General features: G+C 40.5%; 1 pseudogene; it reads left to right on the forward strand.

The window, feature by feature from the left end:
* Positions 1-46,404: 46,404 nt before the first annotated feature.
* Positions 46,405-46,984, forward strand: LOC116521220 (annotated as a pseudogene).
* Positions 46,985-72,089: the final 25,105 nt, after the last annotated feature.

Consider the following 72,089-nt stretch of genomic DNA (forward strand, 5'->3'; position numbering starts at 1 on the left):
TCGGGGTAGGAGTGGCTTAGCACAGCCCCCACCCCGAAGGGGGAAGTGTCGCACACTAGAAGAAGTGGGAGGTTCTTGTCAAACTGCACGAGCATAGGGGCAGTAGTCAGGAGAGTTTTGACAGCCGCGAGCACCTGCGCTTTGCGGTCTGTCCAGACCCAGGGGGCAGAGGTGTTGAGGAGTCGATGCAAAGGATCCGCAACGGAGGCCTTATGTGGAGTGAAGGAGGAATAAAAGTTAAGGAGCCCCAGGAAGGCCTGGAGCTCAACTTTTGATGTGGGAGTGGGGGCGGAGGCGATGGCCTCTATCTTGGAAGGGGTGGGGTGGATTCTGTGGGAATCCACAAGAAACCCTAGGAACTCCACAGATGGCACGCCGAGCTTGCACTTGGAATGCTTCAAGTGCAAGCCGGCGGCGCGGAAACAGAAGAGGACGGCCCTAAGTGTGTTGATGAGTCCTGATTGGTCGGGGGCGGCAATCAGGACATCGTCAAAGTAGGGTACGACCCCCGGGATGCCATGGAGCACGCGCTCCATCAGCCCCTGGAAAATCCCGGGGGCCACACTGACCCCGAACTGTAGCCGGCGACACTTAAAGGCGCCGCGGTGGGTCACTATAGTTTGCGCCGTGGCGGAGGCCTCGTCCACGGGCAGCTGTTGGTATGCTTGGGCCAGGTTCAGCTTAGCAAAGATCTGGCCCTGGCCCAAGGAGTCAGGACGTGCTGCACTATGGGGACAGGGTAAGGGTGCGCCTGCAAGGCCTTGTTCAAAGGGGCCTTGTAATCGGCGCAGACTCTCAGGGAGCCATCAGATTTCAAAGGGGTGAACAAAGAAGTCTTCTTCTCTTGTATTTTTCCCAACCACATGAACCTCTTGTACAATTTTTTGTGGGCTCTTTAACCATTCCAGGGGGCTTTTAGATCTCATGTTGATGTCACTGGAATGTTCTGAAATTTCTGTGGCCCCCTACTTTTGAATCTCGTGAATTTTCTCTTTGTTTTCTATTAATTTGTCTTCAGTAGCAACCTGTGGCCACTTCTTAATTGTCAGAGCTACTTCTCGTCTAACAGGCTTCTACCATTGTTGAAGCATTGTCCGTGAAGCAGATTTTTCTTGCTTTGCCTGACGTTTTCCTATGCTTTGTGCAAATTGTGGCCTTTTTGTTAGGAATATAGGAAATAAAATTTCTCCCATTTGCATTTTTCCAAGCTCATGAGCTTCTTCTACTATTTTTTTTAGCACTTTAACCATTCCAGAGGGCTTTTAGATCTCATGTTGATGTCACCGGAATGTTCTGAAATTTCTGTGGCCCCTTCCTTTTGAATCTCGTGAATTTTCTCTTTGTTTTCTGTTAATTTTTCTTAGTAGCAACCTGTGGCCTCTTGTTATTCTTCAGAGGGACTAGTCATCTTCCGAACTTCCTCTATTTTTCATCCATTTAAGGTGAAGCTGGTTTTATTTGCTTCCCCCTATCTGTTCCTTTAATTCTTTCCAGTATTTTCCTTTTTGTTAACAACTGAACAAAGAAGCCTTCTTCTCTTGTATTTTTCCCAACCACATGAACCTCTTGTACTATTTTTTGTGGGCTATTTAACCATTCCAGGGGGCTTTTAGATATCATATTGATGTCACCGGAATGTTCTGAAATTTCTGTGGCGCCTTCCACTTTAATCTCGTGAATTTTAACTTTGCTTTCTGTTAATTTTTCTTCAGTAGTAACCTGTGGCCACTTGTTATTCTTCAGAGGTACTAGTAGCCTTCCGACCTTGCTCCATTTTTCATCCATTTTAGGTTGAAGCTGGATTTATTTGCTCCCCCCTATCTGTTCCTTTAATTCTTTCCAGTATTTTCCTTTTTCTTAATAACTGAAGAGAGAAGTCTTCTTCTCTTGTATTTTTCCCTACCACATGAACCTCTTGTACTATTTTTTGTGGGCTCTTTAACCATTCCAGAGGGCTTTTAGATCTCATGTTGATGTCACCGGAATGTTCTGAAATTTCTTTCGCCCCTTCCTTTTGAATCTCGTAAATTTTCCCTTTGTTTTCTGTTAATTTTTCTTCAGTAGCAACCTGTGGACACTTGTTATTCTTTAGAGGGACTAGTCACCTTCCCACCTTCCTCCAGTTTTCATCCATTTTTGGTGAAGCTGGTTTTATTTGCTCCCCTCTATGTGTTCCTTTAGTTCTGTTACCAACTAAACAAAGAAGTCTTCTTCTCTTGTATTTTTCCCAACCACATGAACCTCTTGTACTATTTTTTGTGAGCACTTTAACCATTCCAGGGGGCTCTTAGATCTCATGTTGATGTCACCGGAATGTTCTGAAATTTCTGTGGCCCCTTCCACTTTAATCTCGTGAATTTTCTCTTTGTTTTCTGTTAATTTTTCTTCAGAAGCAACCTGTCGCCCCTTGTTATTCTTCAGAGGGACTAGTGGGCTTCCGACCTTCCACCATTTTTCATCCATTTTAGGTGAAGCTGGTTGTATTTGCTCCCCTCTATATGTTCCTTTAGTTCTTTCTGTTACTAACTGAACAACAAGTCTTCTTCCCTTGTATTTTTCCCAACCACATGAAACTCTTGTACTATTTTTTGTAGGCTCTCTAACCATTCCAGGGGATTTTAAATCTCATGTTGATGTCACCGGAATGTTCTGAAATTTCTGTGGCCCCGTCCTTTTGAATCTCGTGAATTTTCTCTTTGTTTTCTATTAATTTTTCTTCAGTAGCAACCTGTGGCCACTTGTTATTCTTCAGAGGGACTAGTAGCCTTTCGACCTTGCTCCATTTTTCATCCATTTTAGGTGAGGTTGGTTTTATTTGTTCCCCTCTATCTGTTCCTTTAATTCTTTCCAGTATTTCCCTTTTTGTTAATAACTAAAGAAGGAAGTCTTCTTCTCTTGTATTTTTCCCAACCACACGAACCTCTTGCACTATTTTTGTAGGATCTTTAACCGTTCCAGAGTGCTATTAGATCTCATGTTGATGTCACTGGAATGTTCTGAAATTTCTGTGGCCCCGTCCTTTTGAATCTCGTGAATTTTCTCTTTGTTTTCTGTTAATTTTTCTTCAGTAGCAACCTGTGGCCACTTGTTATTCTTTAGAGGGACAAGTCGCCTTTCCACCTTCCTCCATTTTTCATCCATTTTAGGTGAAGCTGGTTCTTTTGCTCCCCCCTATCTGTTCCTTTAATTCTTTCCAGTATTTTCCTTTTTGTTAATAACTAAAGAAGGAAGTCTTCTTCTCTTGTATTTTTTCCAACCACATGAACCTCTTGTACTAATTTTTGTGGGCTCTTTAACCATTCCAGGGGGCTTTTAGATCTCATGTTGATGTCACCGGAATGTTCTGAAATTTCTGTGCCCCTTCCTATTTAGTCTCGTGAATTTTCCCTATGTTTTCTGTTAATTTTTCTTCAGTAGCAACCTGTGGCCACTTGTTATTCTTCAGAGGGACTAGTAGGCTTCCGACCTTCCTCCATTTTAGGTGAAGCTGGTTGTATTTGCTCCCCTCTATGTGTTCCTTTAGTTCTTTCTGTTACCAACTGAACAAAGAAGTCTTCTTCTCTTGTATTTTTCCCAACCACATGAACCTCTTGTACTATTTTTTGTGGGCTCGTTAACCATTCCAGGGCACTTTTAGATCTCATGTTGATGTCACCGGAATGTTCTGAAATTTCTGTGGCCCCTTCCATTTTAATCTCGTGAATTTTCTCTTTGTTTTCTGTTAATTTTTCTTCAGTAGCAACCTGTGGCCACTTCTTATTCTTCAGAGGAACTAATCACCTTTCCTCCATCCTCCAGTTTTCATCCATGTTAGGTGAAGCTGGTTTGATTTGCTCCTCTCTATCTGTTCCTTTAATTCTTTCCAGTATTTCCCTTTTTGTTAACAACTGAAGAAAGATGTCTTCTTCTCTTGTATTTTTCCCAACCACATGAGTCTCTTGTACAATTTTTTGTGGGCTCTTTAACCATTCTAGAGGGCTTTTAGATCTCATGTTGATGTCACCGGAATGTTCTGAAATTTCTGTGGCCCCTTCCATTTTAATCTTGTGAATTTTCTCTTTGTTTTCTGTTAATTTTTCTTCTGAAGCAACCTGTGGCCACTTGTTATTCTTAAAAGGGACAAGTCGCCTTCCGACCTTGCTCCATTTTTCATCCATTTTAGGTGAGGTTGGTTTTATTTGTTCCCCTCTATCTGTTCCTTTAATTCTTTCCAGTATTTTCCTTTTTGTTAACAACTGAAGAAAGATGTCTTCTTCTCATGTATTTTTCCCAACCACATGAACCTCTTGAACTAATTTTTGTGGGCTCTTTAACCATTCCAGGGGGCTTTTAGATCTCATGTTGATGTCACTGGAATGTTCTGAAATTTCTGTGGCCCCTTCCATTTTAATCTCGTGAATTTTCTCTTTGTTTTCTGTTAATTTTTCTTCAGTAGCAACCTATGGCCACTTGTTATTCTTCAGAAGGACTAGTAGCCTTTCGACCTTGCTCGATTTTTCATCCATTTTAGGTGAGGTTGGTTTTATTTCTTCCCCTCTATCTGTTACTTTAATTCTTACCAGTATTTCGCTTTTTGTTAATAATTAAAGAAGGAAGTCTTCTTCTCTTGTATTTTTTCCAACAACATGAACCTCTTGCACTATTTTTGTAGAATCTTTAACCATTCCAGAGTGCTATTAGACATCATGTTGATGTCACCGGAATGTTCTGAAATTTCTGTGGCCCCTTCCACTTTAATCTCGTGAATTTTCACTTTGTTTTCTGTTAATTTTTCTTTAGTAGCAACCAGTGGCCACTTGTTATTCTTCAGAGGGACTAGTAGGCTTCCGATCTTCCTCCATTTTTCTTCCATTTTAGGTGAAGCTGGTTGTATTTGCTCCCCTCTCTGTGTTCCTTAATTCTGTTACCCACTGAACAAAGAAGTTTTCTTCTCTTGCATTTTTCCCAACCACATGAACCTCTTGCACTATTTTTTGTGGGCTCTATAACCATTCTAGAGGGCTTTTAGATCACATGTTGAGGTCCCCAAAATGTTCTGAAATTTCTGTGGCCCCTTCCAACTTAATCTCGTGAATTTTCCCTTTGTTTTCTATTAATTTTTCTTCAGTAGCAACCTGTGGCCCCTTGTTATTCTTCAGAGGGACTAGTCGCCTTTCCACCTTCCTCCAGTTTTCATCCATTTTAGGTGAAGCTGGTTTTATTTTCTCCCCTGCATCTGTTCCTTTAATTATTTCCAGTATTTTCCTTTTTGCTAATAACTGAAGAAGGAAATCTTCTTCTCTTGTATTTTTCCCAAACACATGAACATCTTGCACTATTTTTCTAGGCTCTTAAACCATTCTAGGGGGCTTTAAGATCTCATGCTGATGTCACCGGAATGTTCTGAAATTTCTGTGGTCCCTTCCATTATAATCTCGTAAATTTTCTCTTGGTTTTCTGTTACGTTTTCTTCAGTAGCAACCTGTGGCCACTTGTTATTCTTAAAAGGGACTAGTCGCCTTCCGACCTTGCTCCATTTTTCATCCATGTTAGGTGAAGCTGGTTTTATTTATTCCCCTTTATCTGTTCCTTTAATTCTTTCCAATATTTTCCTTTTTGTTAACAACTGAAGAAAGATGTCTTCTTCTCTTGTATTTTTCCCAACCACATGAACCTCTTGTTCTAATTTTTGTGGGCTCTTTAACCATTCGAGGGGCTTTTAGATCTCATGTTGATGTCACCGGAATGTTCTGAAATTTCTGTGGCCCCTTCCATTTTAATCTCGTGAATTTTCTCTTTGTTTTCTGTTAATTTTTCTACAGTAGCAACCTGTGGCCACTTGTTATTCCTTCAGAGGAACAAATTACCTTTCCTCCTTCCTCCATTTTTCATCCATTTTAGGTGAGGTTGGTTTTATTTGTTCCACTCTATCTGTTCCTTTAATTCTTTCCAGTATTTTCCTTTTTGTTAACAACTGAAGAAAGATGTCTTCTTCTCATGTATTTTTCCCAACCACATGAACCTCTTGCACTATTTTTTGTGGGCTCTTTAACCATTCTAGAGGGTTTTTAGATCTCATGTTGATGTCACCGGAATGTTCTGAAATTTCTTTCGCCCCTTCCATTTTAATCTCGTGAATTTTCTCTTTGTTTTCTGTTAATTTTTCTTCAGTAGCAACCTGTGGCCACTTGTTATTCTTCAGAGGAACATATTACCTTTCCTCCTTCCTCCAGTTTTCATCCATGTTAGGTGAAGCTGGTTTTATTTGCTCCTCTCTATCTGTTCCTTTAATTCTTTCCAGTATTTCCCTTTTGGTTAACAACTGAAGAAACAAGTCTTCTTCTCTTGTATTTTTCCCAACCACATGAGTCTATTGTACTATTTTTTGTGGGCTCTTTAGCCATTCCAGGGGACTTTAAGATCTCATATTGATGTCACCGGAATGTTCTGAAATTTCTGTGGCCCCTTCCTTTTGAATCTCATGAATTTTCACTTTGTTTTCTATTAATTTTTCTTCAATAGCAACCTGTGGCCACTTGTTATTCTTCAGAGGGACTAGTCGCCGTTCCACTTTCCTCCTGTTTTCATCCATTTTTGGTGAAGCTTGTTTTATTTTCTCCCCTCTATCTGTTCCTTTAATTCTTTTCAGTATTTCCCTTTTTGTTAAAAAATGAAGAAACATGTCTTCTTCTCTTGTATTTTTCCCAACCACATGAGTCTCTTGTACTAATTTTTGTGGGCTCTTTAACCATTCCAGGGGTCTTTTAGATCTCATGTTGATGTCACCGGAATGTTCTGAAATTTCTGTGGGCCTTCCACTTTAATCTCTTGAATTTTCACTTTGTTTTCTGTCCATTTTTCTTCAGTAGCAACCAGTGGCCAATGTTATTTTTCAGAGGGACTAGTAGGCTTCCGACCTTCCTCCATTTTTCATTCATTTTAGGTGAAGCTGGTTGTATTTACTCCCCTCTATGTGTTCCTTTAGTTCTTTCTGTTACCAACTGAACAAAGAAGTCTTCTTCTCTTGTATTTTTCCCAACCACATGAACCTCTTGCACTATTTTTGTAGGATCTTTAACCATTCCAGAGTGCTATCCGATTTCATGTTGATGTCACCAGAATGTTCTGAAATTTCTGTGGCCCCGTCCTTTTGAATCTCGTGAATTTTCTCTTTGTTTTCTATTAATTTTTCTTCAGTAGCAACCTGTGGCCACTTGTTATTCTTCAGAGGGACTAGTAGCCTTTCGACCTTGCTCCATTTTTCATCCAGTTTAGGTGAGGTTGGTTTTATTTTTTCCCCTCTATCTGTTCTTTTAATTCTTTCCAGTATTTCCCTTTTTGTTACCAACTTAACAAAGAAGTCTTCTTCTCTTGTATTTTTCCCAACCACATGAACCTCTTGCACTATTTTTATAGGATCTTTAACCGTTCCAGAGTGCTATTAGATCTCATGTTGATGTCACCGGAATGTTCTGAAATTTCTGTGGCCCCGTCCTTTTCAATCTCGTGAATTTTCTCTTTGTTTTCTATTAATTTTTCTTCAGTAGCAACCTGTGGCCACTTGTTATTCTTAATACGGACTAGTCGCCTTCCGACCTTGCTCCATTTTTCATCCATTTTAGGTGAGGTTGGTTTTATTTGTTCCCCTCTATCTGTTCCTTTAATTCTTTCCAATATTTTCCTTTTTGTTAACAACTGAAGAAAGATGTCTTCTTCTCATGTATTTTTCCCAACCACATGAACCTCTTGCACTATTTTTTGTGGGCTCTTTAACCATTCTAGAGGGCTTTTAGATATCATATTGTTGTCACCGGAATGTTCTGAAATTTCTGTGGCGCCTTCCACTTTAATCTCGTGAATTTTAACTTTGTTTTCTGTTAATTTTTCTTTAGTAGCAACCAGTGGCCACTTGTTATTCTTCAGAGGGACTAGTAGGCTTCCGATCTTCCTCCATTTTTCTTCCATTTTAGGTGAAGCTGGTTTTATTTGCTCCCCTCTATGTGTTCCTTTAGTTCTGTTACCAACTAAACAAAGAAATCTTCTTCTCTTGTAATTTTTCCAACCACATGAACTTCTTGTAGTATTTTTTGTTGGCTCCTTAAACATTCCAGGGGGCTTTTAGATCTCATGTTGATGTCACGGGAATGTTCTGAAATTTCTGTGGCCCCTTCCACTTTAATATCGTGAATTTTCACTTTGTTTTCTTTTAATTTTTCTTCAGTAGCAACCTTCCTCCATTTTTCATCCATTTTAGGTGAAGCTGGTTTTCTTTGCTCCCCTCTATGTGTTCCTTGAGTTCTGTTACCAACTGAACAAAGAAGTCTTCTTCTCTTGTATTTCTCCCAACCACATGAACCTCTTGTACTAATTTTTGTGGGCTCTTTATCCATTCCATGGGGCTTTTCGATCTCATGTTCATGTCACCAGAATGTTCTGAAATTTCTGTGGGCCTTCCACTTTAATCTCTTGAATTTTCTCTTTGTTTTCTGTTAATTTTTCTTCAGTAGCAACCTGTGGCCACTTGTTATTCTTCAGAGGAACTAATCACCTTTCCTCCTTCCTCCAGTTTTCATCCATGTTAGGTGAAGCTGGTTTTATTTGCTCCTCTCTATCTGTTCCTTTAATTCTTTCGAGTATTTCCCTTTTTGTTAACAACTGAAGAAACAAGTCTTCTTCTCTTGTATTTTTCCCAACCACATGAGTCTCTTGTACTATTTTTTGTGGGCTCTTTAACCATTCTAGAGGGTTTTTAGATCTCATGTTGATGTCACCGGAATGTTCTGAAATTTCTGTGGCCCCTTCCATTTTAATCTCGTGAATTTTCTCTTTGTTTTCTGTTAATTTTTCTTCAGTAGCAACCTGTGGCCCCTTTTTATTCTTCAGAGGAACTAGTCACCTTTCCACCTTCTTCCAGTTTTCATCCATGTTAGGTGAAGCTGGTTTTATTTTCTCCCCTCTATCTGTTTCTTTAATTCTTTCCAGTATTTTCCTTTTTGTTAATAACTGAAGAAAGAAGTCTTCTTCTCTGGTATTTTTCCCAACAACATGAACCTCTTGTACTATTTTTTGTGGGCTTTTTAACCATTCTATGATGCTTTTAGATCTCATGTTGATGTCACCGGAATGTTCTGAAATTTCTGGAGCCCCATCCGTTTGAATCTCGTGAATTTTCTCTTTGTTTTCTATTAATTTTTCTTCAGTAGCAACCTGTGGCCCCTTGTTCTTCTTCAGAGAGACTAGTAGCCTCTCGACCTTGCTCCATTTTTCATCCATTTTAGGTGAGGTTGGTTTTATTTGTTCCCCTCTATCTGTTCCTTTAATTCTTTCCAATATTTTCCTTTTTGTTAACAACTGAAGAAAGATGTCTTCTTCTCATGTATTTTTCCCAACCACATGAACCTCTTGCACTATTTTTTGTGGGCTCTTTAACCATTCTAGAGGGCTTTTAGATATCATATTGTTGTCACCGGAATGTTCTGAAATTTCTGTGGCGCCTTCCACTTTAATCTCGTGAATTTTAACTTTGTTTTCTGTTAATTTTTCTTTAGTAGCAACCAGTGGCCACTTGTTATTCTTCAGAGGGACTAGTAGGCTTCCGATCTTCCTCCATTTTTCTTCCATTTTAGGTGAAGCTGGTTTTATTTGCTCCCCTCTATGTGTTCCTTTAGTTCTGTTACCAACTAAACAAAGAAATCTTCTTCTCTTGTAATTTTTCCAACCACATGAACTTCTTGTAGTATTTTTTGTTGGCTCCTTAAACATTCCAGGGGGCTTTTAGATCTCATGTTGATGTCACGGGAATGTTCTGAAATTTCTGTGGCCCCTTCCACTTTAATATCGTGAATTTTCACTTTGTTTTCTTTTAATTTTTCTTCAGTAGCAACCTTCCTCCATTTTTCATCCATTTTAGGTGAAGCTGGTTTTCTTTGCTCCCCTCTATGTGTTCCTTGAGTTCTGTTACCAACTGAACAAAGAAGTCTTCTTCTCTTGTATTTCTCCCAACCACATGAACCTCTTGTACTAATTTTTGTGGGCTCTTTATCCATTCCATGGGGCTTTTCGATCTCATGTTCATGTCACCAGAATGTTCTGAAATTTCTGTGGGCCTTCCACTTTAATCTCTTGAATTTTCTCTTTGTTTTCTGTTAATTTTTCTTCAGTAGCAACCTGTGGCCACTTGTTATTCTTCAGAGGAACTAATCACCTTTCCTCCTTCCTCCAGTTTTCATCCATGTTAGGTGAAGCTGGTTTTATTTGCTCCTCTCTATCTGTTCCTTTAATTCTTTCGAGTATTTCCCTTTTTGTTAACAACTGAAGAAACAAGTCTTCTTCTCTTGTATTTTTCCCAACCACATGAGTCTCTTGTACTATTTTTTGTGGGCTCTTTAACCATTCTAGAGGGTTTTTAGATCTCATGTTGATGTCACCGGAATGTTCTGAAATTTCTGTGGCCCCTTCCATTTTAATCTCGTGAATTTTCTCTTTGTTTTCTGTTAATTTTTCTTCAGTAGCAACCTGTGGCCCCTTTTTATTCTTCAGAGGAACTAGTCACCTTTCCACCTTCTTCCAGTTTTCATCCATGTTAGGTGAAGCTGGTTTTATTTTCTCCCCTCTATGTGTTTCTTTAATTCTTTCCAGTATTTTCCTTTTTGTTAATAACTGAAGAAAGAAGTCTTCTTCTCTGGTATTTTTCCCAACAACATGAACCTCTTGTACTATTTTTTGTGGGCTTTTTAACCATTCTATGATGCTTTTAGATCTCATGTTGATGTCACCGGAATGTTCTGAAATTTCTGGAGCCCCATCCTTTTGAATCTCGTGAATTTTCTCTTTGTTTTCTATTAATTTTTCTTCAGTAGCAACCTGTGGCCCCTTGTTCTTCTTCAGAGAGACTAGTAGCCTCTCGACCTTGCTCCATTTTTCATCCATTTTAGGTGAGGTTGGTTTTATTTGTTCTCCTCTATCTGTTCCTTTAATTCTTTCCAGTATTTCCCTTTTTGTTAACAACTGAAGAAAGATGTCTTCTTCTCTGGTATTTTTCCCAACCACATGAACCTCTTGCACAATTTTTGTAGGATCTTTAACCATTCCAGAGTGCTATCCGATCTCATGTTGATGTCACCGGAATGTTCTGAAATTTCTGTGTCTCCGTCCTTTTGAATCTCGTGAATTTTCTCTTTGTTTTCTATTAATTTTTGTTCAGTAGCAACCTGTCACCCCTTGTTATTCTTCAGAGGGACTGGTTGCCTTCCGACCTTCCTCCAGTTTTCATCCATTTTAGGTGTAGCTGGTTTTATTTGCTCCCCTCTATGTATTCCTTTAGTTCTGTTACCAACTGAACAAAGAAGTCTTCTTCTCTTGTATTTTTCCCAACCACATGAAGCTCTTTTACTATTTTTTGTGGGCTCTTTAACCATTCCAGGGGGTTTTAGATCTCATGTTGATGTCACCGGAATGTTCTGAAATTTCTGAAGAAAGAAGTCGTCTTCTCTTGTATTTTTCCCAACCACATGAGTCACTTGTACTAATTTTTGTGAGCTCTTTAACCATTCCAGGGGCTTTTAGATCTCATGTTGATGTCACCGGAATGTTGTGAAATTTCTGTGGCCCCTTCCACTTTAATCTCGTGAATTTTCACTTTGTTTTCTGTTAATTTTTCTTTAGTAGCAACCAGTGGCCACTTGTTATTCTTCAGAGGGACTAGTAGGCTTCCGATCTTCCTCCATTTTTCTTCCATTTTAGGTGAAGCTGGTTGTATTTGCTCCCCTCTATGTGTTCCTTAATTCTGTTACCCACTGAACAAAGAAGTTTTCTTCTCTTGCATTTTTCCCAACCACATGAACCTCTTGTACTATTTTTTGTGGGCTCTTTAACCATTCTATGATGCTTTCAGATCTCATGTTGATGTCACCGGAATGTTCTGAAATTTCTGGGGCCCCGTCCTTTTGAATCTCGTGAATTTTCTCTTTGTTTTCTATTAATTTTTCTTCAATAGCAACCTGTGGCCCCTTGTTATTCTTCAGAGGGACTAGTCGCCTTTCCACCTTCCTCTAGTTTTCATCCATTTTAGGTGAAGCTGGTTTTATTTTCTCCCCTGCATCTGTTCCTTTAATTATTTCCAGTATTTTCCTTTTTGCTAATAACTGAAGAAGGAAATCTTCTTCTCTTGTATTTTTCCCAAACACATGAACATCTCGCACTATTTTTCTAGGCTCTTAAACCATTCTAGGGGGCTTTAAGATCTCATGCTGATGTCACCGGAATGTTCTGAAATTTCTTTGGTCCCTTCCATTATAATCTCGTAAATTTTCTCTTGGTTTTCTGTTACGTTTTCTTCAGTAGCAACCTGTGGCCACTTGTTATTCTTAAAAGGGACTAGTCGCCTTCCGACCTTGCTCCATTTTTCATCCATGTTAGGTGAAGCTGGTTTTATTTATTCCCCTTTATCTGTTCCTTTAATTCTTTCCAATATTTTCCAACCACATGAACCTCTTGTTCTAATTTTTGTGGGCTCTTTAACCATTCCAGGGGCTTTTAGATCTCATGTTGATGTCACCGGAATGTTCTGAAATTTCTGTGGCCCCTTCCACTTTAATCTCGTGAATTTTCTCTTTGTTTTCTGTTAATTTTTCTTTAGTAGCAACCAGTGGCCACTTGTTATTCTTCAGAGGGACTAGTAGGCTTGCGATCTTCCTCCATTTTTCTTCCATTTTAGGTGAAGCTGGTTGTATTTGCTCCCCTCTATGTGTTCCTTGAGTACTGTTACCAACTGAACAAAGAAGTCTTCTTCTCTTGTATTTTTTCCCGACCACATGAGTCCCTTGTACTATTTTTTGTGGGCTCTTTAACCATTCTAGAGGGCTTTTAGATCTCATGTTGATGTCACCGGAATGTTCTGAAATTTCTGTGGCCCCTTCCATTTTAATCTCGTGAATTTTCTCTTTGTTTTCTGTTAATTTTTCTACAGTAGCAACCTGTGGCCACTTGTTATTCCTTCAGAGGAACAAATTACCTTTCCTCCTTCCTCCATTTTTCATCCATTTTAGGTGAGGTTGGTTTTATTTGTTCCACTCTATCTGTTCCTTTAATTCTTTCCAGTATTTCCCTTTTGGTTAACAACTGAAGAAACAAGTCTTCTTCTCTTGTATTTTTCCCAACCACATGAGTCTATTGTACTATTTTTTGTGGGCTCTTTAGCCATTCCAGGGGACTTTAAGATCTCATATTGATGTCACCGGAATGTTCTGAAATTTCTGTGGCCCCTTCCTTTTGAATCTCGTGAATTTTCCCTTTGTTTTCTATTAATTTTTCTTCAGTAGCAACCTGTGGCCCCTTGTTATTCTTCAGAGGGACTAGTCGCCTTTCCACCTTCCTCCAGTTTTCATCCATTTTAGGTGAAGCTGGTTTTATTTTCTCCCCTGCATCTGTTCCTTTAATTATTTCCAGTATTTTCCTTTTTGCTAATAACTGAAGAAGGAAATCTTCTTCTCTTGTATTTTTCCCAAACACATGAACATCTTGCACTATTTTTCTAGGCTCTTAAACCATTCTAGGGGGCTTTAAGATCTCATGCTGATGTCACCGGAATGTTCTGAAATTTCTGTAGCCCCTTCCACTTTAATATCGTGAATTTTCACTTTGTTTTCTTTTAATTTTTCTTCAGTAGCAACCTTCCTCCATTTTTCATCCATTTTAGGTGAAGCTGGTTTTCTTTGCTCCCCTCTATGTGTTCCTTGAGTTCTGTAACCAACTGAACAAAGAAGTCTTCTTCTCTTGTATTTCTCCCAACCACATGAACCTCTTGTACTAATTTTTGTGGGCTCTTTAACCATTCCATGGGGCTTTTCGATCTCATGTTCATGTCACCGGAATGTTCTGAAATTTCTGTGGGCCTTCCACTTTAATCTCTTGAATTTTCTCTTTGTTTTCTGTTAATTTTTCTTCAGTAGCAACCTGTGGCCACTTGTTATTCTTCAGAGGAACTAATCACCTTTCCTCCTTCCTCCAGTTTTCATCCATGTTAGGTGAAGCTGGTTTTATTTGTTCCTCTCTATCTGTTCCTTTAATTCTTTCGAGTATTTCCCTTTTTGTTAACAACTGAAGAAACAAGTCTTCTTCTCTGGTATTTTTCCCAACAACATGAACCTCTTGTACTATTTTTTGTGGGCTCTTTAACCATTCTATGATGCTTTTAGATCTCATGTTGATGTCACCGGAATGTTCTGAAATTTCTGGCGCCCCGTCCTTTTGAATCTCGTGAATTTTCTCTTTGTTTTCTGTTATTCTTCAGAGGGACTAGTAGGCTTCCGATCTTCCTCCATTTTTCTTCCATTTTAGGTGAAGCTGGTTTTATTTGCTCCCCTCTATGTGTTCCTTTAGTTCTGTTACCAACTAAACAAAGAAATCTTCTTCTCTTGTAATTTTTCCAACCACATGAACTTCTTGTAGTATTTTTTGTTGGCTCCTTAAACATTCCAGGGGGCTTTTAGATCTCATGTTCATGTCACGGGAATGTTCTGAAATTTCTGTAGCCCCTTCCACTTTAATATCGTGAATTTTCACTTTGTTTTCTTTTAATTTTTCTTCAGTAGCAACCTTCCTCCATTTTTCATCCATTTTAGGTGAAGCTGGTTTTCTTTGCTCCCCTCTATGTGTTCCTTGAGTTCTGTAACCAACTGAACAAAGAAGTCTTCTTCTCTTGTATTTCTCCCAACCACATGAACCTCTTGTACTAATTTTTGTGGGCTCTTTAACCATTCCATGGGGCTTTTCGATCTCATGTTCATGTCACCGGAATGTTCTGAAATTTCTGTGGGCCTTCCACTTTAATCTCTTGAATTTTCTCTTTGTTTTCTGTTAATTTTTCTTCAGTAGCAACCTGTGGCCACTTGTTATTCTTCAGAGGAACTAATCACCTTTCCTCCTTCCTCCAGTTTTCATCCATGTTAGGTGAAGCTGGTTTTATTTGTTCCTCTCTATCTGTTCCTTTAATTCTTTTGAGTATTTCCCTTTTTGTTAACAACTGAAGAAACAAGTCTTCTTCTCTGGTATTTTTCCCAACAACATGAACCTCTTGTACTATTTTTTGTGGGCTCTTTAACCATTCTATGATGCTTTTAGATCTCATGTTGATGTCACCGGAATGTTCTGAAATTTCTGGGGCCCCGTCCTTTTGAATCTCGTGAATTTTCTCTTTGTTTTCTATTAATTTTTCTTCAGTAGCAACCTGTGGCCACTTGTTATTCTTCAGAGGGACTAGTAGCCTTTCGACCTTTCTCCATTTTTCATCCATTTTAGGTGAAGCTGGTTTCATTTTCTCCCGTCTATCTGTTTCTTTAATTCTTTCCAGTATTTTCCTTTTTGGTAAAAACTGAAGAAAGAAGACCTCTTCTCTTGTATTTTTCCCAACCACATGAACCTCTTGTACTATTTTTTGTGGGCTCGTTAACCATTCCAGGGGGCTTTTAGATCTCATGTTGATGTCACCGGAATGTTCTGAAATTTCTGTGGCCCCTTCCTCTTTAATCTCGTGAATTTTCTCTTTGTTTTCTATTAATTTTTCTTCAGTAGCAACCTGTGGCCCCTTGTTCTTCTTCAGAGAGACTAGTAGCCTCTCGACCTTGCTCCATTTTTCATCCATTTTAGGTGAGGTTGGTTTTATTTTTTCCCCTCTATCTGTTCCTTTAATTCTTTCCAGTATTTTCCTTTTTGTTAACAACTGAAGAAAGAAGTCTTCTTCTCTTGTATTTTTCCCAACCACATGAACCTCTTGCACTATTTTTGTGGGCTCTTTAACGATTCCATGGTACTTTTAGATCTCACGTTGATGTCACCGGAATGTTCTGAAATTTCTTTGGCCCCTTCCTTTTGAATCTCGTTAATTTTCTCTTTGTCTCCTATTAATTTTCCTTCAATAGCAACCTGTCGCCCCTCGTTATTCTTCAGAGGGACTAGTCGCCTTCCCACCTTCCTCCAGTATTCATCCATTTTAGGTGAAGCTGGTTTTATTTGCTCCCCTCTATGTGTTCCTTTAGTTCTGTTACCAACTGAACAAAGAAGTCTTCTTCTCTTGTATTTTCCCAACCACATGAACCTCTTGTACTATTTTTTGTGGGCTCTTTAACCATTCCAGGGGGCTTTTAGATCTCATGTTGATGTCACCGGAATGTTCTGAAATTTCTGTGGCCCCTTCCTTTTTAATCTCGTGAATTTTCCCTTTGTTTTCTGTTAATTTTTCTTCAGTAGCAACCTGTGGCCACTTGTTATTCTTCAGAGGGACCGTGGCACGACAAAACTGCACTCGACTAAAGCATGCCCGATTAAACCGTGTCGCTGACGTCATCAACAGGGCGACAACAGCGAGCGCGGAGAAAGAAGGGCCCTTTAAATAGCGCTTTGAAAGCAAGCCGATTCAACTTAAAGTAAGGGTTAGATTTAGGGTTAGCTTTAGGGTTAGCTGTAGGGTTAGGTTAAGGGTTTGGGTTAGGTTTAGGGTTAGGTTAAGGAATCGGGTTAGGTTTCGGGTTAGGTTAAGGGTTAGGATTAGGTTTAGGGTTAGGTTAAGGGTTAGGGTTAGGTTAAGGGTTAGGTTTAGGGTTAGGCTAAGGGTGAGGTTCAGGATTTGGTTTTGGTGGGTTAGGTTTCGGGGTTAATTTTAGGTTTAGCGTTTACAGCGAGCTTATCTCTCTGCGCTGTTGTCGCCCTGTGATGACGTCAGCTATGCGGTTTTGTCGAGCGCGCTTTAGTCGAACACAGTTTTGTGGTGGAACCCAGAGGGACTAATAGCCTTCCGACCTTGCTCCATTTTTCATCCATTTTAGGTTAAGTGGTTTTATTTGCTCCCCTCTATCTGTTCTTTAATTCTTTCCAGTATTTTCCTTTTTGTTAACAACTGAACAAAGAAGACTTCTTCTCTTGTATTTTTCCCAACCACATGAAACTCTTGTACTATTTTTTGTGGTCTCTTTAACCATTCCAGAGGGCTTTTATATCTCATGTTGATGTCACGGGAATGTTCTGACATTTCGGTGGCCCCTCCCTTTTTAATCTCGTGAATTTCCTCTTTCTTTTCTGTTAATTTTTCTTCAGTAGCAACCTGTGGACACTTGTTATTCTTCAGAGGGCCTACTCGCCTTCTGACCTACCTCCATTTTTCATCCATTTTAGGTGAAGCTGGTTTTATTTGCTCCCCTCTATGTTTTCCTTTAGTTCTGTTAACAACTGAACAAAGAAGTCTTCTTCTCTTGTATTTTTCCCAACCACATGAACCTCTTGTACTATTTTTTGTGGGCTCTTTAACCATTCCAGGGGGCTTTTAGATCTCATGTTGATGTCATCGGAATGTTCTGAAATTTCTGTGGCCCGTTCCTTTTTAATCTCGTGAATTTTCCCTTTGTTTTCTGTTAATTTTTCTTCAGTAGCAACCTGTGGCCACTTGTTATTCTTCAGAGGGACCGTGGCACAACAAAACCGCAGTCGACTAAAGCGCGCCCGATTAAACCGCGTCACTGACGTCATCAACAGGGCGACAACAGCGAGCGCGGAGAAAGAAGGGCGCTTTTAATCGCGCTTTGAAAGCAATCTGATTCAACTTAAGGTAAGGGTTAGGTTTAGGGTTTACTTTGGGGTTAGGTTTTGGGATGGGTTAAAGGTTAGGGTTAGGTTAAGGGTTAGGTTAGGGTTAGGTTAAGGGTTAGGATTAGGTTTAGAGTTAGGTTTAGGGTTAGGGTGAGGTTTAGGGTTATGTTAAGGTTTAGGGTTATGTTTAGGGTTCGGTTAAGGGTTAGGATTAGGTTTAGGGTTAGGTTAAGGGTTAGGTTTAGGTTAGGTTTAGAGTTAGGTTAAGGGTTAGGTTTAGGATTAGGATTAGGTTTAGGGGGTTAGGCTTAGGTTTAGGGGTTAATTTTAGGTTTAGCGTTTACAGCGTGCTTCTGTCTCCGCCCTGTTGTCGCCCTTTGATGACGTCAGCTACGTGGTTTCATCGAGCACGCTTTAGTCGAATGCGGTTTTGTGGTGGAACCCAGAGGGACTAGTAGCCTTCCGACCTTGCTCCAGTTTTCATCCATTTTAGGTGAAGCTGGTTTTATTTGCTCCCCTCTATGTGTTCCTTTAGTTCTGTTACCAACTGAACAAAGAAGTCTTCTTCTCTTGTATTTTTCCCAACCACATGAACCTCTTGTACTATTTTTGTGGGCTCTTTAGCCATTCCAGGGGGCTTTTAGATCTCATGTTGATGTCACCGGAATGTTCTGAAATTTCTGTGGCCCCGTCCTTTTGACTCTCGTGAATTTTCTCTTTGTTTTCTATCAATTTTTCTTCAGTAGCAACCAGTGGCCACTTGTTATTCTTCAGAGGGACTAGTAGCCTTTCGACCTTGCTCCATTTTTCATCCTTTTTAGGTGAATCTGGTTTTATTTGCTCCCCTCTATATGTTCCTTTAGTTCTTTCTATTACCAACTGAACAAAGAAGTCTTCTTCTCTTGTATTTTCCCAACCACATGAACCTCTTGTACTATTATTTGTGGGCTCTTTAACCATTCCAGGGGGCTTTTAGATCTCATGTTGATGTCACCGGAATGTTCTGAAATTTTTTTGGCCCCTTCTTTTTGAATCTCCAACTCATGACTTTTCTCTTTGTTTTCAGCAATTTCTGCTTTGGTAGTCAGAGGCACTTGCCAACCTGCAAGCTTCCGTCGTTTTTCAGCCATTGTATGTGAATTATGCTTTACTTGATCTTCTGCAAGTTTTCCTGTGTTTTTTTCTAATCCTTGCTTCTTTGTTGGTAACCTAACAACTAAGTCTTTTTTCCTTTGATTTTTTTGAATCCTATGATTTCTCTCTACCATATTCTGATAGTTAATCCATCTAGAGAGGTTTTAGTCCTCAATATTATGTCATAAGCAATATCCAAAATTTCTGTAGATAAATCCTTGTGGAGTTTCAACTCTTGAGTCTCTATCTTTTTGGTTATTTCTGCTTTGGGTGCCACTTGTAGGACATTGGAAGATTTGTACAGTTTTTTCAGCAGATTTTCATGAGTTTCATCCAAATATTCATGAGGATTTGATTTCCTTAATGTACCCCATAATTTTAAATTTGATGACCCAATATATTCAATGGAATTACCAATTGTCTCCCGAATATGAGCATTGTAATAACTGGGACAATTGGTTTTCCTTTTGCAATAAATGTTTGAAGCTGGGCATGGAAGTACGAATCCATCCAACCTTTCAAAATATACCAGCATTCCAACCAGGGAAATTTGGGTCACAAAGGGGGCAACAAATCTCATGTTGCCCATCCCCTCTTGCTCATTTTACCCAAATGAAGGCTGCTTGGAATGTTGCAGCCAATATCTGAGGTTATTCCTATGCGGTTACCAAGCAGCCACATGTTATTCCATATGAAGACTGCAGGATAATGCCACTGCTGTGACATCAGCTTACCATGATTCTTGACATCATAAAATTTCTAAAAACCATGGCAACAATATAGGTAGTGGCCTCTTTTATAGATAATGAATTGATTTTATGAGATCACTCAATATTTGTGATTAATGTTTTTGAGTCAGAGTCACAGTAGGGAATACCATCTGCTTCCACTGGAAAATCAGATTGTAAGGTCTGGCTATCATTCTCCAGCTTGTAAAACAAATTACCTCACATTATTATAGCTAGGAAACAGAGGGATAGGCAGTTGGGGAAGGAAAGTCGTAGGACTTTAACTTATATACCTCCCTAAAATGTTTCATAGCATTCTCTGATCAGTTTACAATGTCAGCATTTTGCCCCTAACACTCTGGGTCCTCATTTTATCAACCTCAAAAGGATGGAAAGCTGAGGCAGCCCTGAGCCGGTCATGATCAAATTCCTACTGTGGGCAGAGTTCGCCTGCTATAATGCATGCAAGATAATCATTTGCAGATAAAAGAGCAAAGAAATGATAAACAGATATTTTATTTTATTATTAGATTTGAGACGAGGCTTGCAAAAATAACAGCTTTTTTATTTCTTTGGCCAAAGCAAAACACAGACAAAAGCATGTAAGGAATAGCCACACACTGTGAGAGGGGCTCAGAGTATTATATACATTTTACGCTGATAGAAACAAAGTTTATCCAATCAAAGGTTCATCACCAACGTGATCTTTAAAGCGTTCTTTGTTCAGGCCCATCTCTGTCCATGCTTTGCTATCTCTGTAAGATACCCTTGTCTTTGTGTGTACATGCTCCTTGGTAGCCCCCATCTTATATACTGAGCAGGATGTTCCTGGGAACTGTCTCGAAGGATGTTCCTAGCTCTGAAATGAATTACATGTCAGGCCTGCAGCTTTCTTTTGGATTTTTGGCCACTTTCTCTTATTCTACTATGTCTCTTTCCATTGTGGGAAAATGGGAGGGGAGTACGGAGCCACTTATTATGTAGCCAAAACAAAATTCTTTCTAAAAAGCCAAAGTCCTCCTTTATCAGCTTTGCACCTGATAGGAACTGCCAGAATGACAGCAGGAGATTGGACCATGTGATGGAATTGTGTATGGAGGGCAGGATTTTGAACTTTCAACTAGTAAGAACAACTAGTTTTTACTACTGGTTCTGTGGGCGTGGCTTTTTTGTGCATGTGGCTTGTTGGTCATGTGATGGTGGGTATGCCTTATTGGTCATGTGACTGGGTGGGTGTGGATTCATGGTCATGTGAGTGGTTAGTTACATTATTAGATTAGCATCTTCTGAAGCCATGTCTAGTGCCAGGGTTTGTTGTGCTTCCTTCCTCTTCTTTCTTTCTTTCTTTCTTTCTTTCTTTCTTTCTTTCTTTCTTTCTTTCTTTCTTTCTTTCTTTTCTTTCTTTCTTTCCTTCCTTCCTTCCTTCCTTCTTTCTTTCTTTCTTTCTCTCCCTCCCTCCCCACTCTCCCTTCTTTCCTCTTTTTTATCTCTTCCTTCTTTCTTTCTTCTCTCTCTCCCTTCTCCCTTCCTGTTTCTTTATCTTTCTTCTCCCTCTCTCCACACTCTCCCTTCTTTCCTCTTTTTTATCTCTTCCTTCTTTCTTTCTTCTCTCTCTCCCTTCTCCCTTCCTGTTTCTTTATTTTTCTTTCTTCTCCCTCCCTCCGTCCCTTCGAGTGGAAAGGGGAAGAAGCACTACAACTACACAGAAAAAGAATGTGTGACGGTGGGGGGGGGGGGGGAGGATCTATCTGATCACTAACAGCTGACCAATAACTTCAATCATTCAGCAATAAGTAAACTGACAGTCTTGCCCCACTTGCTCCCAACACCAATTGCAATTTCAATTAAAGTAAACTTGAAGTAACTTGGTATAACCCGCGCGCACTTGCCTGGCCAGCCACTCATGCCAAGAAAACCCTGAACATCAAAAATTGTTATGTTTAATAAATTGGCAAAGAACAGGCTGAGGCAATGAGCAACAATTAACCCAACTCTTTATTAGTTAACAGCAACAATAATGAATCAACCTTTGTCTGACAGCTATTTATATGAGAGCCATCAGACAACTGGCCAATCAACAACTTGCTTCTCTCCAGCTGGGTTTTGGTGCACCTCCTCCAATCAGCAATGACTTCCATCTTGTCAATTGACAGCTGTGATCATATCTGTGAGGACTTAACATCCCTTCCCCCTTGGACTGTGCAGACATTTTCCCTTAAGTAGATGGGTCTCCGCGGGCTCCTTACTGACTTTTGCAGTTCCTGGGCTGGTATCACTGGAGGAGGAGATGTTGGGTCTTCTGTCGAATCTGTGGAAATTTGTTCACTCACTGCTCGTGGAAACTCCATTCCCAGAGGCTGGTCCGCTGCTGCAGGTAAGATGTCCATCGCGAGTTCGCCTGGCAGAAAAGTCTCGATGTCATGAGGAGGAGGCATAGATTGCCGATAGGCAGCATCAGGTCTGTTGTTGACATTAGTGGTGGGCGGCCCTCGCTTCCCAGTAGTTGAATAACGGCAGCAGAGTTGATCCACGTATAACTGCCATTCCCGACCATCTTCTAGGATGACTGTATAAGAACAAGGTCCCGTTATTCCGAAGATGTGGCCTGGTAACCAGTGGAGTTACCTGCAAAGTTTTCAGCAAAAACTTTATCTCCTAAGTCAAATGATAGACTAGCCTCTATACCTGTAAAAGAGTCACAGTCTGCATATGAGGGATGTAGCCTGTCCAGAATTGTCCTGAGCCTCCGTCCCATAAGAAGCTCGGCAGGGCTCAGGTTCTTCACGGGACATGACATGGAATGTTTTAACAGAAGGTAGGTTGCTAGGCTGTCCTGAAAATTATTAGATCCAACCCTACCTAAAGCTTCCTTCACCGATCAGATGGCTCGTTCAGCCCAGCCATTACAGTAATATGGGGTATTACTGGGTTATATGGGGCCACCAGTACATGTCTAATGCCCAGATCAGCAAGAAATGCTTGAAAAACAGCTGATATAAATTAAGGACCATTGTCTGACACTAGTGTGTCAGGCAGTCCATGAATGGAAAATAAACGTTGTAATGGTGGCGATGTTGGTGACTTTGGACATGGTGGAAAACATTGGCATGACTTCTATCCATTTAGAACATGTGTCCACCACTATTAATTAATTGCGGCCTTGCATTGGTCCGGCAAAGTCTACGTGTAGTCTTGACCAGGGCCTCTGTGGCAATTTCCACTCTCTCATTACCCAAGCGATAATGTCTTGGTCTAGCTTGGGCCACCAGAGGTAACTACGAGCCAATGATTTCATATTTACAATGCCCAGGTGCACAATGTGTAGTTTATTTAATATTTGATGATGGTGTGCCTTGGGCACTACCACTCCATGACCCCAAAGAAGACAAGCCTGCATTCCTGAAAGTTCTAGTTGGCGTCTTAGGAAAGGCAAAAGTTCCATAGACACTGGCTCTTCTGGCCAGCCTCTACGAACCCATTCCAAAACTTGGGAAAAGGTTTTGCCTTGTTTTGTGAAATATCCATGGCCGATATTGGTAGACCCAAATCTTGTACCAAAAAAACTGAGGAACTTGGGGCTGGGTCCTGGACAATACCAGGCAGGGGACAGCGGCTTAAAGCGTCCACATTTTCCTTTTGGTTCCTAGGTTGGCAAATCAAAGTATATGAATAGGCAGCCAGAAACTGCCCAAGTGGACATGTGGGGGGGATATAATTAAAGGAGTTTGGCGGTCCCACACCAGAGTACCCAATAGTGGCTTATAGTCAGTGATAAGGTGAAAGTGGTAGCCATACAGATAGTCATGGAATTTTTTAACAGCAGCAATGGCCGCCAAAGCCTCCCTATCCAACTGACTAATTTCTTTCAGTATGGGACAGCATATGAGAAAAATAAGCCAAGCGCACTTCTCTTCCATTTGGACCTATGACACAGCATTGCCCCAATGCTGAATGGAGAGGCATCTGCGGCTAATATCAGAGGCAAGCATTCGTCAAATTGCACTAGCATTGCCGATGATGTTAGCAGATGTTTGACAGAGTCAAACACATGTGCTTCCCATTTGCCCCAGCTCCAAATGGCATTACTGTCATGAAGCCTGTGGAGAGTTCTGCAACAAAAGCCTTATGTGGTAAATATGCGGAATAGAAATTTAGCAACCCTAAAAAAGCTTGAAGTTTGGTCTTATTGGATGGAACTGGACCTTTTTTTATCACCACCACGTTGGATGGGGTAGGATGTATTCCTTGTCCGTCAATCAAATACCCTAAGAATTCTACGGAAGTAATTCCTAATTTGCATTTGTTGTGTTTAAGACGAAGCCCCATGGTCGTGAATTGGGTTAAGACAGCCTTGACTTTAGTAATGAGTTCTAATTTGCTCTTAGCGGCAATGAAGATGTCATCAAAATAAGGGATAACACCCTCAAGCCCATGAAGCAGCCTTTCCATAATGCTTTGAAATATTCTGGGGGCCACACAAACCCCAAATTGCAGTTGTTTGCAACGAAAAACTCCTTTATGAGTCACTATCGTTGGTGGCAATGGCCTCGTCAACAGGAAGCTGTTGGTATGCTTGTGCCATATCTAGTTTTGTGAATACCCTACTCTGGCCCAGTGCAGCAGATGTTGCACCACTGGAACTGGGTAGGGGTTATTTTGAAGCGTTTTATTAATTGTGGATTTAAAATCAGCACAAATTCTTATTGAACCATCAGATTTTAGTGGAATTACAATAGGAGTTTCTCAAGGAGAATGGTCTACTGGTTCTAAGATACCCTGCGATATATTAACTTGTCTAATTCAGCTTCAACCTTCTCTCTTAGGGCAAAAGGGACTCTTCTAGCTTTCAATCTAATAGGTGCTAACTGTGGGTCCAGACTAAAAGAAATAGGTGATCCTCTATATTTACCAAGTACTGGATCAAAAATGTCAGCAAATTCTTCACTGAGCTGCTCAAAACTGTTAGTTGAAACAGATGTGGCATTTATGCCTGTGACAGCTAGCCCTAGTTATTCAAACCAGCCTAAACCTAAGAGACTGGCTAATTGGTTAGCTACCATTAAGAGAGGTTCACTGCCATCAAAATTGCCATGTTGCACTCTGAATTTTGCTGTACCCATCACGGGAATGAGGTTTCCCTAGTAGTCTCTTATTTGCCAGTCACATTTGCGAAGTTGAATTGATTTGACAGCAGGAATTATTTTTTTTTAGAATGCTCCAGGATATAATGGATCGAGTTGATCCTGGATCAATTTCCATATTACGGGGAGCCCCTGCCATCCTGACAGTTAATTTTTTCTTCTTCTTTATGTTTGAGTTTGAGGTTGAGTTAACTTCCCTGTAGGGCTCAGTTAATGGCCATTAAGAGTAAAACCGTCTTGGGAGAAACGGTTTGCCTGCTTCCCAGAACCTTTTCTCATATATCAGTTCCCTATAGTCTCTTCAGGAGGTAAATAAGTTCTGCAAACACTTGTGAGGTGTCCCTTTCTCCCACAATGTCTACAAACTGCTGTTTTAAATGTGCAGTTCATACGGAAATGATTGCCTCCATAATTATAACATCTTGTCTGAGGTGATTTGGTGGCATAATCCCCCTTTTTCTTAAAACTGGTTTTAAGGCACCCAATATCTTCATCTTTATTGTCAGAGGATTCTCAATTTTCCTCAGCTTGCTGATTTACAGTGGCTCTCTAGGGGGTAGAACTGTCTGATAACACTGAATTTCAGCAACTGCTTTATGTGCTAGCTTAGCCGCCTGCACTTTCTCAATGGCAGTTTGAAGTGTTAGATCAGAATGGGCTAATAAATAGCACTGTAGTTGTAAATCTCGTATTCCGCAAACTAATTGTTCTACTAAAGTGTCATCAAGCTCCCTAAATCCACAGGGAATAGCTGCTGGGAAAACATATATTGGCTAATTGTTTCCTCTTCATGCTGACTACAATTGCGGAATGCGTGTCTGCGAACAACTTTCGAGGGAGTCGGAGCGTAGTGATTTTTTAGCTTTAAAAGAAAGGTCTCCCATCCCAGTGACCTCAGAGACGTTCGCAAAGTCTGGGGGGGGGGGGGGCTTGGTATTAACCCCTCCTGCCAATTCCTTTTTGGATTAGCTGTATGCTAACTGAAACTGCAGGTTGCCCCTAAGAATGGTAGAAGTGATGTCATCTGGTAAGCTGATTTTATTATTCAAAGAGAGACGGTCCGCACTAAAAATTTAAGCTAATTGAAACCAAAGAATAGAAGAACTTAGCGGCGAATTGGTCTTTTTTTAAATGGATTTATGGCCAGTGGTTTAGGTTTAGGTTTAGGTTTAGGTTTTATTTGCATTTGTAGGCCGCCCTTTTCCCTGAGGGGACTCAGGGCGGCTCACAGAAAACCAGGGAAAGGGGAAATACAACATTGAGACAACAACACATAATAAAATAATGAGCAACATGCATACAACATTCGGGCGGGGTAGAAATCCTTTACTTTATTTCTTAAACACTTCAAGGAATTCTTCGACATTCCCCCCCTTGACTCTTTCTAAGTGGGTTGTAAAGCTAACCTATTAATTAGCCCTTCACGATCTGACACTTTTATTGCTTGGCTGTGTTTAAGATCAGATAAGAACGCACAGCTTCCAGCGTGTTTTTACTTGCAATTATAACTACGACACAACATGGCGTCGGAATATATCCCTAAGGGCTCACTTCAGATTCTTCTTTCTGCATTTCGAAAGCTGTTTGATTCATTTCAAAAATTTGAAAAAAAATTGGATTACTTGACTTTAAAATATGAAGGAAAAGGTGAGAACGTTGAATGTTCCTGAAATACAAGTGGAAAATGTGAGAAATGACGTCTGGTCTATCTCAGAGGAAGAAAGGAATGCCATGCTGGAAAGGGGGGGAGCTATAAAGAAGATTCATTTTAAGAGACAGAGCGCAGGAGAAATGAAAACTCCACCCTTGAGAATTAAAGTCAACTTGAAAAGTTTTACAAGCCTGGGACAACATTATTATCTCATCAGTGACATTCTGAGCAAAAAGGTGCGAAGATATCCCTGTTTGGACTTGCTTATAAAAACATTTGGTAAATTTATTCAACGAATGGCAATAGGATTGAGAAGATTTTGCTATTGGAGAGACATAGGCTGACAGATGGAAGAATACAACTTAAAATTAGCTAAATCTGATTACTCTTATTTGTAATAGATATAGCTGAATAATAATTGATATTGATAGTAATGTATATAATGTGGAGTTGATATGATAAATAATAATTGGATATGAGAAAGGAAGGTTGGAAATACTTTTGGGCTACACATAAATAATAACCTTTATATTACAATATTGTGATAATCACAATAATTATCACTACTAAAAATAAAATAAAATATATACAGTTAAATATTAATTAATATGGGGAAAATGTTATGATATATGATACAACTACAAAGAAGGGAGAATGATAATAAATTATATTGCATGGAGGATGGAATTCTTGGTATTAAATATGATGGATATTCAGTTAAAATAGGATATGAGGATTTGGTGTCAATAGAGGATTTTACAAACAAGTAAATGAAATGTCAGCATGTAGTTATGAATTAACTTTTTGGCATAGTTGTTGAAAGACGTTTAAATAATTGTAGTTAACTAGAAGTGGAGGTATGATGATGTCAATATGGTAAACATTTGAGTTAAGATATTTGAATTAATATGAATTAATGGAAGAGATGCACCAAAACGTATTGTAACCAGCTGATATACTTTTTTTTTAATATATATAATATAAACCTGTGTTTTTTTCTTTTTTTCTTTTTTGTTTTTTTCCTCCCTGCCTTGTCTTTTGTTCTTTTTGTCTCCTTTGTTTTGTCTTTTTTGTTTTTGTTTTTGTTTTTTTGTTTTGATTTTTTCTTTTCCCACTGGTGTGGGCATGTATTGTTTAAGATTTTTATTATTATCAATATTTTCAAATAATAATTACAGTCAAATGAAAATGGATATATGACAATGGTGATATGTATGAATATCTGAGTTAAAATACTTGAGTTAATATGAGTTATGTTTGTTGACTGTGGAGGAGATGTACCAAAGTTTATTTGTGACTGACTGATACATTTTCTATAACATGTAAAGAAAGATATTGTACTTGTTTTAAATTGAAATAATAATAATAAAAAAAAGAATTTAAAAAAAAAAAGAAAGGTCTCCCATGGAATAGAATGGAGTGACAGTGGTGCTGCTAAAGCTCTGGCCAAACTAAGCACTTCTGGGCAATGCAAGCTCAGGAAATATCCCCTTCTTCTGTCTCTACTCAGTTTTTTAAAATCTTGTGCTACCAGAAAACATTCAAAATGATCCATGAATGAATCCCAAGATTCTCTTTCAGGGCTGAAAGTGGTGAAAGTATTACTAGCAGCCATTGCCTGATGGTGGTTTCTGAGATAATTATTTTTTTTTCTGGAAAAAAATTATTTCTTTTGTTCTGTTGGACCCTTGTGGATCTCACCTTACAAAGATCCCACCTTCATCACCAATTCTATGTTTAATAAATTGGCAAACAACAGGCTGAGGCAATGAGCAACAATTAACCAACTCTTTATTCATTAACAGCAACAATAACAAATCAACTTTTGCCGCCGTCTGACAGCTATTTATATGAGAGCTGTCATATGACTGGCCAATCAGAAACTTGCTTCTCTCCAGCTTGGTTTTGGTGCGCCTCCTCCAATCAGCGATGACTTCCATTTTGTGATTGACAGCTGTGGTCGTATCTGTGAGGACTTAACAAAAATATACTATTTAAAATGGTATTGGCATAAAAGTAGCGAACTGGATAATTAGGTTAATTGGAGACTGCTCAGCGATCAGGTCTTCCAACTGTTTTTGCAAATCTTCATCGGCCTGATGAAAATTAACAGTGTTTGACAAAAGGTCAGATGAAGGGGGAGCAGACGTGGCTTGTTCCTGATACTCCCAATCTGCTTCATTGGAGAATGCTTCATCAGGTAACGGTTCATTCAAAGTTTCAGACTCCTCGATATTAATTCTGGAGTTGTTTCTTCCAATTATTAAGATCCTGAGAAGATTTTCCTCTCCTGGTTCCTGAGAGTCAAGTTTTTTCTCCAAAGGTTTTTCTGCTATTTCTTCATTCTGAGGATTTTTCTCTTTTGCCTGCTGGCTGATTACAGGGTGTTTTCCATGATGGGGCTTTGTTGATTTGTTGTCAGATTCCAGAATGAAGATTTTACCAGGCTCTTCCTCACTACCATCATCCACTATAAAAGAAGTAGTCAAAGGAGGCAGCTTCGTTGGAAGGTGTAAAGTTGAGCGCTTGTATAAAGAGTGAATGGATGCTTGAGGAAGCTTCTTAAGGGAAGAAAATTGCTGAGGATCTAGTAGCAGTGCAGGCTTCTCTGTTTTTTCAGCCATGGAATGTAAAGCATGTTCTCCTTGCTCTTCTGAAAGTCTAACAGGAGTGTTTGCAAATCTTCTTCTTTTGGTTAGGAACCTAGCAAAAAAATATTCTTCACTTGGTTTGTGTGCAAGCTCATGAACTTTCTGTACCATTGTCCGAGTGATCTTTAAGTTTTCCATGGGGCTTTTAACACTCAGGCTGATGTCTCCAGAAGCTTCTGAAATTTTGGTAGCCACTTCCCTTTGAATCTCCAGTTCATGAGTTTTCTCTTTGTTTTCTGTTAATTTTGTTTTCATAATAACCTGTGGCTTCTTGTTATTCTTCAGAGGGACTAGTCGCCTTGCCACTTTCCTCCATTTTTCATCCATTTTATGTGAAGCTGGTTTTATATGCTCCCCTGTATGTGTTCCTTTAGTTCTTTCAAGTCTTTGCCTTTTTGTTACCAATTGAAGAAAGAATTCTTCTTCTCTTGAATTTTTCCCAACCACATGAACCTCCTCTACTATTTTCTGATGGCTCATTAAGTATTCCAGGTTTATAGTCCTGGGGGTGATTTCACCAGAGGTTTCTGAGATTTCCGTGGCCATTTTCTTTTGGATTTTCAGTTCAAGAGTTTTCTCTCTTTTTTCTTTGGGGGTGACTTGTGGCCACTTCTTAACTGTCGGAGCTACTTGTCGTCTTGCAGGCTTCCACCATTGTTGACGTATTGTGTGTGAAGCAAGTTTTATGTGCTCTACTTGAAATTTTCCTATCTTTTCTGAAAATTGTCGCATTTTGGTTAGGAATGTAAGAAATAAATCTTCTCCTGTTTGCTTTTTTCCAAGCTCATGATCTTCTTGTACTATTTTCTGATGACTTTTTAACCATTCCAGATGGTGTTTAGATCTCATGTTGATGTCACCAGAATGTTCTGAAATTTCTGCATCCACTTCCTTTTGGATCTCCAACTCAGTTTTCTCTTTGTTTTCTGTTAATTCTGCTTTGGTAGCAACCTGTGGAATCTTGTTATTCTTCAAAGGGAGGAGTTGCCTTGCCATCTTCCTCCATTTTTCATCCATTTTATGTGAAACTGGTTTTATTTGCCCCTGTCTATGTGTTCCTTTAGTTCTTTCAAGTCTTTGCCTTTTTGTTACCAACTGAAGAAAGAAGTCTTCTCTTGTAGTTTTTCCACCCACATGAACCTCTTGCACTATTTTTTGACGCCTCTTTAAGTATTCCAGATGTCTTTTAGATCTCATGTTGATGTCACCAGAAGCTTCTGAAATTTCCGCGGCCACTTCCTTTTGGATCTCCAACTTATGAGTTTTTTCTTTTTTCCCTGCAATTTTTGCTTTGGTAGCCAGAGGCACTTGCCACTCTGCAAGCTTCCAACTTTTTTCAGCCATTTCATGTGAATTATGTTTTACTTGATCTTCAGCAGGTTTTCCTGTGTTTTTTGTGAATCCTTGCCTCTTTGTTGGTAATCGAATACCTTCATATTTTTGAAGCCAACGATTTCTCTTTAACATATTCCGATTGTTCTTTACCACTTCTAGATAACTTTCAGTCAAAATTTCTGTAGCTAAATCCTTTTGAAGTTCCAACTCTTGAATCTTTTCCTTTTGGGTTATTTCTACTTTGGATGCCACTTGTAGGACATTGGATGATGTGTACAGTTTTTTCAGCAGATTTTCATGAGTCTCATCCAAATATTCATGAGGATTTGATTTAGTTAATCCACCCCATAATTTAAAAATTGATGACCTAATAAATTCAATGGAATTACCAATTGTCTCCCGAATATGAGCATTGTAATAACTGGGAGAATTGGTATTCCCTTTGCAATAAATGTTTGAGGCTGGGCATGGAAGTACAAATCCATCCAACCTTTCAAAATATACCAGCATTCCAACCAGGAAAATTTGGGTCACAAAAGGGGCAACACATCTCATGTTGCCCATCCCCTCTTGCTCGCTTTACCCAAATGAAGGCTGCTTGGAATGTTGCAGCCAACAGCTGAAGTGATTCCTATGCGGTTACCAAGCAACCACATTTTGTTCCATATGGAGACTGCAGGATAATGCCACTACTGTGACATCAGTTTACAATGATTCCTGACATCATAGAATTGCTAAAAACCATGGCAACAATATAGATAGTGGCCTCTTTTATTGATAATGAGTTGATTTTATGAGATCACTCAGATATTTGTGATTAATGTTTTTGGGTCAGAGTCACAGTAGGGAATACCATGTGCTTCCACTAGAAAATCAGATTGTAAGGCCTGGCTATCATTCTCCAGCTCCTAAAACAAATTACTGCACATTATTACAGCTAGAAAACAGAGGGATAAGCAGTTGAGGAAGGAAAGTAGTAGAAGTTTAATTTATATACCTCCCCGAAATGTTTCATACATTCTCTGGGCAGTTTACAATGTCAACATATTGCCAACATTCTGGGTCTTCATTTTCCTAACCTCAAAAGGATGGACAGCTGAAGCAGCCCTGAGCCAGTCATTGTCAAATTCCTAATGTGGGCAGAGTTAGCCTGCTATAGTGCATATAAGATAATCATCCACAGATAAAAGAGCAGCAAAATGATAAACAGAAATTCCTGTCTGCAGGAAAGACACATGCAGTGTCTTTCTGCACTCAAAGTTTATTTATCGTATTTGTGTCACATTGCAAACAACTGAAATCCTGGGAGTGTCAGCTTCTACTTTCCTTGCTTGCTGTTGGCTGCCATAGAAACCGGGAGGGAGGGGGGTTGAGATATTTGGGAGGGGGAATTACTGGTGCTGGAGGAGTATGATGAAAGGAGTTTTGTTCTCACCATCTTCTGCACATGCCGGTGGCCTGTTTGGACTTGGTCAAGGCCAACCATCTCGCATACCAACTTGATGAGGCTTTTTGAAGATACACCCCACCAATCAAGGTTTTAAGTACATTTGGAGACTAGAATGTGCCTTCATAGGATGGCTTGAGGCTTTTGCTTGCAGGACTAATAAAGAGCATGAAGTAGTAAACGTCCTACTGGAAGAAATTATTTTGGGGCAGCTTTGGGCTACCAAATAGTATATCATTTGACTGTGACCCATATTTCATAGCTAAAGTTTGTGTGAACAGTTAAACATCATTTGGAAGCTTCACTCAGTCTACCATATGGTAAGTTGTCCAATGGGGGAAAAAATGACATGATTTACAAAGCAACAGCTAGCTAAACTATGCCAGGAGGTTCACCTGTTCTCACCGCAAACTTTGCCACTGAAGTTGTTAGGGCTTCACATTGCACTTGAAAGCGAATAGGCTTGAGCCTCTTTGAGGCCCTTTTTGGACAACCTCATCCCTCCCTAAAGGCAGAGGAGAGGTCCATCCCACTGGTGGGTGAACTGACCTTGTACCAATATGTAAGACTGGGGTTATGAATTTTCTTTCCCATTATCTGGAGGAAAATCAATACCCTGGCATCTTGGATAGATCACTTCCAGAGTGAAGAAATGCCCACAATCTGCCATTATGGATTCTTGGACTGAACAGCCTGTGACTTCCTCAGTAGAAGAACTGGGACTTAAGTTATTGTTCTGGAAACAAAAGCCTCTGGAGCCATAGATGTGTTTTGTGCTCTTCCCACCCACCTATATTTACCCCCTTTACATGAAAGAAAGATTAGACACCATAGGGACTTTGAACAATCCAGAAAGTACCTAAAGAATATCAACCCCTTACTTTGTCCCGTTTGCTCTGGTCCCTCAATTATGCCTTGTACCATATTCAAGCAGCGGAATTATATTCAAGCAAGAGGAAATCCTAGCTAATGAGACTGGGGAGTTTTTTTTATTGCTGCAGCAAAAGAATAAGAAGCCATTTGGACAATGACAACTCAGAATAGGATGGCTCTAGATATGATATTGCCATCCTAAGGAGATGTGTGTGCACTACTTGGATAACAATGCTGTGTGCATATTCTGGACAAATTGGAATGAAGAGACAACGTCTGCAGGGTTGCAGAGGTCCCTTCAACCAGTGGGCCACTTTCACGGTCCCAATTCCTGAAATCGCTTCCCAATAAAACACAAGGCTACGATCTGGGTGAAAATGGCTCTTTTCTGTGTCCACAGAATGCTCTTTTTATTTAGAAAAACCAGTTAATTACAGCGTTATCAGAGAGAAGCGTATCACATGGTACAAGTAAAAAGATCACAGCATTCTTCAAAATAAACCAATCATAATTCACTTCATAGCGAAAGGGTGAGCAAAAGGAGAACAAAGGATTACAAATTTTATGGCATTTAGAGGGGGGAGAGGAGGTTGAGGCATGTGTGTGTGGGAAAAGTTGGTTCGCATCTTGTTTGTTACACTAAGCTGCATTTATGACCATCAAGCTGTAAAGATGTTTCTTAGTGTGAAGATAAATCATTCCTGTGTATTTGTGTTCCAGAACAGAAACTGCCTTTCACACAAAACGTCCGGAATGAATTCTAACACTTTCTTATCTTAGGAATGTTTCTTTTGCATGTCAGCTAACTGGCCTTGGCAAATTTTCACTAGGCTTTAATTCAAATTGCTTTTTTCCTAGCTAATTCACTTAGCCAGTTATGGCGACATCTATTTCCTACATTGGAAGAATTCCATAGCTGAACTACACACATTGCAAAGATAGCTCCCCCCCATGGACGAATGGAAAGACTGGTGGCATTGATGGACAGGATGGTTGCTGATTTCCACTGGTTAAGAACCTAATAATGGCCCTAGCAGGCATATTTTTCTTTTAATTACCTGTTGTGCATTACAATGTCTTCTGCTTTGCCTTTCCACCTGTAAACAAACTACAGGGTCTCCCAGTACATGGATATTGATGTTGGGTGAATCTTCATTTTCAGATTCAAAGGGAGGGAAGGAAGGGCTGGCTGCTAAAGCAAGGTCATTGTACACACTTGAAAGTAAATCAGAAAGACTAATTCTGGGGGTCTGTCTGGCAAGAACAAAGAATGCTTATCAACAGGAAATATGCATGTTAAAGTATGTTGTGACCCGTCAAAACCGTGTTCCACAAAAGCGCGGTCGACGAAATCGCGTATGTGACGTCATCACAGCGTGACGAAAAAGATCGAAAAATTGAAATAAAAATTAAATTACAGCAAGCCGATTCACATAAAGGTAAGGGTTAGGTTTAGGTTTAGGTTTAGGTTTAGGTTAAGGGTTAGGGTTAGGGTTAGGGTTAGGGTTAGGGTTAGGGTTAGGCAGGTGGGTTAGGAAACGTATAGCCACAGCCTATTTCTCCAATGAGGAGTTGGTTCCGCAAGGGATTATGGCCCATTCCACCAGGAGCTCGGCCACTTCTGGGGCATGGAATACCCAGGCTTCCCTAGGGGAAATTTGTAGGGCGGCAGCGTGGGCAACCCCATCGCCCTTTGTTTAGAACTATAAGCTGGACAAATTCGCTTCGGCAGACCTGCCTTTGGCCGCAGGGTTCTACAAGCGGTCCATACTGCAAGGTGATACGACAGTCTCTCCCTCCCTATGGGGACTAGCTTGGGTATGTCCCATAAGTGGATGCTATCTCCAGCTCTATTGAGAAAGGGCGTTGGTACTTACCTGATATGCCTCTTCTAATAGAGTGGAGATAGCATCCAGCCCCTCCCTGATTGGAGACTGTTCCTTAAGTGATTGCCAGGACAAAGGGTTGATGAGGTGGTTGTTCATTGCATTTTGTATCATTGTGGAATTTATTGTTGGGTTTATTATTTTTCGTTACTAAAGTTGAAAGTTGGATAACACGTGGAGTCTGTGTTTTTGTTCTTCGTCAAAGATGGGTGGAGTCACTCACAGAGACGGGTTATATATGTGGCTAATTAATTATTAATCAGACTCAGTCCAATAGGAGAACGGACAGGGTTAACCCATAAGTGGATGCTATCCCCACTCTATTAGAAGAGGCGTATCAGGTAAGTACCAATGCCCTTCCTCATGTGCATCTGTATTTGCAAATATATTAATAAATTGTAAGGTCCCAGAAGTTTTCCTGAGTCACTGAGATGCCAAAGAGAGTAAGACTTGAGACAAGGCTTGCAAAAAACAACAGCTTTTTTATTTATGGCCAAAGTAAACAGGCTGGGTGACAAAACTATATCCAAAACATACAAACAAAAGGCATGTAAAGAATAGCCTGTGAGAGTGGATCAGAGTATTTTATACATTTTACACTGACAGGAACAAAGTTTACCCAATTAGAAACAAAGATTCATTAGTGGTAGAGTTGTTAATTTTAATAACAGTAAAGCTGCAATAGTAACCATATAAATTAGATACTGCTTTAAACAAAAGAATTACTTAGAAATAAAGGAGTACAAAAATTCTAAGTTAAAAACAGCCTTTGACAGACTGTACTATTCACTCAGTCTTTGGAGTGGTTTCACTTGTAGGCATTTCTTTTTCAGATCTGACAAAGAAGAGAAAGGTGTTTTAACAGAATAGAAGTTAAAAAGAACTCTGCTATAACTGAGATTGTGGCTTTCCTAGGGACACATTATCCTTGGAAGGGTAATGGGTCATTTCTTTCAAATATTGATGGGGCAAGCCACTGGTATATGAAAATAAGATGAAGCTCCACTCCCTTCTAGTACTGATGATGTTACCTAGTTTGGTAATGTTGGAAGAAATATTCATCTGGGTTCAGTTCCAAGTGGGGAGAAAGACACTGGAACATGGAGACTGTTTGGAAGGATGGTTTTAATGATGGACAAGACCACATGGTTTGGTCCTAGGCAGAATGAGCACATGGGTGAGAGAGGGATGGATTTATACCCTCTCCATTCAAGGTTTTTTATTTTTTAATACAAATTATATGTTTCATAGGAACAAAGAGTTATCCAAATCTTTTCTTTTACATCCTCTCATTTACATAGTCCTTTTTACATCATAGTTTTGTTTTCACTTTCTGCCAAATTGTTCTCTTCCATTATTTTTCATCTTTATGATTATTTTTTCTTAATACATAAACAATATCCTAAATTGCCCCTTTCAATTTATTCCCTCTCTTGGGCTGTGACTTTGCTTCCTGTTCCTGACGCAAGGGCAAGTATCATGATTGGTTGTAGGTTACCTTGTGGGATCATGATTCTGATGCAATTATGTGCTTTGTTTGTGCCATGTGGTGAGTTGGGTAGAGGCCTAATCCTATCATGTCTTCAGGATGAGGTTCTTTTGTTTTGTAGATGAGCTTGCCCAACCTTTTGTCTTGCAGGTAGGTTGGCACCAGAATATCTGCTGGGGCAATCAACAAAGGTGGGGGCTGCTTTCCATGTTTCTCCTTTTCTCATTCAGGGAGATATAATATTCTGCCTTTTTAATATTTCCTAGAATATTTCATTCTTCTAGGAGAGGGATGGATGCTAACTTCCTATAGTAATGAAACATCTGCAAGAAAGCCATCAAGCTCAGAGAGCACCAAGGACCCCACAGTTCAACCCTGAGCTACAAATATTTTCTTCTATTGATAAACACTGTTTGGTTAGAGGGACTCAGAGCCTTCCTTATTTAAGATGGCTCCCAGTGGATTTCAGTTTAAATTTTGATATACTGTAAATAAGGAATGTAAAATTATAATGGCTGAGTATTTGATCCTTCATACTGTAGGAAGTTATCACCCGCCCTCTCCCAGAAAAATGAAATATCCTAGGAAATATTGAAAAAGCAGAATATTTCTCTGGATATGAAAAGGAAGAAACATGTTTTAAAAAACAGAATAGCTCCCTGTAGCTTCCTGCCCATCCCCACTTTGTCAATGGGCCATTAAAAAAGTCAAGCTAGTCCCTTTACATAATAAAGAGTTCTCCACTTCAGCTCCAGGGGATGGGATTAAGGCATGATAATATTGGCACTTTACCCAACTCACCACATGGCATCTGAGAACTCATCCAAACCTGGATTCAAAACGCAGCCTAGAGAGTTGCCCCTGAATGGCCCCATGGGAGTCTGACAACCAATCAGAATACAAGCTCAAGATCAAAGGCCAGAGAGGGCATAAAACCAGGGACTCAGCATCTCAGTTCTTCCTTCTCTTTTCTCCACCAACATTGAAGCATGCGATCACCTTTTCTGTTCAGGGCTCAAGCCATGTGATCCTGTCCAGCGATAAACCATCTTTCCAAGCAACCTCCATGTCTCCAGTGTCTTTTTCCCCACTTGGAGCTGAACCCAGAAGCACATTTCTTTCATCAATACATAAAAAAATAGAGCTAAGGGATAAACCAAATAATAATCAGATTTTTTAAAAAAAGACTCAGGAAAGAAAAAGAGTGAAAGTGTAAGAAAGAGAGAAAAAAGGAAAAGAAAAAGAATGACTTTCTTTGGAACAGATATAAGTACAAAATATATCAAAATCTTAGTCTAATAATAACATTTGTCTACATTATTTCCATAATCCTATATCAAAGCATCAAAGACCAGATCAACTTTTAATTTCAGTTTCTCACAAAAAGTCTACTAATGGTTCTTATCGCTTTAATCACTATTTGTTAAGGAAACGACAACTGATTTATTTAATTGCACCAAACTCTAAATAAAGCATGAATGGAAAATCCTAAACTCTAATATAGACCCATGCTTCTCAACTTTGGCAATTTTAATGTGCATGGACTTCAATTCCCAGAATTCCTCAGGCAGCATAAAGTTTGCCCATCTTAAACTTGTCAAGACTGAAAAACTCTACAGATAGGGATTTTTCCATTCCTCTTTTACTGGTTCCTACTTACTTATGAGCAATCATAATGCAAAATCCACATTCCCAACTCAGCTTACAGTAATGACATGTACTATTTCCCTGCAACATTCTGGCAGTCAAAACGCCCTGCCCCCCCCCCCCCATGCCCCATTTTGGGCCTGCTAGTCTCCCAGCAACACCATGGAAGCAAAAACAGGCTTGTTTTGGGACTGCTAGACCTCCCAGCACTATCGTGGAGGGCGAAAACAGGTTGTGGGGAGTCAGTAACGCCTCCTTGTGCCACATTTTGGGCATGCTAGCCCTCCCAGCACCATTCTGGAAACAAAAATGGGGCCTGTGATGCCCCCCCACGCCCCTCCCTGCACCAACCTGGATGCCAAAATGGGGCACAGGGGACTCCTCAGAGGGGCAGAGCTGGGTGCGGCCAGCCAGAGGTGGGATTTGCTGGTTCGCCAAACTGTGGTTCTAGAGAACTAGTGCGAACCAGCAGCAGCTCATCTCTGGGTGTATGCCAGGGGTGGGTTTCTTGCCCTGCTCCAACCGGTTCGGTTGGAACGGGGCCGGCGGCGTCCTCGTGCACGCGCACAGCGCACGCATGCGTACTAGCGTCTGTGCAATGCTCCAGCTGCTCCTGGAGGATTGCGCAGGCGCTGTATGCATCCTGCGAATGCGTGGAAGCGCAGAACTAATCAAAACCGGGTAAGCAACGCGGGCGGGCGGGTGAGCCCTTCACCGTTCCCGGAAGTTACTTACTTCCGGGTTCGCCGATCAACCGGTTCGCAGGGACCGCCGCGAACCAGTTGAAACCCACCCCTGGTGTATGCCCATGTTTAGAAAAAAACAGCCATAGCTATAAAAGATAATTGGTATCCTCAGCAAACTACAGAAGCAGTATATGAAGAGAATATCCAAATTTTGCAGTCATCAAGGGCAACATCTGCAATGGCTTTTTTTCAATGGAAGAAGAAAGTAAGCATTTCTGTGGAATGGCAGACTTTTACCTCTATAAGAAATATTTATATGGCTGCCCATCTTAAACAAAATTCTGGATAGTAATAACAATAAAATTAATAAATGATAAAATGAAATTGTTAAATCATAAAATTAAAACAAAAACCAGGATCCACAGTCATTCCTTTAGGATGTTTCGCCACCAGTTTCAGATATTCTTTTTCCATCCTTGCACCTGGGTTTGCCGAATCTTTTGGGGAGAAGAGTGTTGCATTAGGTAGGGATAGCCACAGAAAAAGGCACACCTCTGAGCTCCCATCAGATGCCAAGACTTCAGGAAAGGACCCGGAGCATATCTACCCTATCTGATCTGGTAGGAAGGGCAGATACTGTCAGGCAGAAATGATCCTGAAAATACACTGATCCCTGCCATCCAGAAGAAAACTGGGAGACAATACAGCTCATACAACAGAGGTGTAAGATTGGCAAACCTAGGGCTGCATGTGCTTTTTGGACCAGTTGTAGCTTCTGAGTTGTCTTCAAGGGTAGACAGACCCATATAAAGAGCAAGGAAGTAATGCACGATAAGAAGATGTGGCAAGACCTGGTCCATAGAATTGCGAAGAGGTGGATATGATTAAATACATCTTCCTCCTTCTCATGATTTGTGAATTTTTTTCTTGTAATATAGGAAAAAGGGAAGAAAGAAAAGAAAAATACCTTGTGCTTTCCCGATGGAACATCTCTTCCTCTTTGGAGGATACTTCATTATGAGATTTATCACTGCTGTATATTTTCCATATTTTATCAAGAGATTGATAAATATTCTTAAGCCAAAGAGGTTTGTCCAAAGAAGATGCTGAAGTTTAAGCATCAGGAAAGGATGTGAAATAATGATAATAAAACTTCAGGCTGAGATTTTAATGTTCATGTTGCATTAACATTTTATTTATGTCCTGGATTCAAATTCCAGGTCCTGGAATGGAGGTTCTTCCTGTAGGAATATGTGGCTAGCAACTTAGAGCAAACTTAACTGTGAACTCCTAATTAAGTCACAAGTTTTAGCTCCCTCTTTAACTACGATAGAGAATTGTGGAATGTATTTTGTACTTCTGCTAATTAAGTGTTAGTAGCCAGTAACATTAGTAGTTAGTTGCAGTTAAAAAAGTATTAGCATCCTAAACTTTGCAAGTGTTGTTATGCTTAATATATGTTATTTAATTCTGATTTAATTATGATGTATGAAATAAATGCATGCCTTAATGTTGTATGGAAATAAGGCTATTATCAATTCATCTGGTAGATACCACTCTGGTTTAAGGAAATTGTCACTATTATTCTTATGGAATCTTTTCAAAAGATCATGCTATCTCCCACATTAATGGGTTTGACAGAGCTGGAAAAGATCCTTGCAAAATCTTCCAAAGCCATGTTTGTTCATCTTTGGTATATTTAATAAGCCACAAATGGTTGAATCAAAAAGTTTCTCCTGAAATGATGCATTACGAATAATGATAAATGCACAAAATACATAAAACTGTGAGATATGGTTTCCACATTTTACTCAATACACTTCACACATTCAGATTTTCCCTTCACATTTTGTGAATCCAACCACTGTGATTTATTCCATAAATAATTTTCTGGTCATCCACAGTTTGGCACAATGTGGGAACTATGTCATAAAAAGTTTTTTTGTTTTATCTTTATCCATAGTACTGTCAATATGGCGTGATTATCCTGCCTAGCTTAAATGACATTAAAACTCAATGAGTGACTTTAAAACAGGAACAGTTACATTAGGGAGATGGCTAGAGATTTCAGTTACCTAGTAAAAGCCAACCTATGTTAAACACTGCACTCAATCCTGAAGCATATTTACTCAGAAGTAAGTCTCATTGAGTTTAATATACTCCCAAAATGAAAGGATTATATTTATTTATTTCAACAAATATAAGTAACCATAAAACTCACACATAGTGATTCCAGGCAGTTTGCAAAATTTTAAAAAATCCACCCTTCAGTGACACATTAATTAGTGTAATTATTGATGATGATGATTAAATTCAGGCTTGACTGAGCTACATCTGTAATACCTATGGGAATGTTGATCCATGTTCTTCAGATCCAATAAGAAAATTGAACATCACCAGTGGTTGTTTCTGCATTTACGTGCCTGTTTTATAGGTGTATCTTTCTTCTGTCTATCTAGAAACGTCCTTAAAGAAAACAATTAAAGAGAAAAATAGTGAGGTCTTAGACTGGATAAAACTCTTGACAATGTTCAAATCAAATATGGCTTCCATTTCTCTACTGGAGGAGTATATAAACTCTTACCATGTAATGAAATATGTATACATTTCTGTTTCTCAAAATGGACTTAAAAGGCTTTTCAGTCACAAGACTCTTTTGTACATATACAAACTATAACCAAGCAGCAGAAGCCTTAATTGTCTCTTATGCTGAAACACACACTTGCAATTGTCTTCAAAGTTTTAAGAATAAATGTTGCAAGTAACCACGTAGCTGTTTGGGGTTTTACTTACAGTATTTTTGGCTTTGTTAGCATGGATGACATCCAGGTAATCTGAACTTTAGTGTTTGTTTAGCACTGAAAATAATTGAAAGTTGCCAAGAGAAGAAGGGAAAAAAGGATATGAGGCCACATGAAGAATGTAGCAGGAAGCCAATTATAAACTTACAAATTCGGCCAGCAAAAAAATCAAATTATTTGGCAATGTTTTCAGTGTTTTCAACTTTTAGATGCATCATCTTATGAACAAAAATTTGCTTTTTAAGAGTGGCATTGCCACTTAATCTTGAGACTGTTCCTCATAAACAGGATTTTCACAGTAGAGTTGCAAATAATTAAGTAACTTCAGGCAAGAATTACGGTTTTACAGGAGGGGTTCCTTCTGTTCCTTTGTAAGTTTGATAACAACAGATCTGTTGAGTTCAAAAAGAGAGGTGTAGTGAGGGATAAATGTAAATATTTTTCATACTGAGGAAAAAGAATCAATGCCTCTCACAGACTATCAGTGTGACTACTCTGTTTCTCAATAAGAAACTTTTCTTTTTCTCCATCTTCTGCTTATAAAAAGATGTGGGGTCTCCAACATGGTCTTGGTAAACCTTATAAGAAGTTCTTATGGAGCAAATCAAACCTACCAGCCAGACGTTCCCTCTCAGAATTGAAGATGGAATGAATCCAAGCTTAATACACACATTTAGATACCTCTATTCATTCCCCTCACCAATAATTTTAAAAATCAATCCCACGCTATTTTTGAGGTTAGGGTTGGAGTTAGGGTTAGGTTAGGGTAACCCTAACCCTAACTGCCAACCTCCATTGATGCCATTCCTATATTGTCGAATTCCCTGCTTTGGTACAGTATCTTCAAGGTTAAAGAAAGAGAAGTTAAGTGGAAGATGGGCCTTCACGTATTTTAACATAAAAGCTCTTTTCCCCAGAAGAAAGGTATATCCAGACCCTTTAAAAGCAACCACAGTTTTATCAATTTAATTTTATTAAAATAATCATATCTGAAATTTCTGATTTAATACTAACAAACCTAATTTGGTTTTTCCTGTTTTCACGTTTCAATTACTTTAGCTTTGTGATATACAGGCTCTCCCCAGATGCTGATCACAATTTGTAAGAACCTTACATGTTGCTTATCCTTGTATATAGAGATGGGAATCAGGAAGAGAAGTGGTCTTGGCCCATACACATTACAATAAACAATCTAACAAGGCTTTTAGTCAAAAACAGTACATGTCTTTGAAGAAATAAATGCACAATTTATATCAATTGGGCCTTCTGGAGAAAAAAGGCGCCCATCTAAGTAACCTAATCTTGTAATACTCCTTTTAATGCACTTGTTAGAATTATTTATGTAGGTTGCTTTTACCTCATCAGAAGGTTTCTCCATTTTTCTGGAGCTTTCTGTAGTCATATTGATTTCATTTTTAGTCAGCAACAAGTAGGATTTCAACAGAGCAGATGGTTCCTGGATGGGTTTTCTCTTATTGAAGACTCATTGCAAGCCCTATTCTAGAGATGAGAAAACCACAGGACGTCTGGGTAGTCAGTTCTCTGCAGTTCACTTTTATCATATGGATCAACTGGGCAATTAGGATCCTCAGAGGCTCATTAAGGATCAGGTGTGCCAACTGTTTTTGCACCTCAGTTACAAACACATTGGCCTGAAGAAAATAGTTATCAGTGCTTGACAAAGTCAGAAAAAAAGGGAAGCAGGGGGGTTTTGTCTTGGTACTCCCAATGTGCTTCATTGGAGAATGTTTTATCAGGCAACAGTTCATTCAAAGTTTCAGACTCCTCAGTAGTAATTCTGGAGTTGTTTCTTCCAATTATTAAGTATCTGAGAAGGTTTTCCTTTCTTGATTCCTGAAACTCAAGTTTCTTCTCCAAATGCTTCTCTGCTATTTGTTCATTCTGGATATTTTTTCTTTCGCCTGCTCACTAATTACAAGGTGTTTCACATGGCTGGGCCTTGCTGATCTGTTGCCAGATTTCAGAAAAAGGCCACTTTACCTGGCTGTTCCTCACCACTACCATCCACTACAATAGAAGTAGTCAAAAGAGGCAGCTCAATTGGAAGGTGTAAAATTGAATGCTTATGTAAAGAGTGAATGGATGCTTGAGGAAGTCTCTTGAGGGAAGAAAACTGCTGAGGATCTAGTAGCACTGCAGGCTTCCCTGCTTTTTCAGCCACCGAATGTGAAGCAACTTTTCCTCGCTCTGCTGAAAGTCTAACAGGGTTGTTTTTTGTTTTTTGTTTTTGCAAATCCTCATCTTTTGGTTAAGAACCTAGCAAATAAATATTCTTCACTTGGTTTGTTTCCAAGCTCATGAACTTTCTGTACCATTGCCGGCGGTTTTTTAACCTTTCCATGGGGCTGATTTCACCAGAAGCTTCTGAAATTTCAATAGCTACTTCCTTCTGAATCTTCAATTCATGAGTTTTCTCTTTGTTTTACAACAGGATGCAATGCTAAAAATGGATGCTTTTCAGGGGGGCTTTGGAGAGAGAAGTAAGCTGCATGTTTCAAACAGAAAAAGGGGAGGAGAAGGAAATGAGTTTGTGCAAGGAGATAAAAGAGTTGACATGTGAGCCGAGGTGGCGCAGTGGGTAGAGTGCAGTACTGCAGGCTACTTCAGCTGACTGTTAATTCAGCAGTTCAGCGGTTCAAATCTCACCGGCTCAGGGTTGACTCAGCCTTCCATCCTTCCGAGGTGGGTAAAATGAGGACCCAGATTGTGGGGGCGATATGCTAACTCTGTAAACCGCTTAGAGAGGGCTGAAAGCCCTATGAAGCGGTATATAAGTCTAACTGCTATTGCTATTGCTATTGCTATGTGCCTTGACATGCTTCACCTTTGCTAGGCCCGTTTTTGCTACTTTCAAGTTATTGTCTCGGGTAGTTCCATATGTGAACGTTTATCACACCATCAATGAGGAAAAAAAATAGAAAAATGATCCTATTGATTTTGACATCAGTTTACCATGGATTTTCTTTTTGCTGACCCTCCCTTACCCCCAACGATGCCCCCTTCAATTCCATTTAAAGCAAAGAATAGAAGCCTCCTCACTGTTTCACAGGGCGCCTCAAGGGTAAATCCTAATAAGGGAATTGCACCTAGCACACGGAAAGGGACCCAGTGTAGTGGAGTGCCTAAGGCAAGACTAGAATCCAGGAGCCTGCTGAGCGACCTTTGGCCAGTCACTCTTTCCCGGCCTTAGGAAGGACACAATGGTAGATCATTTCACAAATCTTTCCAAGAAAAGTTCAGGGGCTTCTCCAGGCAGTCTCCAGGGTAACACCAGATAAGTCAGATAAGGACTTATCAGCTTCCCCAACAATTGCCATTGTGAAATATAAAGTATTGCTTCTAAAGTTTTAATTACAGTTAAAGACCTTTTTGAAAAATTAGTATTATTACAGTTAACAAAATGGCTCCCAAAACAGATAAGGGTGTGCTTTCTGAGCTGTAGTTAGGGAGACTTTGCCCTGTATCTAGAGAGATTTTAGACTTTGCCCTGCAGCTAGGAAATGTTTGTTAATAAGTACTCCGGATAGGTTGTGAGCTTGTTAGTATCCAGCCAATGGGAAAACAGAACAGTGTTGAGCGCTGGGAGAGGGGTATAAAAACCCATTTTGTGTTTTGATCTAGGTCCCCCTCATGTGCACCTATATTTTTAAATATATTAATAAAACTTTGCTACTTTTTTATATGGGATAAATTAAAAATATATAGCAATAAACAGTGTCTTATATGAGTAGGATTAGTCTTCTTCCTCTTCTGAACTTCTGTAGATGTAAAAAGAATAAAAGATGAGATTACGATGTGGCTGTAAAACTATGCATTTTTCTAATCAGTCTATTCAACTTTTGTCAAGCTATTATTATTATAATTGATCCAGTATTGTTGAGGACTCATAAAGTCCTCGAGTTACGACTTGGAGGCCAGCAACAGACCAGGCTGCGCCCTGATTGGCTGAGGCGCAGCATAGCCTGTTGCTAGCCGCTAGAGGCGCCCTGATTGGCTAGGGTGCAACATCATCAGTTGCCAGATGCCTGGAGCGCGCCCATTGGTCCCCCCTGCTTTGACAGCCTGTTTAAATAGACGTCAAGGGGGGATACTTTTGAATTGCTGTACATTTGTTGTATTGAATAAACCTGAGTTCTTGCAGTCCTGGCTCTCGTCTCTTCTCTTCCCTCGATCCACTAAACTGGTGGCGAAGGTGAGATTCAGCAATTCCAATAGCAGAGCCTAGGACAGAACGAGAGGAATATCAGCCGTGTACCCACTCAAGCCGCGAAGCAATCGCCGGTGCGGCAAACCGCTGACTTTTTCACCCCGTTCTCTATCTCTCTCTCTCTGCCGAATCAAGAGATTCACCTCCAGTGCTAATATGGCATTCGCCTTGCCACCTTTTGCTCCTTTTGGGACCGCCAGCGAGACATGGGAAGGTTTTCTTGAGCACTTTGAGTGCTATCTCATAGCCTCAAAGAACCATAACCAACCCCAGGAAGAGAACTGCAGCTTCTTCCTGAGTTGCTGCGGTCCTGCTATGTTTGCATCTGCCAGAGCCCTGGCCTCTCCGCGGCCAGTCTATCAGCTCAGCTGGGAAACGCTGATGGCGAAGCTGAAGAATCATTATGCACCTACACCTTCTCTCATCGCCTGCCATTACACGTTCCGCCAATGCGTCCAGAAACCGGTGGAATCCATCAGCCAGTTCCTGGAGTCTCTACGCGTAACGGCAATCCAATGCGATTTCCGTGACTTAGAAGACAACCTCGTGGAACAATTCATCTGCGGGGTCAAAGACATTCGTCTTCGCTGTCGCCTCCTCTCTCACCCCGATATCACTTTGCAGCAGGCCGTGGATGAAGCCAGAGCAGCCGAGCTCTCGGAGCAGTCCACGGCCAACATGCAATGCCTGCAGCCTCTTCCTCAGCTCCAGCCTCTACCGCCACCACCTCCTGCGGTTCCTGTGTGCCCTCTACCGGCTGTTCACGCTTGCCTTATTGATGAGCTGGTGCCGCTTGAAGACACCAGCTCTGAGCAAGTCGCCCAACTCCAGGCTCAACCTCGGCGACCACCCCCTCAGCTGACTGCTCCTGCCTCGTCAGTGTGTGTGGGCTGCGGCGGCCACCCCTCTCAGCTGCGGACATAGTGGCCCACACTAAGGCTGACCCTGTCTTGGCTCAGGTTTGCTCCTGGGTCCTCCGCGGATGGTCTTTAGGGAAGGTGGCTCACAACTTCCGGCCCTTTAAGGCCCGGCAAGCTGAATTGTCCCTATATGGCGGGTGTTTAATTTGGGGGGATCGGGTCATGATCCCTTCTGTTCTGCGCTCCCAGGTCCTATCTCTGCTCCAAAAGGACCACCCCGGCATAGCGTGCATGAAAGCGTTGGTGCACAGCTATGTCTGGTGGCCTTTGCTGGACTCAGAGATTGCGGCCTGCGTGGGCTGCTGTTCTACTTGCCAGCTCTCCCGTCCCAACCCCCCAGCAGTGCCGACTTGTGAGTGGGAGGCTCCGAGGGCCCATGGTCCCGCATCCATGTGGACTTTGCCAGCCCCTTCCATGGCCAGACATTCCTGATAGTGGTGGACGCCTACTCTCGCTGGGTGGAATTGGTCCTTATGACCTCCACCTCCGCTGAGAGTACGGTCCAGCCCTACGCCGCTTGTTCACAACCCACGGGTTGCCAGACGTAGTTGTCTCCAACAACGGGCCCCAATTCACTTCCACCACATTCCAGGAATTTCTGGCCTTGCAGGGTATCCGACACGTGCCCACCGCCCCGTACCATCCGGCCTCCAATGGCCGGGTGGAGCGCGCAGTCTGTTCGGCCAAGGAGGCACTTGGCCAGATGGACCGGGGCGACTGGTAGTCGAGGGTGGTGGCTTACCTGTTAAGCCAACATTCTACCCCCTGCCCAACGACCAACAAAAGCCCCGCGGAGCTGTTGATGGGTCGGCGCCTGCGGACCCCCCTGGATAGGCTTCATCTGCTCTATTCTGGGGATCAGCCATGCAACCTTGGGTCTCCCCTCCTCGCTCTTTCCTTGTGGGGGATCTGGTTTGGTCACGCTTGTTCTCTGGGGAACCTAAATGGGTGGCTGCCTCTGTTGTGTCCATAACCGGCCCCTGTTCTTACAGGGTCGGATAGGCCAATGGATCCGAGTGGAGGCACCACGTGGATCAGCTAAGGAGGCGTCTCCCTGCAGAGACCGGCGTCCCGTCTGATCCAGGGCCCAACGACACAGCTGCCTGCCAACTGGTCCCAATGCTCCAGTTCAAGGCCTTTCGCCAGGCAGGCCTCTCCTACCCCAATGTTGCAGGGTTCCAACCTGCTGTTTGTTTACCTCAATCCGACCCAGCTTTCCGCGAAAGGGCCTTTCCCAGAGCAGGCCCCATTTACCTGGATGCCCCCTGTTGGCCGGCGTCCCCACCACAAACTCAACCCGGTCCGACCCATGTTCCGAGTCCTTACAATAATCCTTCGCCAGTTGCTGCCTCCCGGCAACACGATGCTTTCCCTGTTGCCACGCCCCCTCGGCCCGGCCTACTTGTTGTGTTGAGCCCGCCTTCTGGGTCGTCCCAAGATGGCGCTGCTCAGAGATCCACTCCCTTCGGGGAGGAGCTACGACGAGCCGGTCTCATCCCTCCAACAACTCCTGGAGAACTGAGGCGTTCTGGGCGGGTCCAGCGCCGCCCCGCCTATCTCGCCAACTATGCATGCTCAACTATTGGGCATGCACTCTCACTCGGGGGGAAGGGGTGTTGAGGATTCATAAAGTCCTCGAGTTACGACCTGGAGGCCAGCAACAGACAAGGCTGCACCCTGATTGGCTTGGGCGCAGCATAGCCTGTTGCTAGCCGCTAGAGGCGCCCTGATTGGCTAGGGTGCAGTGTCATCAGTTGCCAGATGCCTGGAACGTGCCCATTGGTCCCCCTGCTTTGACAGCCTGTTTAAATAGATGTCAAGCGGGGGATACTTTTGAATCACTGTACATTTGTTGTATTGAATAAACCTGAGTTCTTGCAGTCCTGGCTCTCGTCTCTTCTCTTCCCTCGATCCACTAAACTTATTATCAGGTGCTTCTAGAAAAATATCCATATACTGAGGTGCCATTATTTTTTTGAGAAGAGCAAGAATTTCAGTATTTCAGAGCTGCATTTCAACAACCCTCTCATAGCCAGTTGCTCTAAGAGAAAAGGCTTCTGTAATCACCCATAGAATCTTCTCCCAGTAGCTACTTTGGGTCTGGCACCATCACTTTCTATCTATGGTAAGATAGGAAAGGGAGAAGTGAAGCCCTAAGGTGAGCAGTAGGTTTCCTCATATTGCACTTCCAACAAGACTGAGGAAAGAACTACTGTGTTCTGGCTTCTCTTTTTTGGCATGTTTGAATAAATGTTATAACCCACCTGGAATTACCTATATGTGAGTTGGGCTGTTATATACGTTTGTTTAATAAATAAATGAAAGGCATGACTATTTCTATCTTCCTGTAAACAAGCATCTGTGCTAAGTAAAATATTTCAATAGGAGGAATGCAATGGGTGCAACTAAAAAAAACAGTAGCCCTTATTCCTAGTAAAGCAGTGTTTGGGAGGATTCTTATTGTGGCATCCAAATGGAAATGTACTTAGGAGTAAGACACACTATATTCTCTGGGGTTCATCTGTGAATTGGTTATACAGATCGGGAAGCATATTCTTCAGGGGTGGTTTTCATTTACCTTCCCTACCGATTTGCAAATGTGCACTCACAGTTTTTTTTTAATTATTATTTTAGATTTCATTTATTATTGTAATTATATATTGCTCTAGCAGAGGACCTTATTAATTCACCAAGCATTTCCATTTTTAAAAAGAGCCATTTGTCCATAAGTTATTGAAGGTTTTCTGAGTATTCTTCAAAGAATAAATATAGGATCCAATTTAAATACAAATGCAAAAGCAAAACTGAAAAAGCCTCCAATCTGTTAGAATTAGATAGATGGAAAAATGATTGGAAATTAAATCTACATGTACATGTTTATGGTTTCATCTTTATCTTTATTTTCAAATTGTTCTGTATTAAAATATGAATGATGCTCCAATTTATTTATTTTTTCTTTATCACCTCCACCATAAATGATAGAAAGTCCCTTCTTTACTTTTACACTTCCAACACTCGTATGACATATTTTTATACATCTTAGATGACTTACCTGGTGTTAGATACCAGCGATACATCATCTTATAAAAAGTTTCTTTTAAATTATAATTTAATGTAAATTTTAAATCCTTCATTCACATATTTTCCCATTCTTCAAGCATCACATATCTAAAATTCCTTACCCACTGAATCATGCAATGTTTCACATTTCAATTTCACTAACAGTTTATAAATCTTAGCAATAATATGTTCATCATTTCCACAAAGTAAGATTTCCAACTCATTTTTAACAAAGTCAAACTCATAACTCTTTTTATCCAATATAAACTTTCTTTCTGTTGTTGACAAGTAAACCAATGGCAAACATAACCTTCTGATTCAAGTTCTTCCCTCGGTTTTAGTACTGGGTCACCAGAGTTTAAAGATAAACCATTTCTTTTCTTTAAAAAAGCTTCCTGGGGTGACACCCAAAGAGGCAGCTTCATAAAGAGCCTTGTTTCATATTTATTCCAAACTCTTAGTGTGGAACATCTAACAAAGTGAATATTAAAATCAACATTAATTTTAATTTTATCATACCATAAATAGCTGTGCCATCCAAACCTTAATTCATGGCCCCCTAGTTCAAGTAGCCTCTTGTTCTGGAGGTTCACCCATTGTTTTAACCAGGGCAGACATCAAAATACAGTTTCAAGTCTGGTAGACCCAAACTCCCTCTTTCCTTAGCATCTTACAGTAGCTTTTAGCTAATTCTTTTTTCCCTTGCCATATAAACTTAGAAATATCCTCCTGACATTGCTTAAACGGATTATTAGTTGCAAGTATTAGTAACGTCTCGAATTTTAAAAAAGCATCTTTGGTAAAATATTCATCTTAATTACAGAGATTCTGCTCAATAGTGATAGGTGCAGTTTGGCCCATCTTTGTAGGTCCGGCTTAATATCCCTCCAAAGAGGAACATAACTATTTTGAAACAGTTTTATATTTGTACTTATCAACATAAAGCTAAATATTTCATCTTTTTCTCAACCCTAAAATCCAACATTTTGGTCAATATATCACTGTCCTGAAAAAATATATTCTTAATCAACATTGTTGTTTTTGGTTTGTTTATTTAAAAACCTGTCAAAGGCCCAAACTCATTTCACAAATTTTTCCAAGAAAAGTGCAGGGACTTCTCCAGACAGTCTCCAGAGGTCAACACTGATTTGAAGGCACCAAACTTCAATCTTTCATCATCGATTATATTTATTGTCTCTTAAAACTGGAGTTTCCTGGCTCTGCTGTCTCCTTGAAAAGGTTGCTTTGCGCAACAATAGAAATAACCCTAGGTACTCAGACAAGGACTTGCCAAGCTTCCCCAACAGTTGCCATCAAATCAGATTCCTAGAATTTTCTGTCTGCAACCTCTCCACTTCTACCTCACCTGAAATGGTGCCTCTCCTGATATCTCTCAGGCATCTACAGACATGGTTCTTAAACAGCTACTGGACACTTGCCACTTCCCCAAAACCTTTACTATGTAAATGTTTATGTTTATTTATTATAATTGTAGTTGATAATCTCTCAATCATGTTTATTTTCTTCGTCTACCACTTGAGAGTGTAAGATGGCTTCCCTTTGTGGCTTCTGCTATAAATACAATAATTTTCCCATAGCTGCAAGAATGCTTGTTTTTCATACTATAAACTCAGATAGCAAGGCAGACACAATGCTTTAGCATATGACTTTGGATCAATAGCTCTATTTTTAAAAGAAGAACAGCAATACCTCAGGAACAAATAAGCTTCCATTATTTGATTTCATTGGAGCTTTTGATACCATCAAACCTTCTATTATTCTGAACAATCTATACAAATTGTATGCTGGAGGTGAGGCTTGAACTAGTTATATTAGTTTCTAATAGTGATAGTAGCAGAGTCCCATTAAGGATTTCCTTCTTTTTTCCAAGTTAACTTTGATGTGTCAATCAATCTCTGGATGAGAGAGATCCAGAAATACCACAAAGAGTAGATGAATTTGAGTTTATTTTTTTTCTCAATGAATATAAAGAATGATGTGGTTATGGATAGAATAATGATTAGGAAACTTGAAACTAAGCATACAAGAAGGGAATACTGGTGTGCATATGTGTTTAAACTATTCATCCAGTTCTGAATGCGGTTATCAGAGAGCTTCCTGATCCAATGTTGCCCCTAAAAACCTGAACAGTCTTTGTGACAAAAAATAAAGATTCTTCATCAGTTTTGGCTGATACGCTGGTTGTCACTTTTCTTGCAGGTGACAACCTCTCTACCCTTCATCCTGCTATGGTCATCTTCCACAGTGCATTATTTTCAAATAGTCTTAAAATTTCAGTGGGCCAAATAATGCTGCAAAATTTTTGAAGAGTGAGAAATTTTCCATGCTACTCCAGTGATTTATTAGCTGCACAGGATGTTTCTGGGCTCAACATCTGGTGCTCCTTTGACTTGGGAGCAAGATTTTAGAAAGAGTTTATATTCTGACATCTCTCCGTTTGAACCATGAAAGCTTTTTCAAAAGCTGTTTTATTTTATTTTATTGCTCCTGACAAGTGAAGTGAGGAAAATTGAATGTTTTCCTTGCAAAGGAGAACTGTCTTATACAGCTAATTTTGTTATTTTGCCATCAAATGAATATTATTTTATTCCTCAGACTTTTTAATATCTGTTACATTTTCATTTTGTATTGTAAATTTTGTGGATTCTTAGTCACATTGTGAGTCTTATTCCACTCCTTACTATTATTTGTCTCTCTCTGTGTGTTACAGTTTATAGTCATAATTTTAGTTACAGATATAAAAAGTACTTATTCTGCATTTGGTGACCTGGAAACATTATTGAACATTTTATAGAGATACAATAAATAAATGAATACATACATACGAGGGTAATCCTGCCACTACACATATGTCATATGAATGATCTACACATTTGTAAAACATCATTCTGGCACCAGAAAACCTATATAGATTTTATCACTGCTAGTCACTAGGGCCATAAGTAATAAGAACCTTAGCCCAACCCAATTGCAGTTGCTCCAAATGGGAGAATAGCTATGCTGAAATGTTTTAAAGCCTCGGATAAGGATTACAATAAAAAGGTGCATGGAGAAATGTATTTAATAATAAAATATATAGCAATAAACAATGTTCTCTATAAATAGGATTAATCTTCTTCCTCTTCCTCTTCCTCCTCTCCTTCTGAACTTCTGTAGATATAGAAGGAATAAAAGATGATATTACGGTGTGATTATAAAACTACACATTTTCAAATCAGTCTGTTCAACTTTTGCCAAGCTATTATTATTATAATTGATCCAGTACTCTTATTATCAGGTGCTTCTAAAAAAAATATCCATATATTGAGGTGCCATTATTTTTTTGAGAAGAGCAAGAATTTCAGTATTTCAGAGCTGCATTTCAACAACCCTCTCATAGCCAGTTGCTCTAAGAGAAAAGGCTTCTGTAACCACCCATAGAATCTTCTCCCAGTAGCTACTTTGGGTCTGGCACCATCACTTTCTATCTATGGTGAGGATAGGGAAAGGGAGAAGGGAAGCCCTAAGGTGAGCAGTAGATTTCTGACTATTCTTCAAATATAGGATCCAGTATAGGACTAAATATAGGATCCAATTTAAATACATATGCAAAAGCAAAACTGAAAAAGCCTCCAATCTGTTAGAATCAGATAGATGGAAAAATGACTGGAAATTACATCATTCTGGCACCAGAAAACCTATATAGATTTTATCACTGCTAGTCACTAGGGCCATAAGTAATAAGAACCTTAGCCCAACCCAATTGCAGTTGCTCCAAATGGGAGAATAGCTATGCTGAAATGTTTTAAAGCCTCAGGATACGGATAACAATAAAAAGGTTCATGGACAAATGTATTTAATAATAAAATATATAGCAATAAACAATGTTCTATATAAGTAGGATTAGTCTTCTTCCTCTTCCTCTTCCTCTTCCTCTTCCTCTTTCTCTTCCTCTTCTTCCTCTCCTTCTGAACTTCTATAGATATAGACGGAATAGAAGATGATATTACGATGTGATTATAAAACTACATATTTTCAAATCAGTCTGTTCAACTTTTGTCAAGCTATTATTATTATAATAATTGATCTAGTATCCTTATTCTCAGGTGCTTCTAAAAAATATCCTTATATTGAGGTGCCATTATTTTTTTGAGAAGAGCAAGTATTTCAGTATTTCAGAGCTGCATTTCAACAACCCTCTCATAGCCAGTTGCTCTAAGAGAAAAGGCTTCTGTAACCACCCATAGAATCTTCTCACAATGGCTACTTTGGGTCTGGCACCATCACTTTCTATCTATGGTAAGATAGGAAAGGGAGAAGTGAAGCCCTAAGGTGAGCAGTAGTATTGCTATACATGATTGTTTTAAAGTAGTTATTCAATATTTCAATGTTCCATTTTAATGCCAATGATATTCTTAAGCATACACAGTAATACTATCTTTCAACCTCTAATCTTTCCAACTAATTATTAAAAATTATATCTGCTAATATTCGCCCTTTTTCTTATTTCTACCTCTATTCTGACTTCTAGTCAGGCCGCCATTACTAATCCTAGTGTTAATACACTTGTTTATATTAAGACATAGTCCTTCATTATTTGGTTGATCAAAGTCACAATAAACCATTCATGTACTAGTTATCCTATTATTTAAACATAACTAATAATACCATCTTTCAATCTCCAGTCTTTCCATCTAACTATTGCTTTATATAAAGGTGTGTATTTTTATTTATACCTCTATTCTAGTTTTTAATCAGGCCATCATTATATTAGAAAAAAGAAAAAAAGGAATTATAATTCCTTTCTATCCATCATCTCTTGCCTATCTCTTGAACTATTTTAATAGTTCAATTCTTATTTGATTTTTAGTTTTCCTCCCATACTCCTCTCTTGGATTTTTGTCTCTATCAGCATCTGTGTCTTCACCATTCAATCTGAACATTTCTCCCATCTCTATCTTCCTAAGCCCGGGATGGTGAACCTATGGCGCACATGCAACAGGTGGCACATGGAGCCATTTGTCAGGGCATGTGAGGCGCGCTGGCCTGCTCACTTTAGCTTTTTTTTGAGGCCATTTTTCACCTCCTCAGGCTCCAGAGGCTTTATAGGAGCCTGGGGAGGGAGAAAACAGCCTCCCACATCCCCTGGAGGCTCTCCAAAGGGTTCAGGAGCTTCCCTGAAGCCTCTGTAGCACAAAAAACCAGCCCTAAGGGCAAACCGGACTTCCACTTTGCTCGTAGGGCTGGTTTAAGCCCTCCGGAGCCTTCAGGGGTCTTCCAGAGGCTTCCCTGAAGGCTCTGGAGGACTAAAAACAGCCCAACGGTGTGGAACAGTGACTGGAACTGGATGAGAAGATTCCTTTTTTATTTAGATCCTAATCTTAAAAGAAAAGAGAGAGAGAGAGAGAAATCCAGGAAAAAAGATTCTAGAATTATTTTTTAAAGTGGTGAACAACCATAGAGAGAAAAATCCTAGACCCAAAAGGAAGAAACTAAGGGAAGGAAAGCTAAAGACCTTTTAACCATAGAAAATTTGATTTTTAAATTGGGTAGGCATTGTTTTGGAAAGGCATTATAAAATGCTGGAACTATCTACTTGAATAGCCAACTTTGCTTCCATAAATTGAACTAAACGTGGATTAATCAATTTATCAGGGGAAAAACAACGCTGCAACCTAAGCTGAGGGAGCCATCTATTGGTGAATGGAAAATATACCATATCCCTACAAGATTAGGAAAATTTTAGATAAGAGAAATAAACAACATTCATCTGAAGGATTGTGGTGATACTTACTGTTCTATAACTATCTACTGTATGATTACTAGAAACTCTATTGTGAGAAAAAGGATGACTCTTAAGTAAAGTAAAGTGACTCTTGATTTGTGGAAGCTGCCTGGACTACTTAAATGGAACTGATTAATAATCCTGGGATATAAAGAACTATGATTATTGAACTTTCTGAGGAGCAACGTTGGACTTGAATATATCATTTTTGGACTTGAGTAAGAGTGGGACATTAAAATAAGACAAGACGTTCCATCAGGGGGAAATGAGTGAGATTTCAAGAGAAAAGGAGCTGATGTTTCAAAGCATTAGGGGTACTATAACAAAGAATCATAGAGAAATAAAGAACCTAATGTAAGACAGAAATGGGAAAATACAAAATAAGCTACAACTGATAATGAATGAAGATCAAAGAGCCCAGGAAAGAGAGGAGAAAGCAGAAAGAAGGGAGGATAAGATAGAACAGACAAATTAGCAAACAAAGCAAGATGAGAAGGAGAAGACAATAAAGATAATAATGACTGATGAAATAAACCAAGGAAAAAATACTTTAAGAGATTTAAGATAACTTAAATGGATAACTTGGAGATATCTTTGAAAGGGAGAGAGGTGTTTGGGTGGACACATTGGAGCATTTCCATTTCTAAAAAGAGCCATTTGTCCATAAGTTACTGCAGGTTTTCTGACTATTCTTCAAATATAGGATCCAGTTATAGGAGTAAATATAGGATCCAATTTAAATACAAATAGAAAAGCAAAACTGAAAAAGCCTCAATCTGTTAGAATCAGATAGATAGAAAAATGATTGGAAGTTACATCCACATATATGCAAAAGAAACATACAAAGAATATACACTGAAGGAGCATCTGCTCCCTTTCGTAATAGGGGTTTGGTACTCCAGAACAGGAATAGGCAAAAAGTCGTTGCTCTTTTCTAGTTTTGCTCCTTCCTTTTCCTATTTCCTACTAGAACTTTTTCTTTCGACTGTGGAACAATGAAATAAAATGATAAAAATATGAGATATTTTACACATGTAATATCCTATAATGCATTCTGAATCACTTCAAAAATTCTTAAAGAGAAATACTCCTGACTTGCACACTGAAGCTACTTACGCTTTTTTGGAAGTACCTTCAGTTTCTTCTTCTGCTTCTGAAGCCCTGGTTAAAAGAAAAAATAAAAGCAGAATAAGTATTGTTGTGAATATTTTATCTTCACCTCGTCAGCTTGCCCTCCTCATTTATCTGTTTATTTATTCAATGCAATTGCCACCCATCTTCTTCCTGAGCAACCACGGGAGGCTTATAGGATAAAAGATAAATATTTCTAAGATTATAAAAATGGCTATAATCAAAGATAAAGTTAATAAATGAAAGGTAACTAAAAGATAAAAGAGGGGGAAGGAGGGAGCAGGATGTTCAGTGGGGAGGGGGAGATTGCCTCTTAATTCACCAGCCACCTCCAGTGTGATGCTGTCTCTTGTTGGGACCCCAAGCCATCTGGCAGGATCAGGTCTTTAGGTCTAACCTTATGGAAGGTCAGAAGGGTGGGAGACAATCTCATCTCAAGGGTAAGTTATCTCAATGGGCAAGAGCCACAGCAGAGAAGATCCTTCTCCTGGACCCCAGCAGCTGCAATTCCTTGACTGGCGGAGCCTGAAGATTGCCTCCTCTGCTGACGTGAGTGGAGTGGGCCAGCCTCAATGGGGAAAGACTGTTCCTCAAATAGCCTGGACCTATGCCATGCAGGGCTTTAAGGGCAATAACCAACTCTTTGAATTGCACCCAGAAGCAAGCTAGCAATCAGGGCAGCTCTTAGAGCAGTGATGTAACATGGGCCACTCTAGGAGCCTCAAGAACTGCCTGTGTTGCAGTTATCGCTTGTATGTAAGCTTGCTTTTTGTATGGGTTCCTCACACACTAGATCTACCATTTTAGTCCTTTCCTTCCAAATACTACTGCTTATGACTCGCTTTTCTTTGTCTCTCCAAATTCAGTCATGAGGATTTTATTTTATTTTATTAGTAAGATGGTTCTCTTTCATCTCACATTATGGTCTCTTCTATTGGGCCTAGAGGACAGTCAACCCCATATTTAAGCTTTCTTTTATCTAAGTGCCAGTCAGGTTGGAACAGAGTTTGCAGGTAAATGGGTGTGCAGCAGAAGAAGTCAATCCACAAAAGCATTTTGCAAGGCACTTCTCCATCCCTATTGTAGCAGCAAACAAATCAGTTTTGTAGCATCATTAACTCCTTTTACTTACACTTAAGAGAGTGAGAAGATTTCACAAAACCTTCGTTAATGTGCACCAAAATAAAATAAGCCTCCCAGGGAGGAAGGCACTCTCTGCTGCTCAAATTTGGGGAGCAAATTATTTTGGGCCGTTTCCTGCACTCAGCTAGAAACTCTCATTTGGGTTTAGAGAGTGGGGCAGTCTGGAAAGAATGCTGCTTTTTGCCTTCTAGTTTCAACCAGGTTAGTGAGTGCTGGAACTAGGAGGCATCCTCTGCTTCCTAGTTCTGCTTCCCATTTTTAATTCAGAATACTCTTAGAATCTGAAATGTGTTCAGCTACTAAAAAAATGGACCCTTTATTTTTCCAGATGATTTCATACTATTACAGTACAGGAGGAATTAGGATGTTTCAATTGTGTGTGCAGCATATTTTATTTTTGGTTTATATATGCAAAGGCTTTTAGATGTGTAAAGTTGTTGATTTTAATAATGATGAAGCTGCAATAGTAACAGAACAAATTAGATGTTGCTTTAAACAAACACATTACTTAGAAATAACTTGGAGGAAAAAAGTTCTAAGTGAAAGAACAGCCCTTGACACACTGTAGTACTCACTCAGATTTTGGAGAGGCTTCACTAGCGGCCGTCTCTTTTTCTGACCTGAGAAAGAACAAAGAAACAAAAAAGTTAAAAAGAATTCTGCTTCAGCTAAGATTATCTCCTTCCCTTCCCAGGAAATATCTTGGAGGAAAAAGGTTATAAGTTAAAGAACAATCCTTGAGGGACTCTACTACTCACTCAGTCGTTGGTTCGGCTTCACTAGTGGGTGTCTCTTTTTCAATCCTGACAAAAAATAGAAAAACATTTTAAGACAATAGAAGTTAAAAAGAATTCTGCTGCATCTAAAATTGTCATTTTAGCTGTCAATTTAAAATTGTAAAATTCCCAGGAAATACCTGGGAGGAAAAAGCATATAAGTTAAATAACAATCCTTGCGAGAGACTCTACTACTCACTCAGTCGTTGGTGTTGTTTCAATAGTGGGTGTTTCTTTTTCAGACCTGACAAAGAAGAGAAAGGTGTTTTAACAGAAGAGAAGTTAAAAAGAACTCTGCTGCAACTGAGATTGTGTCCTATGGACACATTATCCTGGGAAGGTAATGGCTCATTTCTTTTCAAACTTCTTAAAATGAAAGGAAATTTAGACTGGATTTTCTCAACCTCAGGAACTTTTAGTTGTTAATGTTAAGCATGGCTGGCTAGGGAACTTTGGGAGATGACATCCACTCATCTTAAAGATTCTGTGATTGAGAAACATGCTGTAGATAAATTGTCCTCTCCAATCTATTGGAGATTTTTTCCCCTTCCTGAGCAAAATAAATATCGCTCCATCCCAATTTGCTTGCCTATGGATAAGGCAGGGAATTTCGAACGGTCTCTCTTAATATAGCAACTATGAAACACAATCAGTTTATATAAATATGATTAAGAATAGCAACAGCACTAAGACCTATATACCTCTTTACAGTGCTTTACAGAGTCATTTTTATAGAGTCAGCATATTGCATCCAAGAATCTGAGCCCTTATTTTAATGACACTGAAATGATGGAAGGCTGAGTCAATCTTGAGCCAGTCAGGATTGAACTCCTGGCAGTCAGCAGTTGAGTTACCCTTCAATACCGCATTCTAACCATTGCACCACCATGGCTCTTTCATAAACTGAATGAATTAGAATCTATGGGTGGATCTACCTTCAAGTAAAGGAATACTATCCCACACGTATAACTCTAGAGATGCTCACAGTTTTTTTGAACTGGCCTTTTTAACAGGCGTTGGAGCTGGAGCTGCGGCTGGGGCTGGGACTGGGGCTACGGCTGGGGCTAGGGCTGGAGTTGGAGTTGGAGTTGGAGTTGGAGCTGGAGGTTCAGTTACTGCTGATGGGAAAAGTGGCATTATTTCCCTAGGAAGATAAAGCAGAAACAAAAACAAATTTAAATGGTTAATAAAGAACAAAGTTGTTATCTTTTATTTCCTTTCCCAGCATTTCACAATTTCTCTAAAGGTAGCAACAATTGTGTGTTTGTTCATAAGAATCCTAAAATGGTTTTGCTGCAAAACTCAGAATTTGAAGTTTAACTTTTCCAAAACGTCTAAGCAGACTCTGCTAGCTTTTTTCAAGCCTTTGTTTCTTTTCTTTTTTTGAAATTTTTTATTGTTTTAAACAGAAACACACATAAAAAAAAATCATCTTTGGTTACATCTTGTAGAAAGCATGTTGATTGAATACATTTCGTGCATTTCTTCCATAATCATTACATATACTTCATTCGAATTAAGGTGTACATTTTAAAATTTACATATTTTGCTATCACTGTACCATAATTCTCAATTAATTACAGATATACTTTTATCTAAAATCATTTGTATTTAAAGACACAACCACCTACGGGCATACATTTGCAATCTCAATTATGCTCCCATAACTTTACACCTTTATAAGATAATCTAAGACAAAGTGAATTAGTAGGATATCTTAGACTTAGGTAGATATGGGTACAGGCTTAGGTTTAGATATAGATAGATATAGATAGTTAATTAGATTTATAGTTTAGGTATAGTTTAGGTATAGGTACCGGGGCAGTGCCATCTGTGGGTGCATTCGGCCTTTGGGCAGGGCTGATAGAGGTCAGGGTTGGGGTCGGGGCTAGGGTTGGTGGTAGAGTTAATGTTGGGGTTAGGGCTAGGCTACGCCCGGGTTAGGATTAGGATTGGTGTAGGGTTAGATTGGGTGAGGTTAGGTTGGGTTAGTGTTAGATTAGGCCTTAGGTTTAGAATTAGGATTAGAATTAGGATTAGAATTAGGATTAAGGCCAGGGTTGGAGCAGGGCTAGGAGTGATAGATGATGGCAGCCGTAGGGGCCAAGACTTGGCTTTGTGGAAATTGGCACCCTTTATCCCATCCTCTGGAGCGGCTCGGGCCAGTCCCAGACATTGGCCCCCCAGACTTTGCCCCCCCAGACTTTGGACCTTGTACAACCTTAGGAGAGGGAGAAAAACTACTCTCTGGCACGTGGTCTACTAATCTTTCCTTGGATTTGGAGGGCGTAAGACTGGAAAGCTACTGTTTGTCAATACCGGACCCCTATTCCTTACCCTCTCCGTTTGCAGCCACCTTGCACATCATTGACTCTGGACCTGTGGCCTTGGAATTTCTTCTGGGGCACAGAGGAGGGGAGAAGAGCGGAGCACCTCGCCCTCCATCTGCACATCATTGTCTTATATCGCACTAGCGCAGTGCTCCGCGAATTTTAATGTATGAGGAGTGCATGGTATGAGTGTGGTTTGAATGGATGTACCCACTTTTATTTTTATATTGTTGTATTTTGTGTTTTTAAATTGTTGTGGGGATTGCCTGGTTGTCTGATTGTGTATTGTGTGAAGGCTGGGACTGTAACTGGGTACCTCCTACACTGAGTGCTTTGCAGAAGTGTTAGGGGGGCCCAGGTTGGATCCCGTCCTTAGTATGTATGATTCGAAGGGCCTGCCGGGGAACATAGTGGCTATGGAGGAGGGTGGGGGGCCCATGGGCACGGGAGTGGGCCGGAGCATTACAGTCCTAACCGGGAGGGACAGATATGGCGGGGACTTTAGTGCTGGCCATTACAGGGGAAGGAGGGTTCGCTACGTCACAGAGATCCCCCCTTCCGGCCCTATTAGTCCCACTCCAAGGCCAGATGGTGTGAGTAGTCAGGGCCCTGGGCTGCTGTTGCTAAATGCCAGGTCTGTGGTGCACAAGGCTCCCCTCGTCCGGGACCTAATTTTAGACAAGGGGGCAGACCTGGCATGTATTACTGAAACCTGGCTGGGCCCGGAGGGAGGAGTCCCCCTCACTGAGATGTGCCCAGAGGGTTTTCAGGTGCTTCATCAGCCGTGACCCAAGAAAGGGGTGGGGGTGTGGCTATTGTTATCCAAGAGTCTCTAGTTCCTCGTCGGATCCCTGCTCCGGAGCTTGTCGGGTGTGAGTCCTTGCTGGTGAAGTTGAACCTCAAGGGTCAAGCGGGCTTGCTGTTAACGTACCTGCCTCCCAACAGCGTTGCAACAGCCCTTCCCTCGCTCCTCGAGTCAGTAGCCGAGCTGGCAATTGAGTTCCCCAGGCTTATGGTTCTGGGGGACTTCAATCTGCCTTCACTCAGCGAGCCCTCTGATGGAGCGCAGGAGTTCATGGCTTCCATGACAGCCATGGGCTTGGCCCAAGTAATCCGGGGCCCGACTCACTCGGCGGGTCACACGCTCGACCTCGTATTCCTCTCAGAGCAGTGGAGTTGTGATCTTGGTTTGAGGGGTAGTGAGATCTTACCCCTGTCATGGTCAGACCACTACCTACTGAGGCTCGACTTTCAGAGACCAAACCCCCACTGTAGGGAGAAGGAACCAATTAGGTGGTTCCACCCCAGGAGCCTTATGGACCCTTTGGGCTTTCAGACGGCGCTTGGCGTTGTCCCTGATACCCTCGCCTGCAGTCCAGTGGAGACTCTGGTTGCCGCTTGGAATTCGGCAGCGTCAGAGGCTCTCAACCGGATTGCGCCTTTACGGCCAATCCGAGGCAGAGGATCCAGGAGGGCCCCTTGGTTTACTGAGGAACTCCGGGAGATGAAACGCCAAAAGAGACGCCTAGAGCAACGATGGAGATCCAGTAAGTCCGAGTCAGACCGAGCACTATTAAGATCCTGCATCAGAGTCTACCCTCGGGCAATTAGGACATCAAAAAGAACACATATTGCCACTCTGATAGCTTCCGCTGAGTCGCGCCCAGCCGCCTTGTTCAGGATAACCCATTTCCTCCTGAACAGGAGGGATACGAGCGATCCTTTGCAAGGCAGAGCTGAGGAATACGTCCAATGTCTCGCGGATAAAGTTGCTCGGCTTCGGGCGGACCTGGACTCCAATTGCGCAGAGCCAGCCGAGGCACCAGGGGAGAATCTGGAGTGACATCTCTGGATTGATTTTCAACTTGTTACCCCTGAGGAAGTGGACAAGGCCATGGGAGCTGTGAGTGCCTCCACATGTGTGCTGGACCCCTGTCCCTCCTGGCTGGTGGCTAACAGCAGGGAGGTGACACAGGGCTGGATCCAGGCGGTTGTTATCGCCTCTCTTCGGGAGGGGTTCTTTCCCCCCGCTTTAAAGGCGGCGGTGGTGAGACCCCTCCTGAAGAAGTCATCTTTGGATCCAGCCGTTTTAAATAACTACCATCCAGTCTCCAACCTCCCCTTTGTGGGGAAGGTTGTTGAGAAAGTGGTGGCATCTCAGCTCCGGCGGTCCTTGGAGGAAACCGATTATCTAGATCCCTTTCAGTCGTGATTTAGGCCTAGCTACAGCACGGAAACCTCTTTGGTCGCACTGACCGATGATCTCTGGAGAGCCAGGGACGGGGGTCATGCCTCCGTCCTAGTGCTCCTTGACCTCTCAGTGGCCTTCGATACCATCGTCCATGGTATCCTTCTGCAACAACTGCGAGAGGTGGGGGTGGGAGGCACCGTCCTACGGTGGTTCTCCTCTTACCTCTCGGACAGGTCGCAGTCGGTGTTGGTCGGAGGGCAGAGATCAACCCCTAGGCCCCTGAATTATGGGGTGCCGCAGGGTTCGGTCCTGTCCCCCCTCCTGTTTAATATCTACATGAAGCCGCTGGGTGAGATCATTCGAGGGTACAGGATAAAATATCAGTATGCGGACGATACGCAATTGTATCTGTCCACCCTGTGCCAACTCAGCGAAGCGGTTGACGTGATGTGTCAGTGCCTCAAGGCTGTTAGGGTCTGGATGGGGGTTAACAAGCTTGCACTCAATCCGGATAAGACCGAGTGGCTGGTGTGTTTCCCTCCCACTAATTGGCCAAGTACTCCATCTCTCAGGCTGGGGGGTCAAACAGTACGCCCCTCAGACAGGGTTCGCAATTTGGGAGTCCTCCTGGACCCACAGCTGACTTTTGAACACCATTTGTCGGCTGTGACCAGGGGGGCATTTGCCCAGGTTCGCCTGGTGCACCAATTGCGTCCCTACCTGAACCGGGAGGCCCTCACAACAGTCGCTCATGCCCTTGTGACCTCAAGACTAGACTACTGCAACGTGCTCTATATGGGGCAGCCCTTGAAGAGCATTCGGAGACTTCAGCTTGTCCAGAATGCAGCCGTGCGAGCGATTGTGGGTGTACCTCGATACACCCACGTTACACCTGTTTAAAAAAGCCTCTTAAAAAGGCCCTCTACAGGAGGAGGCAGGAGAACCATGTGCCTCATCTAGTCTGACTTTATGATCACTCAAGCAGAGTTAAGCAAGGGTTAAAAGCCGAAAAATTCCTGAGGTAGATGAGGCATGTGGTTCTCCTGCCTCCTCCTGTAGAGGGCATTTTTAGAGGCTTTTTTAAACAGTTAAGCAGAGTCATCAATGGCGACTCTGGCAGCAACTAGCCCAGCCTGACCTCAGCTTTTGCCTTTTTCCTTTTACATTTTTACATTTTCATGATGGCAGGCAAGAGCAGAGTTGAAATCCTCTGTGAAACATCTGGAAAAGAAAAGGTACATATATGTATGGGTGGCTGGGAGGGGGGGAATTCAAACTTAATGCTCCTGGTGTAACTTTGTGTGTGTGTGTGTGTGTGTGTGTGTTTGTGTGTGTTGTGTGTGTGTGTGTTTGAGATGAGTGAAGAGAGGGAAGGGGGTAGGAGAGGCAGGGAGGGCAGCCCGCCAGCTCAGGCGGGTGAAACAGACTTTCTTTCACCCACCTCTGTGTCCGCAGCAGCCCGCCAGCTTAGGCGGGCAAAAGAGACTTTCTTTCGCCCGCCTGCAGCCATGGCAACCCACCAACACAGGCCGGCAAAAAAGACTTTCTTTTGCCCGCCTGCATCTGCGGCAGCCCACCAACAGGCGGGTGAAAGAAAGACAGTGGGGTGTTGGGGGAGAGGACTGCCTCACCAGCCATAACCTCATCGTACGTCACTGGTACCTACCCTATCCGATCTGGTAGGAAGGGCAGATACTATCAGGCAGAAGCAATCCTGCAAGTATCCTGATCCCTGGTATGCAGGCATTTAAAAGTGACAACGAGGAGCTTGAATTACACCAGGAGAAAATTGGGAGCCAATACAGCTCATACAACAGAGGCGTAAGATTGCAAACCTAGGGTTGCATGTGCCGCTGGTTTTGTGGCCAGTTGTAGCTTCTGAGTTGCCTTCAAGGTAGTTGAAGTGATCTTCAAGGACAGATGTAAAACACATTGCAGTGATCTCAATTAGACAAATCCAAATTTGTTTCAAGAATTTTATAATGAAAAATATAAAGATGTTCTCTAAGTTACAGAATGGGATGATTCCCACTCTAGTTTTACTTTGGTCATGTCGCACAGGGGAGTTCACTGGAGAATGCAATTACATTTGGAAGAGTCAGCAGTAAAAGGAAGCCAGGCTTTCAGAAAACATGGTGGCTGGACACTATCAAAGTCTAACATCAACCAGAGAAAACAAAACTCAAGGAAGTAGTGCACGAAAGGAAGATGGCGAGATCTGATCCATAGAATTGCCAAGAGGTGGACATGATTAAATACATCCTCCTCCTCCTCCTCCTCCTCCTCCTCCTCCTCCTCCTCCTCCTCCTCCTCCTCCTCCTCCTCCTCCTCCTTTGTGAATGTTCTTGTAATATGTGCCAAAGGGAGAATAAGAAATGAAAAATACCTTGGAATTTCACGACTGAATATCACTTCCTCTTCAGAGGATTCTTCATCTTGAAATTTATCAGTGCTGAATTTTTTCCATACTTTATCTTCATACATTGCCTCAAGCCAATTATTCTTCTCCAAAGAAGATGCCAAAGTCTAAGCATGAGTAAAGGATGTGAAATAATGAAAATAAAATTTCAGCCTGAGATTTTAATGTTCGTGTTGCATTATCATTTTATTTATATCTCAGATTCAAATTCCAGACCCTGGAATGGAGGTTCTTTCTGAAGGAATATGTGGCTAGCAAATGAGAGCAAACTTAACTGTGAACTTCTAATTAGGTCATGAGTTTCAGCTCCTTCTTTATCTATGATAGAGAATCCCGGAATGTATTTTGTACTTCTGCTAATTAGTATTAATAGCCAATAACATTAGTAGTTACCTACAGTTTAAAAAGTATTAGCATTCCTAAACTTTGCAAGTGTTGTTATGCTTAATATATGTATATTATTTAATTTGTGTTTAATTATGATATATTAAATAAATGTATGCCTTAACATTGTATAGAAATAAGGCTCTTATCAATTCATCTGGTAGATACCACTCTGGTTTAAGTGAATTGTCACTATTATTCTTATAGAATCTTTTCAAAAGATCAGTCTTGCTTCATGCATTCTATCACCCACATTAATGGGTTTGACAGAGCTGGAAAAGATGCTTGCAAAATCTTCCAAAGCCATGTTTGTTCATCTTTGGTATATTTAATAAGTCACAAATGGTTGTATCAAAACTTTTCTCCTGAAAAGATGCATTAGGAATCATCAATACACAAAATACATAACACTGTAAGATATGTTTCCACATTTGAGTCAATGCACTTCACGCATTCAGATTTTCCCTTCAGGTTTTGTGAATCCAGCTTTTCTGGTCACCCACTGTTTGATGCAATGTGGGAACTATGTAATGGTGGGATTCAATTTATTTTACTACCAGTTCTGTGAGTGTGGATTTGTGTGTGTGGTAGTGGAAGGATATTGCAAAATCCCCATTCCCTCCCAAATCTCAAAATTTCCGCTACTGGTTTTCCCGAACCTGTCAGAACTGGCTGAATACTACCTCTGTAACTATGTCTTAAAAAGTCTTCAAAATAGTTCAAAATATTGTTTTTTTCCCCATAAATACTGTAGCATATATTTGGACATTTTAAATTGTCAGTCTTCTAGAAATCACAAGTGTTGGAAAGTCCTGGCTCCAGACCATTGGGGGTTACAATGGCCTTTTTCTCATTCTACAGGGAGAAGTCAAGGTGGTTCTGAATTACTTCTACTTCAACAGAAAATAAAGATGCCTCTGATTGGCTTACAGGATCCAGAAGAAATTGTGAGAAGCGGGAGAAACTGGTAAATTCCAGAAGAACAACTGGGAAGCTGCCATCTTATAGTACTGGCTTAAGTGACTTTAAAACTCAATGAGTGACTTTAAAACAGGAAAGCTACTATATTTTTCAGAATATAAAATGCTCCAGAGTATAAAATGCACATTAGTTTTTATAGAAGAAAACAAGAAAAAAATGCTGTCTCCCAGTATCCATTGGTATTCATCTGACTAGCATCCATGGAGCAAACAGCCTGGTCAGCTTCAGCATGTCATTGCAGCCTGATTCAGTATGAGCAGCTGATTGGTGGTTGGATCGGCCTCCCGAAATACCCCCAATCAGCTGTTCCAGGCTGCAAAGATCGCCACAGTCCATTGCCGCCTCTACATGTCACATTTTTGGCCTCTTCACGTCATGTTTTCAACCTCCACATGCTCCATTTGAGACCTATTTCAGGCCATAGGGATCGCCACAGCATATCACCACCGATCACCACCTCTGTGCGTCACATTTTTGGCCTCCACGAATCATGTTTTTGGCTTCCAAGTGTCACATTTTCATGGAGAACCAAAAACATGATGAGATCAAAAACGCAACACACGGAGGCGGCGATGTGCTGTGGCAATCCCCACAGCCTGAAACAGGTCTAAAATGCAGGGTGCAGAGGCTGAAAACACAACAGGTGCAGAGGCCAAAAATGGCCAAAAGGTGAGAGCCAGAAGATTGGGGGGGAGGCACTTTGGCAACATTTGGTGTATAAGACTCACAGACATTTCCATCCACTTTTGGGGGGGGAGTGCGCCTTATATTCCAAAAAGTATGGTATATTAAGAGAGATGGCTAAAAACTTCAGATACCAAATAAAAGCCAATCTATGTTACACACTGCAACCCAATCCTCAAGCTTACTTAATCAAAAGAAAATCTCATTGAGTTTTGATATACTCCCAAAATGAATTAAACAAATTGAAGTAACCATCCAACTCACACATAAGTGATTCCAGGCAGCTTGCAAAATTTTAAAAACATCCACCATTCAGTGACATCATTATTATTATTATTATTATTATTATTATTATTATTATTATTATTACTATTATACAATTGTATCACAGCGGCCAGTTGTTTCGCCGGATTTGGCATTGGTTACTAGTTGGGCCCCACCCAGGGGCCTAGGACGTCATAACGTATTTTTGTAATATGCGTGCAGATCCAAGCAGTGCGTCTTTTTGCATTTGACTGGTGGTGATTTTGTCAATTTTTAACTGTTTTAAATGTAATTCCAGTGCTTTTGGAATAGCACCCAGTGTGCCAATTACCACTGGAATTACCACTGCTGGTTTGTGCCATAGTTGTTGAATTTTGATTTTTAAGTCCTGGTATTTTGGAATTTTTTCATGTTCCTTCTCGCGACCCTGCTATCACCTGGTATTGCAATGTCTATGATTGTGACCTTGTTTTTCTCAACCAGTGTGATGTCTGGTGTATTATGCGATTATTATTATTATTATTATTATTATTATACAATTGTATCACAGCGGCCAGTTATTTCGCTGGATTTGGCATTGGTTACTAGTCGGGCCCCACCCAGGGGCCTAGGATGTCGTAACGTATTTTCGTAATATGCGTGCAGATCCAAGCAGTGCGGCTTTTTGCATTTGACTGATGGTGATTTTGTCAATTTTTAACTGTTTTAAATGTAATTCCAGTGCTTTTGGAATAGCACCCAGTGTGCCAATTACCACTGGAATTACCACTGCTGGTTTGTGCCATAGTCGTTGAATTTCGATTTTTAAGTCCTGGTATCTTGCAATTTTTTCATGTTCATTCTCGTGACCCTGCTATCACCTGGTATTGCGATGTCTATGATTGTGACCTTATTTTTCTCAACCAGTGTGATGTCTGGTGTATTATGCGCCAGTATTTTGTCGGTTTTTATACGGAAATCCCACAAGATCTTGGCCATCTGATTTTCGGTGACTTTTTCAGGCTGATGTTCCCACCAGTTTGTTGCTGTTTTAATATTATAATTTTTGCACAAATTCCAATGGATCATTTGTGCTACTGAATTGTGCCGCAATTTATAATCAGTCTGCACTATTTTTTTTACAGCAGCTGAGTATGTGATCAACAGTTCATCAGCTTCTTGGCAAAGTCTGCATTTGGCATCATCAGAGGATTTTTTCGATTTGGCCTTAATGGCATTTGTGCGGATAGCTTGTTCTTGCGCAGCCAGGATTAGTGACTCTGTTTCTTTCTTTAATGTACCTGTTGTTAACCATAACCAAGTTTGTTCACTGTCCACTTTATCTTTTATTTTTTCCAGAAATTGGCCATGCAGTGCTTTGTTCTGCCAACTCTCCATTCTTGATTTTATCACATCTTTTCTATATTCTTGTTTCGTCTGTTGGGCCTTCAGTAGATTTTGTTCTTTACTTCGATTAATAGATGTTCTTGACTTTCTTTAAATAATCAGCCAGTGCATGTTTTTCTTCTTCAACTGTTTGCTTCACTTGTAATAATCCTCTGCCACCTGATTTTCGGGCGGTACAGTCTATCAGTATCACCACGTGGATGTAAACTGTAGTGCATTGTCATTAGTTTCCTGGTTTTTCGGTCCAAAAGGTCCAAATCAGCTTGTGTCCAGTTAACTATACCAGCTGTGTATCTTATAACTGGTATTGCCCAGGTATTTATGGCCTTGATTGTATTTCCACCATTCAATTTAGATTTCAAAATTTTCCTAACTCTGTTGGTGTACTCTCGCCTGACAATCGTTTTTACTTCTCCATGCTTGATGTTATCCAACTGCAGAATGCCTAAGTATTTGCATTTAATTAATTGGCCATTGGGCATTTCAATTCCCTTACATGCAGTGATTTTGCCCCTTTTTATGGATACAGTGGTGCATTTTTCCATGCCAAACTGCATTGAAATATCGGTGCTGAATACTCGGACTGTGTTTGTCAATGATTGGATTTCTATTTCTGACTTTCCATAGAGTTTCAAATCATCCATATATAGTAAATGCAAATTTTGTCAGCTTCTTTCACTGTTTGGTAGCCTAATTTCATTTTTTTAAAGATTACTGATAGTGGGATCATTGTGATGATGAAGAGAAGAGGTGAAAGTGAATCACGCTGGAAAATTCCTCGCTTGATATTAACCATTCCGTAGATCTCATTCCCTACTGCCAACTCAGTTCTCCATTGTTTCATTGCCTTTTCAGTAAAGGATGTAATATTTTGCTAATGCCAGTTGTTTCTAAGCATTTTATGATCCAACTATGTGGCAGTGAATCAAATGCCTTTTTGTAATCAATCCAGACCATATTCAAGTTCGTTTTTTCTGTTCTACAATTTTCTAATATCATTTTATCAATTAGGAGCTGATCTTTTGTGCCTCTGCTCCTTCTTTTGTTGCCTTTTGCTCTACTGGCAAGATGTTGTTTGTTTCCAAATAATCCATCATGTTATCTGCAATAATGCCTGTGAGTAATTTGAAGGTTGTTGGCAAGCATGTTATTGGTCTGTAGTTTTCAGGTGTTGTTCCTTTAGTTGCATCCTTCTGACTCAATTATGTTTTTCCAGTTGTCAACCATTCATCAATTTGGCCCTTTGGTAAAATTTCATTCAGTTGCCTGGCCAATATTGCATGTAAACTGGTCAGATATTTGAGCCAGAAACCATGTAATTGGTCCTTTCCAGGTGATGTCCAATTCTTTACCTTTTTAACTTGATTTTTGACCATCTCAGTTGTTATTTCTAATACTTGCATTTGTTTGTTGCCAATGCTTTCTCAAAGTCATGTATCCACTTTGCTTTCTTGTTGTAATCCTTTGCATTTTCCCACACAATTCTTTCCAGAATTCAACTGTGGCCTGCTTTTCTGGTTTTTTCACTTTGGTGTCACCATTCACATTAAGACTTTGATAAAAACGCCGTTGGTCTCATCGAAATTGCTGGTTTTGTTTATATTGGATGATTCGTGCCTCATATCTTTCAATTTTTCTAGCTGTTGCTGTTATCTGCTGTTTTACAATCTCTACAGCTTCATTGATGTTTCTTGTATCCAATCTATATCTTCTGATTAGCCGATCTATGATTTTGTTGTTTTTAAGCCGTTGCTCATGCATGTTCTTTAAGTTACTAGCATCTGCCCTTAATTTTTTATTTTTTGTTCTAAACGGATTTTCCACTTTGGCTATGATGCTTTTTCTGTTGTGTGACTAGGTACTTTAATTTAATGCCTAGTTCATTAGTGACTATTACAGCTGCGCTGTACATTAACTGGTTTGTTTCCAAGATGGATCTTAGTTCAATTGTTGAAAACACTGCATTAACCATTTTCATGATAGGGGCCAAAATTTCATAGGCACAGTTTTTAGTGATGGTAAACGTTGCCTTTCCTCATTAAGCAGAAAATGCTCCATGATCTTATCCTTCAATTCTTTTTGTTTTGAGTTAGTTCATCAGTTGGTTCAGTGATAACTGGTTCTACTGGTGGTGATGTTATTTCCTCCCCGAGAGCTTCTCTTGGGAGTTCTACTATAATGTCTTTAGTTGTGTCTTGAATATCAGTTATTTCTGCTTGTGATATTGTTTTTTGGGTTTTGCAATTTGCCTGAATTTCCTCATGTTCAACTTCACTAAACACTTTATTCCGTATAATAAATCGCCTTAGATATGCTAGTCATTGTGCACTAACATTTGAATCTGGATATTGTTGTTTCCATAATTCATACATTCGCTTTAAATAGCCTCTTTTTTCTGGCTCTGAGTTGTAGTAATAGGCCATTATGGCACGGTTTTCATCTGCACTATATTTTTGTCATTTTGTTGGCTGGTCCACTTGTAGCCCACTTGTCGACGGATGTCCAGGGACCCCAACATCCGCCGCGGCCCTTGTTAACCCGCGTGACGACCGATGCGGTATGGAATTCTTATTCATTTTTTTCACCATATTGTATGGGTTGGTGGGGTATTTTTTATGGGACCAGATGCCAACCTGACCCAACCCTCCTCCTTTTCATCCGGGCTTGGGACCGGCAACGGCGGAGTTGTTGTTGTTGTTGTTGTTGTTGTTGTTGTTATTATTATTATACAATTGTATCACAGCGGCCAGTTGTTTCGCCGGATTTGGCATTGGTTACTAGTTGGGCCCTACCCAGGGGCCTAGGACGTCGTAACGTATTTTCGTAATATGCGTGCAGATCCAAGCAGTGCGGCTTGTTTGCATTTGACTGATGGTGATTTTGTCAATATTTAACTGTTTTAAATGTAATTCCAGTGCTTTTGGAATAGCACCCATTGTGCCGATTATCACTGGAATTACCACTGCTGGTTTGTGCCATAGTCGTTGATTTCGATTTTTAAGTCCTGGTATTTCGTGATTTTTTCATATTCCTTCTCGTTGACCCTGCTATTACCTGGTATTACGATGTCTATGATTGTACCTTATTTTCTCAACCAGTGTGATGTCTGGGTATTTATGTGCCAGTATTTTGTCCGTTTGTATACGGAAATCCCACAAGATCTTGACCATCTGATTTTCAGTGACTTTTTCAGGCTTATGTTCCCACCAGTTTGTTGCTGTTTTAATATTATATTTTTGCACAAATTCCAATGGATCATTTGTGCTACTGAATTGTGCCGCAATTTATAATCAGTCTGCGTGATTTTTTACAGCAGCTGAGTATGTGATCAACAGTTTCATCAGCTTCTTTGCAAAGTCTGCATTTGGCATCATCAGAGGAT

Source organism: Thamnophis elegans, chromosome Z, assembly GCF_009769535.1.
Source record: "Thamnophis elegans isolate rThaEle1 chromosome Z, rThaEle1.pri, whole genome shotgun sequence".
NCBI lineage: Eukaryota > Metazoa > Chordata > Lepidosauria > Squamata > Colubridae > Thamnophis > Thamnophis elegans.